General features: G+C 45.2%; 2 long non-coding RNA genes across 4 annotated transcripts in view; one reads left to right on the top strand and one right to left on the bottom strand.

Moving 5' to 3' along the window:
• The window catches only part of LOC148220204 (uncharacterized), a 22,991-nt gene extending 19,895 nt beyond the window's left edge, over nt 1–3,096 (bottom strand). For all 3 annotated transcript variants that reach the window (XR_015798900.1, XR_015798901.1, XR_015798902.1), the window contains exon 1: nt 3,022–3,096. This is a non-coding gene — a long non-coding RNA (uncharacterized LOC148220204). The remainder of the gene's footprint in view (nt 1–3,021) is intronic.
• Nucleotides 3,097–14,331: 11,235 nt separating this feature from the next.
• Nucleotides 14,332–69,203, top strand: LOC148220203 (uncharacterized). Its single transcript, XR_015798909.1, has 3 exons — nt 14,332–14,471; nt 66,610–66,721; nt 68,798–69,203. It is a non-coding gene; the product is annotated as an uncharacterized LOC148220203 (long non-coding RNA).
• Nucleotides 69,204–72,089: the final 2,886 nt, after the last annotated feature.

Below are 72,089 nucleotides of genomic sequence, written 5' to 3'. Positions count from 1 at the left end.
CCATGAATTCTTCAACTGATCAACCCACAAAATGAACTGGATAATAACCACAGTAACCTTGGTTATGAGACTCATGTTTAAAAAAGGGCTTGCAAATGGGAGAGTGACCACATGGAGGCCAAACCAGGGTAAGCTGGACAGCATGGTGTCACCTACCACAAACTTGGGTAACTTAAGAACTGTTATTTCCTTTTCTACCCCTCTCAATGCCCTCAGGCAATGCCCCACGTTGGGTGCCAAAATCTGTCTCAGTTTGAAAGACAGGTATTTTGCTAAGCAAAGTCAAGAAACCTTTTTTTCCTGAGATGGAGAGTGCAACCCCCTCCCTTCTAATTATTATAGTTTCAAATCAGAGGCTTTCAGGCAGAAGATATGGGGATAGAAATAACAGTTCTTTACTGATATCTAACAAGGCAAAATAGCAGAAACAACAACAGCTATAAAAATTGACAACAAAACAGAACAGTATAGCTCAGTTCCAGTCCCTTTCTGGCCACAGGCCCTCTCTCCCTGCGCTCAGTTATTGGTGCTGTAGGCAGGGCAAGTCCTACGCAGTTGAAGAGGGCTGGAGTGGTGGCGGCAGTGGCCCTGGATCCCCAAATTTCCCCCTTAAATCCCCAATTTTATTCCTTGAAACCCTCCCAAATTCCTCCACATTTCTCAGGTGAGCTCAGGTGACTCCCAGATGAGCTCAGGTAATTCCCAGATGACTTCTCTGTCCCCATCTCCAGCACCAAGGCCAACCTGGACCCCAAATTTTCCCTTTTAAATGTTCCAAAATTCCCTTAAACCCCCAAAGTTTTCCTTCAACTTTCTTTGAAATTGCCCCAAATTTCTCAGGTGAGCTCAGGTAACCCCTAGGTGAGCTCAGGTGACCCCGGGTAACTCTCAGGTGAGCCCCAGGTGACTTTTCCACCCATTTTTGGCACTGAGGTCATCCTGGACCCCCAAATTTCCTCCTTAAATCCCAAAATTTCCCTTTCAGTGCCAAAAATTGATGGAAAAGACCCCTGGGGCTCACTTGGGAGTCACCTGGAGTCACCTGAAAAATTTGGGGAGTCCAAGGGCAAATTTGAAGGGGAAACCCGGGGGGGTTTGAGTGTTTCAGCAGGAAATTTGGGGTCCAGGGTGCCCTTAGTGCTGGGGGAGGGGGCAGAGAGGTCACCTGGTAGTCACCTGAGCTCACCTAGGTTCACCTGAGCAGCCTGAGGGTTTTTAGGGAGGAAATTTGGGGGATTTCAGGGGACTTGGGGGTGGGGGGTTGAGGAAGAAATTTGGGAAATTTGGGGGTCCAGGGTGGCCTTGGTGCTAAATAGGGGGTGGAAAAGTCACCTGGGGCTCACCTGAGCTCACCCGGGGGTTACCTGAGCTCACCTAAGAAATTTGGGGCGAAATTTGGGGATTTCGGGGCTGTTTAAGGCAAAATTTTGGGGGGTTCAAGAGGTCCAGGTGCTTTTGGGTGATCTTGGCGCTAAAGAGGGGACACTGAGCTCACCTGGGCTCACCTGAGGAACTGGAATTGATTTCAGGGGAAAAAAATGACGATTTAAAAGAGAAAATTTCAGGATTTGGGAAAAAATTTGAGGGAGAGAAATTTGGGGATTTAGGGAGTCCAGAGTGTGGGGGAGGGGGCATTGATGTCACCTGAGCTCACCTGAGAAAATCTGAGCTCACCTGGGCTCACCTGAGGGTCAAGTGGAAAAATTCTGGGGAATTTTTGAGAAATTCGAGAGAAAATTTGGGGATTTCAAGGGATTTGGGAAAGAATTTGGGTCATTTTTGGGATCCCAAGTAAGTTTTGGTATCCCAGGTGTGCCAGGTGTGCCACCCTCACCTGGCCTGGCCCATGATGCCATCAGAAACCTTAACCAGGTGATCTTTGAGTGAATTTGGGGTGGATTTTGGTAGAATTTCATGGAACTTAGGTAAAATTTAATAGGAATTTTTGGGAATTCCGGGCTCCCAGGTGTGTGCAGGTGTGCCACCCTCACCTGGCGTGGCCCATGAAGCCGTGGTAGAGGAACCTCTGGCGCTTGGACAGGTGGCACCTGAGCACGTGTTTATACTTCTTGGGCATCTGCTTCTCCACGTCCACCTTGAGCCAGTGCAGCAGGAACAGTCATAGCACCTGGAGGGGACACCTTCCACAAGTGGGGAACAGGTGTGCCCCAAGTGTGCCCCAAGTGTGCCCCAAGTGTGCCCCAGTGTGCCGAAAGGCAACCAGGGTTCTAGGTGGTGGTAGCTTGGGTCTGGGAGAAATCCTGCTCCGTTTGGAAGTACCAGTCATTACATTACTTAAAGCTACCTACTCACAGTGTCCACTCCACTGCTACACCCATTTTCTGGCCACCTTGAAATGACTGAGCAGTCTTACTGTTTCCAGCATTCCTCAGGGGTACATGACCACCGTCCCTACCCTTCTAAAGTTGAGCAACCTAATTTAAAAGTAGTACCAGCAATACCAGTTTACCTAAAAATCATTTGCTCCACCAACAAAATCCAAGCAAGCACCGGTAAGAAGTTTGAAGACTTTCACATATTTTTACAGTGGGATTTTTGTTTTGTGGTAGTGTGCTGCCTTCCTGAGGCTACTATGGGTGGAAGCTGCTCTCGCCGACAGCTGACCTCCAGATTCAGTGTGCGTTACGTCTCCTTCCCAGTACGGGCGGGAAAACGCCTCGGGGGAGCGCGGCGCTGGGCGGGAGCGGCCGGCACCGACCCGAGCGCACTCCCCACGCCCGACGGTCCGCGCCGCTGCGGCAAGGAGGGCACCCTCAGCAAAGGTGCCCACCCCTCATTGCAGTGGGAAGGCCGGCCTCGGCTCCCCTCTTTCACCACCGGCACCGGCCGTCTCGGCAGTCCCAGCAGCCCCTTGCTGCAGCTGCCTCTGGCCACACACCTGGCTGTGCACTGCCTGGCAGGCCCCGCCGCTCCACGGGGTCACACGGCACCCGCCGGGCTGCTGCCGGAGGCGGCCGTCGAGCGACAGGAAGCAGAAGCGCACGGCGCCGCGCCACTCACCGTCCAGCCCGGGAGCTCCTCTCTTTGCGCTACCACGAACTCGCCGGCCCGCCCCGCCTGCCCCATGGCCTGCCACGCAACGCGAGAGTTCCGCGAGACCCAGGCGGAGCCAGAGAGCTGCCCTGCCGGAAGAGCTGCGGGGGTGGCGGGCTTCTGGCGAGGCTGAGCGGGCGGTGGGCGCGGACGCCCGTGAGTGCACAGCCGGGGGCGAGCGGCAGACGAGGTGGAGAGATGGAGAGATGGAGGCGGCAGCAGCTCACCTTTAAAAGGCTGATGGTTCCCCAGCCGCCCGCTCCGTACTCCCTCCGCTGCTGTCGAGAGGGGGCCCCGGCCCTACCCTCGCTGGTAGCGAGGTGGCTCCGCAGTCCCCGGGCAGCCCTGGGGAAGCAATGGAGTGCTGCGGGCAGTCCCGGGGCTGTGCAGCAGTACATACCACACGCGAGAGAGCCGTCAGGAACTGCATTACTCCTCTCCAAGGGCTGTGGGGAATCCCGCAGCAGGTCGCTGCTGTTAGAAAACATAATCCACGATGCCAGAGGTTTCTGCCCAAAAAGGAGACAGATATGTCCTGTAACTTTATTCCAATAAAGGAAGAGATCATGGGGCATTTCCCATGGGGTCTCTCAGATGGTTGGTGGATGCAGCCCCCATTTTATCTTAAGTTCTTGCAGCTTCACCCTCTTCCCCACTGGATGAGGTAATCAGAAGGAATAGACTTCCTGAATCACCTACTCTACACCCCACTCTAATATGAACTCTCACTTTTGTTATATAAAAGAAAGGAAAATAAACTCTTCCTAATTCTATTAAGTCTCTCTTCTCTTGGTCTAGGTTCAGGAATTTAACATGGCCTTGGATGAGCAACAGTCTCTGTTGATTAGTAATAGTTTCTAGAACTAAGAGTTTCTTCTGTTACTTCATTATCTATAGGTTCCTGGCCTTGTCTACTAGCAGATTGACATGGTCTGTTTGAAAAGACACATTCATGTTACTCCTTTCTCTCCTACACATTCTTGGTGATGAGATGGCTCCCACTGGCACCGCACCCCACAAATGACGCCTGCGCACACACACCCTCAGCCCTCCCAGACACACACATACCCCACACACCTCGGCACACAACCCTCCACACACACACAGGCTTTTCTCCACTGCCTTGTATTGATTTGCTCACCCATCCCCCACGTGACTTACTTACCCATTTGTCCAGATCCAGTCTTGCCTTTGCTTCTCTTTCGAGCATTTGCATTGCCCTTGAAATGTTCCCTTGCCTTGCATTACCTTGCTCCTCCCTCTCCCCCCTGGAATTCAATATCCCTTATTAGTGACATTTTCTGGCCTTGCCCTGCCCTGTCTGCTCTTCCTATGACTCTCAAAACTCTCATGTATCCCTAGCATTTCAGGAACACATGAGCAAAAGCAAAGGGAAGGACGCATGCTGCTAGACTCATCTGTCTGGGCAGGTTTTTTCTGGCACCAATCCATGCATGTCTTGAAGTTTGGATGGCAATTCACATTTCACCCTTGGGCTCCAGGCCCAAAATGACATTTATTTTCCATATGAAGGAAAGCAGGTAGCCCAAGTGTTTTAGGTGCAGATTAGAGATAGCCCACATGAGATCAAGGCTGGACAGAATATTCTGTTCTGGCCACTTTCAAATACCAGCAATCCTTCAATGTACCACTCACCTGCCATGCCTTGCCTTGCCCTTCTAACCCTCCCTAGCCTTGCATTCTCGTGTGTGCTTGTGCCTCACCCTTGTCCTGGCTACTGCTTTCCTCCAGGGCCTTGCCCTTCCTGTTTCTGCCCGGACTACCCATCATTTGGCTTACCTTCCTATCTCCAGCATTGCCTAGAACTTCAGGACCTTCACTCACCTACCACTCCATTTGCTTTCCCCTCACTGCTCTGACCTTGCCAACCACTCCCTTGACTTGCCTACAACTGCTTATACGTGGTTTGCATTGCCTTGCCTGCAAGGCAAAGAGTGGTAGGCAACGCAAAGCAAAGCAAAGGTAGGCTAGGAAAATCTGAAGGCAAGGTGAGAGGAATGTTGAATTTGTCTTTACAAATGAGTTGTGGATCAGCCTGTAGATAAGGCTAGCACTGAGAGATAAAAGAAACAATGGGATGGATTCCACTGATTGATGAATGGAAAGAGATATTTGCCTTTACAAACAAACTGTAGGGCTGCTGATAAATGAAATTGGATATCGAAAGATGAAAGAAGCAACGGGGGGAAAACTATGAATTCTATAAGAATTAAAAATTAAAAGGGAGGGTTATACATTAGAGGGGAGTTTCAGGTATCAGGCGTTCCGGGAAGTCTGTGCCTCTCAAGTACCTCAGCCAATGGGGAAAGAGAGAGGGAAATGCGGCCGGGAAAATAGGATAAAAAGGAGGCTGTGTCCTCCAAAAATTTGAGAGATCCCAGGGGAATGTCCCATGGCCTCTCCCTTTATTCGAATAAAGCAAAAAGGACTCCTCTGTCTCCTTTTTGGACATAAACCTCTGGTGTTTGTGAATTAATTTTCCTGACAATTTTGGGGGCTCATCCGGGATCTTTCCACCGTCCGGGGCGGTGGGCAGCGAGTGGAGCTGAAGGTGCCTCACCCAGTTTCGGTGATCAGCTCCCCTTGGTGCTGGCTGGCACCGGGCGATTGATTGGGTTCCCGAGACTGTCCAGGAGACAGACGAGTGGCGGACCAGGGGGGTCCGTGAAGAGTCCACAGGGAAGGACCACTGAAAATCTCACCGGTGAGTAAAACGGGATCTTCGGGGAGCAAACCTGGGAGGGCACCCATGGAGGGTAGCACAGGTAAACCTGAGAGGGCACCCATGGAGGGTAGCACAGGTAAAACGGGGCACCCAGAGAGGCTTGGAAAGGTGAAGCCGCGAAGGGGCCCCGGCAAAAGGGATGACGATCCCATAGTACCCCCGGAGAGTCCCTTGGGGTGAATGCCGAGGTCTTGGGAGAGATTGTATATTCACCCAGAAGTAACTATGGAAATGATGGTAAAATATTGTTATTTTGTGTGGCCAGAGTATAAGTTGGCAAGGGGACTTATATGGCTACTTATGGAACAGATAAAATTCATTTGTGTCGAATTTTGTGAAGGTATTTAGAGGAGAATTGGAAAGGATGGATTGAAAGGGAATGTGGATTAATATGGGTCAGACAAGAAACAAGAGAAATTTATGTGTTAAGAAAAAAGAGGAGGAAGAGGAAAGTGGTGAGGATTGGAATGTTTTTCAGCACCTTCCCCCGTCTTGTCCTCCAGTGTTGCTAGCTGACCCAGGGCCAGCTGCAGGTCGTCTGTATCCTCAACTTTCAGAGCAAGGGGATCAGGGAAATGTTATTCCTACAGCCTCACCTGAGAAGGATGATGGTGTGGGGGGAGGGGAGCAGCATGTTGTATCACCCCCCAGAACTAGAAGAGGAACTCAGTTTAGGGCATCAGAAGCCCCCCAAGAGACAGGGGTACACCAGATACCACTCCGTCAAGTTCCTTTGGGGAGTCAAGGGGGAGGATTTGGATTTGTAATTGTACCACTTACTACCCAGGATATAAGAGGGTTGTAAAAAGAATTACCCCCATATTTGGATGATCCCATAGGGGTGGGGGAAAAGATAGAGGAATATTTGGGAAATACAGATTATACATTGAAGGATTGGGATTTTCTATTGGGAATTTTGTTTGGGAAACGAATGATTTTGCAAGAAGCTCGGCAGCTGTGGGAGGATGAACACCCACAAGCAGCAGGGGGGGCTGGACCCAATGCACCTACGGTGGGTGATGCCATCCCCCAGGCAGACCCCCAGTGGGAGCCAAATAACCAGGCCAGTCTGGCTCACCATGATTACCGTGCTTATTTGATTAGGGCAATCAAGTCAGTGGCTCCCAGAACTAACAACATAGCTAAGGCTATGTCATTAGAACAGGAGAAACAGGAAAGCCCTCATTGGTTGGAGAGGATTAGGGATGTCTTGAGGAAGCACGGGGGGATGGATCCTGAAGGGCCAGCCTTCAACACATTGCTTAAGGTACAATTTGTTACTAAGGCCTGGCCTGATATAAGCAAAGGAGTACAAAAAGATGAAGAGTGGCAAAATAAGCCTCTAGAGGAATTGGTTAGAAAAACACAGCAGATATATGTAAGAAGGGATGAGGAAAAGGCAAAAGCTAAAGTAAGGATGATGGCAGAGTTTTTGCAGCCCCGGAGGAATAAACCACAGGGTCCAAGGGGTCCCCAGGGACAGAGGGGACGGGGTCGGTCACAAGGAAGTCGCAGAGGGATTCCCTCCTCGGCAGGGGACAGCCGACCCAAACAGCGGCTGGGGAAGAACCAGTGCACTATCTGCAGGGCAGAAGGGCATTGGAAAAACAAGTGTCTGCAGAAACAACTGGACCCTCAGGAGGAGGAAGTCCAGAGAATAATAGAAATGGATTGTTAGGGGTGTCAGGGGCTCCTATTATACCAAAGACCCACCACTCAAGAGCCCTTGATAACTTTTAAGGTGGGTCCGGATCGAGAGGAGGTGTGTTTTCTGGTAGACAGAGGGGCCTCTCCGTCCACCTTAAGTTTTATACCTAAGGGGGAGAAATTGTCAAAAAGATCCTTGGTTATTCAAGGAGTAAGCGGGAAGGATGAGGAAGTGCATTTTATTCAACCGCTGTTAATAGATGTGGGGGACAGATTTGAACTGCATGAATTCTTGTTTGTTCCTAATTGTGATTGTAATTTACTGGGAAAAAAATTTAATGGCTAGAATGGGAATGCAAATTAGCATTGTAAGAAGTGACACGGAGTCTGAAACTGTGATATCTTTGTGTAAAATGTCTGAAAAGGCTTATGCTAAAATAAATCCGGAAGTATGGGCAGCTCCAGGGAAATATGGGAAACTGGATATAGAGCCTCTCCAAATTACTTTGAAGCAACCAGGACAAGTGGTGTCTAAAAAGCAATACCCTCTTTCAAGGGAGGGAAAGAAGGGGTTACAGCCTGTTATTGAGTCCCTGCTAAAAGCAGGTCTTTTAGAGCCATGTATGTCTCCCTATAACACTCCTATCCTGCCGGTTAAGAAACCAGATGGAACCTACAGAATGGTGCAGGATTTAAGAATATGTCCTGGGGTACAATGCAAAAATGTGTATTCTATCACCATCTGTTAAAATGTGGGAGGGGTGGTGATCCTTATCTCTGTGGGAGATATCCTCTGCTGATGTGCCATCTGATAAGATCGGGGGGATGATCATCGTTATCTATTCACAACCCATCCTTCCTCCAGAAGATATATTCTGTTAATGGGCCATTAAGTCCTATTGTGTAACTGATAAGATTACATCATCCCATTGGGAGATGCCCCAACCAGGTGCAGGAGCCAAGCCTTTCCTACCTAGATAAAAAACTGGGGTTTGGGACCCGAGGGCAGACCTTTCTACTGGATCCCAGAGGAAAGTCGGACCTTTTCCACATCATCGCTGGATCTTCGGAGGAAAACTGCACTTTCTACAGGAGCACTGCTTCAACAGAACCACATCCGTCATCCAGGAGGACTGCAGCCACCATTTATACGGACTGCTACCAACACCCTGACTGACAGGGTGTCAGGTTGTATTTCTGACTGTGTTGGTGGTTGTTTCTTTTATATTATTGCACGTATTTTATTTTTTCTCTTTTCTCCTATTAAATTGTATTACTGACTTGGAGTCTCGCACTGGTTTTCCTTTCAAACCAACACAGAATAATAAATGATATTGTCAAACCAAGGCATCCCACAGTTCCAGATCCATATACAATCCTGAATCAAATCCCTTCTTCACATCAGTATTATTCTGTACTGGATTTGAAGGATGCTTTCTGGGGGTGTCCAATCACAGAAGATAGTAAACAGTATTTTGCTTTTGAATGGGAACAAGAGGAAGGAGGGAAAATGATAAAACAACAATTGACATGCACAGTACTCCCTCAAGGATATACAGAGTCACCAGTTCTGTTTGGGCAAGCTTTGCAGAAAATATTAAGAGAGTTTACTCCACCCTCAGGAGTCAAGTTGTTGCAGTATGTAAATGATTTGCTCTTATCAGGGGAACAGGAAAAGGTGGTTGAAGAGGCTACTGTAAAGCTGCTTAATTTTCTTGCAAAAAAGAAAAAGGGACTTAGAGTATCCAAAAAGAAAGCACAGTTAGTAAAAAAGAAGGTCAAATATTTGGGACACATTCTGTCTGAAGGGTTACGGTGTATTGATCCAGAAAGGATACAAGGGATTTTACAGGTACCATTACCCCAGACTAAAAAGGAGTTACGGCAGTTTTTAGCGTTGGTGGGGTACTGCAGAGCATGGATCGAGGATTTTTCTGTGGTGGCCAGACCTTTATATAACTTTTAACCCAAAACAGTCCTAATGTCGTGGTATGGACACCAGAAGGAGAGAAAAGCTTTAAGAAATTAAAAGACAAATTGGTTAAGGCCCCAGTCTTAGCTCTTCCAGATGCAGAAAAAGAATTTCAGCTATATGTGGATGTCAAACAGGGTCATGCTAAAGGAATTTTGGTGCAAGAGCATGGGGGGACACGGAGGCCTGTTGCCTATTTTTCAAAGTTGTTAGACCCGGTGGCCAGAGGCTGGCCCCATTGTCTGCAGAACTGTGCAGCCACAGCTCTGATGGTGGCTGAGGCCCGAAAGCTGACAAGGGGAGGGTATCTCATTGTTAAAGTCCCACATCAGATTAAAGCTTTGCTAACCGAGAGAGCCTCTAAGTGGATGACGAGTGCTCGATTATTACAGTATGAATCTTGTTTAATGGAACAGGAGGATTTAGAATTTAAAGGTGGGGAAATTTTTAATCCAGCCTCTTATTTAAATGGCCCTGGAGAAAAGGGGGACCAGGAAGAAATCCGTGATTGTACCCAGGTTATAGACCTCCAGACACGGGCTAGGGAAGATCTACGAGATATTCCCTGGCCTGAGGGAGAGAATGTGTTCATTGATGGGTCCTCAAAAGTGGTAGAAGGGAAACGATTTACAGGATACTCTATCGTGAATGGAAAGCAATTAAAGGAAGGGGGGAGGTTACCAGCCACCTGGTCAGCTCAGACAGCAGAGCTGTACGCGCTTGTGAGAGCCTGTGAATTATACCAGGACAAGACAGTAAATATATTTACTGATTCTAAATATGCATATGGGGTAATACATGCATTTAGAAAACTATGGAAAGAAAGAGGTTTATTAAGCTGCAGAGGAAAGACGTTAGCTCACGAGAACTTAATCTCTCGCCTATTGGAGGCAGTGAATTTACCAAAAACGTGGCGATAATCCACATTAAGGGGCATCAGGCAGGATGGTCGGAGGAGGCAATAGGAAACCGACTAGCTGATGAAGAAGCTCGGAAAGCTGCATTGTTGCCAGAAGTCTCTAAGATCCTGCCTTTGCTCCCAGTAACTGCACCGCTGCCAGAGAAACTCTCTTTTCCACCAGAAGAACTTGAAATAATTAAAACGAGTGGGGCAGAGGAAAGAGAAAATAATTGGTTTACAAGGGATAGTAAGCAGTGGATAGCAAAAGCTCTAGCCCTACAATTGTTAAAACAACTTCATAAAAGGAGTCATTGGGGCTCCCGAGGACTGGCAGAAGCCTTCCTCAAAATGAACGCTGCTGTTGGTCTCTTTAACCTGGCAAAGCGAGCTATTGAATGTTGTTTAACTTGTGCTAAAACCAACAACAAAGTTACAAAGAAACTGGCCAGGGGAGGGAGGCGTTGGGCAGTACGTCCCTTCCAGAGATGCCGGGTGGATTTTACTGAAATGCCTCGAGTGGCAAGATTTAAATATCTTCTGGTAATAGTATGTCAATTAACCGGGTGGCCAGAAGCATTTCCAACTGTGTCAGCAACTACAGGATCAGTTGTTAAAATATTTTTGGAACAAAAAATTCCAAGATATAGGATGGTGGAAGCGATAGATTCAGATAGGGGAACTCATTTTACAGGAAAAAATCTTCAAGGAGTGGATTTGAAGTTTTCTTGTGGATTACTAATATAGGGGCATTCCAGGGGCTGTTGGTGGGTTTGATGTGGCCTCTTTGCAGTTGTTCAGCCACTAGGTTTTTAAGGACACTCAGCTTATTATCTATTAGGGGCCACTGTGGGATCCAGACGGGGGTGTCAGTTTTCCAGGTCAGTTTTAAAGTGCTGAGTGTTTCAGTGACCCCTATGAAAAATCCAGTCCAATTCTGTCTCCCCATTGAGAAAGCAAATCCCCTCCCCACACTGTGATGTGTCTCTGCACTACATAGGGACAGATCGATGCCTTTCTCCCTTGCGGTCCTGTAATACTGATTACAGATTCGCTCTGCAAGCACGGAGTGGCACCTCCGATGCCTGTGAGAGCGCCTGGAGGAGTTATTAATTTCCATTCTGCTGGCCAATAGTAATAGGAGATCACAGTAACATCTGCTCCTGTATCAATCATCCCCTTAATCCTAGCTCGAACCCCACCAATGGATAATTCACAAGTTATCATTGGTCGTTGTGTGCTTATATGTTGAACCCATAGGACTTTGGAGTTTTCATGAGCAGGTAAGGGACCGCAAGGTGGCATGTGATCTGCTGTCCCCATAAATAGTGCTATAGCAATAGCTATAGGGGTGTTAGGTGGTATATGCAATGGGGGATAGCAGGCATTGGCTAACACTTGTAATTCTTCTCTAATTGACAGAGATTACACAAGGCAAAACAAGCAGTCCTAGAATACCATTCCTCTCTTTACCAATAACTAAAAAATCTTGTCTACATTGAGAAGTCCCAGTAATCCCTGTTGGAATATAGTCATAGCCACTGTCTTTCAAAAATGTTGTTGGCTTGGAGGTTGCCAAAGTACACCAGAACCCTGGGGGTAATAAACCTGAGGCGTTACTTGGGGTTCTGCTGGAGATGTAGCGAAGGGCTTCTGAGCCAGAATAGTTACAAATTCTCCCTTGGGGGTCTGTGGAGCCATTATTTCTTTCATCACGCAATGGCGAGGCGCGTTCTTTCTGGAGTTTTTTGGACTCTGTTTTCTGCTCATATCGGATCTGGTTCGGCACTGCCATGAAAAATGATGTCCTTTCTTGCAGGTAGAACAGCCATCTGATGTTTGTGCCATTCTTCTAACTTCTGGGCAGTTCCTCACGATATGACCTGGGTTTTTGCGGAAATAACAAGGTCCTGGGGTTATGCTGGCAGGCATCACAGCCATGGTGTTACTTTGTTGCTGAGAGTTCAAGTGCAGAGCAGCTAGGATCTCTGTGAGCTTCTGGTCTCGTGCTTCTGCCTGGGCTGTCAGTGCAGCTGCTTGTGTTGTTTGGACTGTGAGTGCCTTTTCAATTTGATCTCCCAGAGCTTTTCCAAGTTCATTCGCTTGGATCGTAGCTACCTGTTGAGGACTCCCAATTTTGTTGCAGGCATCTATCATTTCAGGCACCATGGGTTTCTCTTTTCCCAGGGCTTTGATAACCCTTTTACATTCTGTGTTGGCGTTGTTTTCAATTATATCTCGTATCATTACTGGGCGAGCTATGTCATCACTACATTGCCTTTCTGCTGCTTGGATTACTCTGTCCACAAATGTAGTGAAAGGCTCAGACAGTTCTTGGGTAATCAGATTATAAGCCTTTTCAAAATTCCCTGCAGGCTGAATTTGCAAAAAGGCCCTACGGGCCATTTTCTTAATGTCTTCTAATGCTATTCTGGGTAAATTCACCTGATCCTTGTTTCTATCGTCAGGGTGATCACCTGTTAGTTTCGATATGGTGAGTGTACGGAGATCTGCATCAGTACTTTGCCTGTAAATAGCAAATATTTCTGTGAGCATTCGTTTCCATTTTAATTCCCAGAGTATGTATTGCGAATCTGTGAGAGTTATGCTGGCAAGATTTTTACAGTCATTTGGTGTGAGGGTATGTCCTTCTAATGTGCTTTTCAGTAGCCGTTTAAAATATGGTGAACAAATGCCGCTGTCCTTTATTGCTTTTCTTAATTCTTTAATTTCATGAGATGGAATGGCAGTCTATGTTCTTGGGCCACCTGCCTGTTGGCTGAATATCACTGGCACTGCTAATAAATCGAGGTTTTCATCTTTGCAAATTTGTCTTCTTATCTCCTGCCAGTTTGTCCTCTGACTATTATCATAATATTTCTGGGAGTTTAATTCTGGCGAGTTTTCAGGATACAGTGTCTCATCTTGAAGTGGGAATGTCTTTTGTATAGGGGGCAAAGAATTAGCATTTGCATGTGTAAAATAGTTCTCTGTCTATACTGTATTTATTAATGTGGATACACCAGCTCCCCCTCTGTCTTGCATAATGTGCGTGCCAAGTGGCTGTGGCAGGGCTGTGCTAGTTACGTCGCTTGATGGAGGCGGCGGGGGTACTGGAGGGATCTCTCGGTGATAAAGCTGCGTGCATTGTATGAAGATCCGGTTTAGGAAGAACCGCGAATGAATACAGCTGGAATTGGGCTTTAGGACCCAGGGAGGACGGAGGCTGTGAAAGCAGCGCATGCGCAGGAGGCGCTGGTGGGTTCTGCGCATGTGCGGTGTCAGTTCCCGGCGCGGCATGGACGATGATAGTAGCTGGGAGGGCGAGCGGGCTTTCTGCTCCTAGAGGGGGCTGGAGAGGCCGTTCGGTGCCGGTAGAAGCGGGCAGTGGAGCCGTGTCCGGGGTGGCTGAGGCGGGAGGTGGAGGCGAGGCCGCTGCGCTCGGCAGTTCTGAAGCGGGAAGCTGCGGTGGAGACGGCGTGGCCTGATCCTAACCAATGGCGGCGAACGGCGATTGCGCCGCGCCCGGCATGGGCGCGCTGGGTGGACCAGGGGAGGGAAGCCGAGGCTGCAGTGCGGCCGTGCCAGGAACGGAGGGATGGGCGAGCGCTGGCGTCTCTGCGGGCGGCCACGGCAGAGGCTGATAACACAGCATGCGGGCACCAGGCGGCTGCGGGCCGAACTGAGACGGCCGCCGTGATCGGCTCCGGGGGGATGCGGGACGGCTTGGGAGGTGGGGTCCTCCCGTCTCCTGGTGCTGGGAACGGCAGTGTGGCTGCAATATGCGGGGATGGAGTTTCTGGCACTAACAGCGCTTGTGGGTTTGGGATTGATTCGGCCACGCGTGCTTGTAGGGCATTCGCGATGAGGGTCGCTGCCACCATGAGGGGTTTGGCCGTGCTCGCGGGGGAGGGGCAGCCGGGCCGGCGGGAGCGAGAGCGGAGGTCGGGGTCGGCATGACGCCAGCAGCGGGGGGCGGGGCTGCGACGGTGGCGGGTGGGTGTGTAGCGGCGGAGCCGAGGGGCGAGGTCGAGGCGATGACGTTGTCAGGGGCGGGATCCGCGGTTACCGAGGGAACAGGGGCGGAGGAGGCATTCGGGGCGGGGATGACGGCAGCGGAGGCTACGGGGGCGGGCACGGCAGGGTCGAACACGGTAGGGGGCGGGGCGGTCGCGGACACCGTAGGGGCGGAGAGGACTGGGTCCGGAACCGCGAGGGAGGGGGGAAGGACCGCGGAGGCGTGGGGGACGGTGGTCGCTTGCATGCCTGGGGCTGGACACGTGGCAGAGAGGGGGCCCGGAGTGATGGCGGCCGGGGGCGACTGTTTGTCGGCGAAAAGCTCCACGAGCGCTCTACAGGCTGGTACCAGCTCTGCGGCAGCCATATCTCGGCGGGATATATGATTAAAAAGCTTTATCCCAACTTTGTCCCAAAAGTCTCTGGTGAAGACTGCAGAATGATCAGTGTTTGGGAAGTTAAGTAAAGTCCATTCTAAAAGATTCTTTAACTCCTGCTTTGGCAGGTTATTTTGAATGGAGCTTAATAAATGCTTTAGTTGCTTATAGAGCTCTCTCGTGAGCAGAGTGAGTTTGTCCCATTATTAGAGTCGTGTACTAACCTCGGTATCGCTGATACAACGTGATCTGTAATCCAAGCTGCGGCGTGGACGCTGGCCAGGCAATCTCGCGACGCGCAGGACGCTGTATTCCCGGTCCCCTCCTCTCAGCTGCGCTTTTAGGCGTCGCTGGGCAACAGCTTAGCGCGCTCGGGACCTTCCTCGACCCACACACTTCGAGCTTCAGCGCAGGCGATGCTAAGCAGCGCTCGGCTGTGCTCGAGGGATGTCAGGCTTGTCCTTTTAGAGCGCGGCTTCCCTTGCTCCAGGACTGCCTCGACAGATTTTTTAAGAACTTCAGCTCGTAACGCTGCGCTGCAACGCACTGCCGTGCTCACGATACCGAGAAAGCAATTAGGAGTAGTTTTTCAGTTACCGTCCATGAAGGAGTTTCCCACAGCTGAAGAAGCGGAGTCGGCCCTTGAGACACGTTGACGCCGCCACTCTGTAGGAATCTCTGCTTTGGGACGGTCAGGACAAACTCAGGCGCTCTCTTTATTCCGGTCTTAAAGTTTGCAGTTTATTTCATAGAGCGTGGGTATATATAAGGCCCTGCTAGGAACTGCAGCCGCAGCTCAGAGCAGGGCAGAGAGGGGGATAGAGTGAGAGTAAAAGAAGAAGCTTAAGAGAGCTTAAGAAAGTAAGAATGAAGAAAGTAAGAGCATAAGAGAGCGATTTTCCCGTTTACAATACATTAAATCTTCTTCTATGTTGAATATTTCCACTAACCAATCTAATACAAGATACAAATTCCCTAACATTTTCATGCAACCTATAGGAATCACTATATTACCATGTTTTACTACTTTTCTTATCTCTAAATTTTATCTGGGACCCTTCCTGCCATGCCTAGGGAGGATGTCTGTTTGCTTCTTGGTATTTGCAGCATCTAACATTGTCTAAACAAAGGGGCCTTCGGGCATTCAGTTGCTTTCAGCCACACAGTCGAAAATTGCTACCGTTTCTATTTTGCTTATATTTTCCATATTCTCAAAGTCTTTTGCTAGGCACTCGTATTTATAAGGTTTTCCTAATTCATCCTTCTCAACAGATAGCCATCTGGTCCTTGAAGATAACCACCAGAGAAGTTCTGGGAGTCTGGTTTTTAGGATATGCAGTATTGATTAGACAAAGGCAGGAAGTGCTTTTTGGGAAGTCCGATTTTGCAAGCTGGCAGCCGATACAACTTATTTGAAAAACATAACATAATATAATGTAACATAATTGTGACAATTGATAAAAGATTCGTGTTAATCACAAAAGCATTGGGGTTTGTATAAACCAGAATACTAAGCTCTGAAGTGAAGCGTGGACACTAGATAAAGGAAATTCTATGATTAAATAATTCTGTTTAAAATCACCTTGTTATGTTATATTATGTTGTATTACTGTTATAAATGAGAGACAAAAGTCTCGATATTCAGCAAAATTTTAGATTGCTTTATTTGATATAGAAAGAGCAAGCAGCGCGCTGGGGAACGCGAGGGGTCACCGCCCACTCCACACTCCACAGAACCTTGGTTTGCAGCCTCTTCTTATACTGTGGGTTCTCGTTCACAAATTCACAAAGCCTTTGGGTGATAATCAGTCAGAGATTGCCATCCGGTCCTTGTAGATGACCACCAGGGAAGTTCTGGAGGTCTGGTCTTTGGGATGGGCAGTATTGATTAGACCAAGGTAGGAAGGACTTTTTGGGAAGTCCGATCTCGCAAGCTGGTAGCCGATACAACTTATTTGAAAAACATAATATAACATAATGTAATGTAACATAATACAACATAATATAACATAACAAGGTGATTTTAAACAGAATTATTTAATCATAGAATTTCCTTTATCTAGTGTCCACGCTTCACTTCAGAGCTTAGTATTCTGGTTTATACAAACCCCAATGCTTTTGTGATTAACACGAATCTTTTATCAATTGTCACAATTTCCCCACTTTTCTTTTTTTATCCCATTGATTCGTGTTCTGGTTTCAAATTTTGTCAGTACCTCTTGTACTGCCATTAATTTTGTTGCCTTCTCAGGGTCTATTGGTATTGTAGCAACTTGCATTCCTTGAACCACCGACTGGATTAGTCGAATGAAGCATGGAACAAGACAAGGGATGAACAGTAGTCCTAATAATGCACATGCTAACATAAATCCTAATTTCTTCCACCAAGCTCCCCCCAACAGGTTATTCCACCAATTATCATTAAGCATAGAGTTCCAGGTTTGTACAGGTACATGGGCTATTCGTTTTATTTCTTCTGCAATTTTAGTAATTATTTCACCATTATCATCAATTTTTAAGCAGCATTCAGAATTATTAAACTTTCCACACACTCCCCCTTCTTCAGCTAACAGATAGTCTAGAGCCAGTCGGTTTTGATATACTGCTGCTCTAGTTTGGGTAAGTTGTTAAGCTATCAATTCCATTGCTCGGGCTGTCCGGTTTGAAGTAATTTCTACCACGGCTTGTAGCCTGATAATTCTATTTAACATATAAATTGGAGTGCGATAGCCCCAGCTCCCATCTTGAGCCCAGGTAGCTGGTCCATAATATTCAATAATTCGTTCTGGGGGCCATTCATCATCCTTCCATATTTGTGTTCCCCCTATATCTGTGCTCCTTTTATTTCGATACAAAGTTTCATACAAGGGAACTCCTAACACTCTATTACCCTTTTCCTTTGGTAATGTAAAAAACGCAGGCTGGATAATTCCTAGAGTGCATGTCCCTCTCCACCTTTTTGGTAGGGTATTATAAGCTTTTTTCCCACAGATCCAAAATATTCTGTCTGGGGCTTTCCAGCTTAGTTTAACTGATTCAGGTTGTTGCCAATAGGTCCTTACACTTTTTACTTCTTCATATGGGTTGGCTCTATTTTTATTATACCAGCATAGTCCTGTAAAATTGTTCTTTATACAATTACCTTTACTTAACTTTCCCCAATATCCTTCCGGAGCTTTGGGCCACCAAGACTGATTGCTTGCATTTGTAATCAGGATAGTCTTACAGGGGGTGTGCCCCACATATTGGGTAAAGTTAGTTCCCTGACGTGTTATACATACCTCTCCTATTACCTCATGACTTAGAACCCACCCTTCAGGTCTACTGACTCCTCTTGATAATTCCGTTTGATTCCACTGTAACAACTGCTCTGGGCCCAACCCCTCCCCCCTCCATGGCCATTGTTCAGTCATTTGCATTCCTCCACAGATCCAACAGTGAGTTCAGTTCAGTTCAGTAGTGATTTCTTTCATTAATTCTACGAATAATTTTTTTCCCAAGGTTGGTAAGTCCTGTTCGCTGAGTTGTTGTTTAATTTTTTCATACAAGTTAAAATTTCCCCCATTTTTTGTCTTTGTTCCTTTGAACACCTTAGTTATATTTTTTATCAATTCTTCTTTGTAGTGATCTTGCACTCCTCCCTGATCTGAATATCCCCACATACCTTCTTTTGTGAAGCAGAGGTGTGTCTCTCCTACTGGACAACTTTGGTATGCTGATGGAGCCCACCCTCCTTTTCCTAAATTGGTGGCTACCCAGTAACTTTTTCCCATAATAGTGCAAGTTTCTAAGTTGTGTTTATTATAGCAGGCCGAATTGATGTGTGTATGGAAGGCAAGGGTGGATACCGTGCGTCTGCCGTACCTAATTGTCTGGTAACACTTGGAACAAGCATCAGCACTATTTCCTTTTATCATCATTAGCAATAGGATGACTCCCATGACCATTTTCATCCCTCTGCCTCCCTCAAGGCCTACGGGGTTGCTGCCAGTAGCCGAGGTTTGTTTGATCTTCTCGGCAGCAGGGAATATGTCCTGGGGTCTCCCACATTGTCTTTCTCTTTTGGTAGTGTTTCTTAATTTTGTCCCAGCTTTTAGCTTTAACATTCCAGTACGAGGTACAGCAGTGACAGCACGGTATGCACAACCCTTCTGACGCTTTCTTGCCAATACCTCTGCTCTGGCTCTCTTTTTCCTTATTCCTCCCACCAGTTATGATCATCAATTTCTATTTCTCCTTGTGCTGATAGGGTATTAATACTTTAATAGTTTCCTTACATTCATTTCTTCTACACTGGACACATAATGTGAATGGGGGATACCCACCATAGGAATAACACCACAACAACTCAGTACAATATGGACACCTTTTCTTGATGAACAGGCTACACCCGGGTTTGGGGCAGGTGACTTTCAGTCCTGATTAGGAGACCTTCGAGACGAATTTATCCGATATTGACATCAAGTCTTCCGAATTCGCACTTTGAGGTCTCCAGGCTCAGATGTCACTCTCCAACCTGCAGTAGGAGGGGTTACAGGACCCTTGACTCTACTCACATGTGTCCATCCCTTTTCAGCTGTCCTCACAGCTGTTTCAGTCGTTAACAGAACTAAATACGGTCCTTCCCAATTTGGAGCTAGATTTTCTTCTTTCCATACTTTAATTAACACATGTTGTCCTGGCTTAATTTTATGTATGGCGAATCCTAGAGGGACAGTTTGAGCTAAAATCCCCTTCTCTCTTAATTCTTCCAAGTTTTTGCTGATTGTTATTATGTAATTCTGAAGAGAAGGGTCCTGAACTAAGGTCGGATCAAGGCGTACTCCTTTAGGGTAAGGCATACCATACAGCATTTCATATGGTGAAATCCCTGTTTTTGAATTTGGCATTGTTCGTATATTAGACAGGGCTAGTGGGAGGCACTTTGTCCATGGCATTTTAGTCTCAATCATTAATTTTGACAACTGATGTTTTAATGTTTGATTCATCCTTTCAACCCTGCCAGAACTCTGAGGGTGCCAAGGTGTGTGATACTCCCAGCTGATGCCCAGCGCTGAGGTCAGTAACTTAAGCACCTTTGATGTAAAGTGCGTCCCCTGGTCTGAGTCTATTGCTCGAACCAGGCCATACCTTGGGATTATGTGTTCCAACAATATTTTGGCTACCACTTGTGATGTGGCCCTAGCTGCAGGGTATGCCTCTACCCAGTGGGTTAATTGGTCTACTATCACTAGTAAGTATTTCCACCTTCCTATTTTTGGTAATTCTGTAAAATCTACTTGTATTCTTTCAAAGGGTCTGTAAGCAGTTTTCCGTCCTCCTGACGGACCTTGTCGCATACCGTTTTTATTAATTTTCTGACAAGTTAAACAACCCTGTACGCTTTGCTTTGCAATATCAAAAATGCCGATGCATCCAAAAAATTTTAAAAATTGGTCTGCTAGTGCTTTGGTTCCCCAATGTGTTTGTTGGAGTAATTGTTCAATAATTTGTCTGGCCTGGGTCTTAGGTAAAATTTCCCTGACATCTGGTAAAACCCATTTGTTTTCATGCTGTTCTGCCTTTAATTTTTTTATCGCTTCTTTTTCCTGAGGAGTAAATAGCTTCTGTAGTTCCTGCTTGGGGCTGAGATCTTTAACTGTAGTACTTAATACAGAAACCGGTTTTTGCTCCAATGCTGCTTTTTTTGCTTCTTTGTCAGCCAGATTATTCCCCCTTGTATGGTAGCTTGTTCCTTTTTGGTGCCCTCTTATGTGGACCACAGCAATTTCAGTGGGGCCCCTAAGAGCCTCTAGTATTCTAACCATTAATTCTTGATGTATCAACCCCCGTCCTTGAGTGTTAATTAACCCCCTTTCTTCCCAAATTTTACCAAATGTGTGGACTATGCCATAGGCATACTTAGAATCCGTATATATCGTTCATTTTTTACCTTCTAAATAAGACAATGCCCTATAAAGAGCAAATAGTTCACAAGCCTGAGCGGACCATGCTGCGTTTAAGGGTCCGGATTCTACTAATTTCAATTCTTCTCCTCCTACTATGGCATATCCTGATTTTCCTTTTCCTTCCACCACTTGAGAAGATCCATCTATAAACAATTTTACTCCATCCTTAAATTCAACTTCTCCCAAGTCAGGTCTAATTTGTGTTTGTAATTCTATAACGTCCACACAATCATGTTCTAAATTTTCTCCCAGTTCCCCATATAGGAATTGTGCGGGACTTTGGGCAGTTGTTGCTTTTATCTCCAAATCTGGGGAAGTGATTAGAATAGCTTCATATTTTAAAATTCGGGCATCGGTTAACCATTTCTCAGCTTTTTGATTCAGAATTCCCCTTACATTAGGAGGGGTGTGGACCACTAGGGGTGCTCCAAAGGTAATTTTTCGGGCTTCTTCAATTAAAAGTGCTGTGGCCACTAGGGCCTGGAGGCATGTGGGCCAACCCCGACTGACAGGGTCTAACAGTTTAAAATAATATTCCTCTGGCTTTCGACTGGCTGTCCATTCCTGGGTGAGTACCCCATATGCTGTTTGATCAGAGGTATTTACAAATAACTGAAATGGTCTCTCCAAGTCTGGGAGAATAGTCAGGGGCTTGAATTAAAGCATGTTTGACCTTTTCAAAACTCTTATCATTCTCTTCTGTCCATTTTAGGCGATTAGTGGTAAGTTTTTCATATAGAAATTTCACTTTCTCACTAAATCCCTCTATCCATAGACGACAATATCCCAGCAATCCCAAAATTTTCCTCACTTCTTTTTTGGTTTGTGGAGGTTCTAGGCTTAATATTCCAGAGATTCTATTAGGATCCAATTTCTTTTTCCCTTTACTTAGCCAGTGTCCTAAATATTATACTTCTAGTTCTGTGAACTGTGATTTGGCTTTGGATACCTTCAATCTCTGTTGTCCCAAAAAGTTTAGAAGTTTTATTGTCCCATTTCTAGTAGATTCCTCGTCTTTTCCTGCTATTAATAGATCATCTACATATTGTAACAATTTCACCCCGTCGGGTGACTCAAAAGACTGCATTAATTCTTCTAGGGCTTTTCCAAAGAGATTGGGGGATTCTGTAAAGCCCTGAGGTAATACTGTCCAACACAGTTGTTTCCTGCCCTTATCAGGATCTTCCTATTCAAAGGCAAAGTAATCTCTACTACTTTCCTCTAATGGGCATGCCCAGAAGGCATCTTTTAGATCCATTACACTATACCAAGTGTAGTCAGGGCACAACTGGTTTAAGAGTGTGTAAGGGTTTGCTACTACGGGAAATTTGGTAACAGTTCGCTGATTTATAACCCTTAAATCCTGTACCAATCTGTAATTCCCGTCTGTCTTTTTGACAGGCAGAATAGGAGTATTATGTGGGGACATACATGGTTCCAAAGCCCCCTGTTGCAAAAGGTTTTCTATGAGAGGCTTAAGGCCCCGTCTCCCTTCTAGAGATATTGGATATTGACGAACTCGGATAGGTAAATCAGGATCAGTGATTTTCACTTTGATAGGTTTCATTTTTAACTTCCCTATTTCTCCAGGGGTGTACCACACCTCAGGACATATTTGCTCCTCGTCCTTTTGGGTTAAAGCAAAAATTTTAAGCTTCCCTTGGGATACATCAATTTTCAAATCCAATGTTATTATTTAATCCCTCCCCAATAAATTATTTTCTGCCTCTGGCAGTAACAGCAGATTTTTTAATTCAATTTTGGTTTAGGTCTCAATTTGCGCATTTTTAATAATAGGGACCTGAAATGGTTCACCTTTTGTTCCAACCGAGAGTGCTGTTTCTTTACTAGGCTCACACCCTTTTGGTAGGTGTTTAATTGTGGATTTTTCGGCTCCTGTATCTACTAAAAATTCCACCTCCTCTCCCTGAGGACCAATCCTTAATTTTATCAAGGGCTCTTTGGATGTTATGGTCCCTAATACATACAGCCCCTGACACCCCTATTCATCTTCCTGGAACATTTTTTCATCCCGTATCCGCTCTTTACAATTTTTCTTTATATGACCTTTCTTGTTACACTAAAAGCAGGTTCGCATTGGTGAATTATTTCCTGCTTCATTTCCTTGTCTTGATGGGGGTTTTCGTGGTTTCCCTCCCCCTTTCTGCTGGGTTTCTTTCTGTGTTTCACGAACTGCAGCTATGAAGATTTTTGCTTTTGCTTTCTGCTTCTCTTCATCCCTCCTTACATAAACTTTTTGTGCTTCTCTTAGCAATTCTTGTAACCCCCGATCTTGCCAATCATCTAACTTTTCTAATTTCTTTCTAATATCTCCCCATGATCGAGCAACAAATTGGGTTTTGAGGAGTGCCTGACCCACTTGTGTATCAGGGTCTATCCCGGAGTACATTTGGAGATCTTTCCTCAGCCTCTCCAACCAGTCAGTCGGGGATTCGTCCTTTTTTTGTTGTTCACTAAAGGCTTTATTAATATTTTGTCCTTTAGGAACTGATTCTCGGATACCTTTAACGAGTATCCATCTTAAGTCCATCATATTCTGGCGATGGACATCATTTTGATTATCCCAGTTAGGATTATTTAATCGCCATTTTTCGTCTCCCCTAGGTCCAATATGATGCTCCCGCTCCCATACCCTCATTCTAGCCTGTCTAATCATTTGCCGTTCTTCCGTGGTGAATAGGATACTTAATATAGATTGTAATTCCATCCAAGTATACATACTTGGTCCGAGGAATTGATCTAGTCTCTTCAGTTCTCCTGTAGGATCCTCTAATAGTTTTCCCATTTATTTTTTAAAGTTTCTCACTTCCCCTGTGTTCAAGGGAACATTTACAAATCCAATTAAGCCAGCCTGTTGTCCTGCTAATGGCACTTCCCTCAGGGGATAAAGGCGAGCCTTTGTGTCCTTATCTCCCTCCTCTATGGTAATACTATCTCTCCTGGTATTTCTTTGACTGGAGCGAGTTCTTAGAGCTATGGGAGCACCAGGAGGAGAAGTGGGTGCATGGGGGGGGGGTCTCCTGTATATTCTGTATTATACGGAGGTGGGAGATTATCGAGGGGTTCCCAGGTAACCTTTTTTTTTTTTATCTTCATCTTCTTTTTCTTTTAAAGTATATATCAAGGATGGCTTGGACTGTTTTGCCCACAGGGCAGCATAATCACATTCCTCTTTGTTAGATGGTTCTTTATGAGCCACATAGGTGTTTAATGCCTGACAAATCCAACCCTCAAATGATCCGAACATGGGCCAGTATAGGTTATCTTTACGGATCATTTCTCTGGTCCATTCCACCATGCAATATTGAATCAATTTTTCTTTACTTTTTCCTTTGTATACCGCCCCTGTGTCCCAACATCTTAATATTACACCCAAAGGGCTGCCTGGTGGTATTTCTGGCAACCTACTTGTCTTGTCTTTATTTTCCCGGTCTCCTTGTGGACCAAATGAACTTGAACCTCTTCGTGGGTCCCTGGGACTCAGAATCTTACTCGCTCTTTGTCCCATTTTTACCTCAAGGGACTGTCTTGAGGTGTTTGTACTCCCCGATGTGTTCCGCCTGAACCCCTCCCTCTCCATGGGTCAGGATGGACTGGAACCTGCCTCTGCCTGGGCTGGGATGGGAAGGACCTAGCCTCTACCTGGGCTAGGACAACAAAATTGTCTCTCCCTTTGTGCTCACTCGCTTCGTCCGGTCACCGGCCAGGTCCCTCGCGGGATGCTGCAAACGTGGATAGAAGGACTCCGCTCTCGCTTTGCAGCAAAGGCCACGTCTCATTCAGACAAACACACAGTCATCCCCACCAAACAAGATACTCACAGTCCGATGCTCCTGTCTGGGTCTTCGTGCACAAGAATTACAGGTAATTTTGCCGCAGTCTTCCAGGGAGCTTTTTCCTTACTCAGTCTATATGGTGCGGTACGTCAATGGGTCCCAAGAACCACTGACGAACCGGGGCCTCAGTAGTGGGTCTCCTCCCCGAAATCGCAGTGCCTCTCAGGGCTCCAAGGACGTCATGGGTTTCAACACCAAATTGTTATAAATGAAGCACAAAAGTCTTGATATTCAGCAAAATTTAGATTGTTTTATTTGATATAGAAAGAGCAAGCAGCGTGCTGGGGAACGTGAGGGGTCACTGCCTGTCGGCTTTTTCTCGGCCCCAAAATAGGGTCTTTCACCCTTCCTCCGGTCTAGCTCAGGTGTTAGGGTGAAATTCCCCTGGGCCCTAGCCACAGGGACGTAGTTAAGATATCAAAAGAGGCTCTTTCCCCTAATAAAGTTACAGGTTTATTTCTCGTGGGTAGTGAGTGAAAAGGGAAGAGAAAAGAGGGGGAAGAGAACGGGAGAAGAGGGAAAAGTGCGGGGTAAGAGGGAAAAGAGAGGGAAAAAGCAGGGTAAGAGCGTGGGGGGAAAAGAGAAAAGGGTAAGAGAGAGAGGCCAGCGGGTACTGACCTTTTCTAGGGTCTGGAAAGGGGGGGCGGGGAGAAATTGGATCCCAGCCAGCTCTGTGTGGCCAGGAGGGGAGAGGGACCAAGATACAGGGCATAGCAGGGGTCACGGAATGTACCATTTACAATGTATCTAGGAAACGCAACATCTCCCCGTTTTTTGTTTAACAAAGTTGAAAAGGGTGTTGGTATCATTCAAATTACGATTTTGCCCACCACTTGTAGCTGGCGGGAGGGTTAGATTGTTTCAAGTCTTTCATTTCTATGTGATTGACTACTGAGGTAGAGGGAATGAGACTATGAATAGCCTTGAAAACCAAGTGACGTAGGATCCCGAATGCCATTATTACAAGGAAAAGAATAACAGAAATTAACATAATTGTTTTGACTATAGATGTCCACCACTCTGTGAGTCCCCAGCCTTTGAACAGTCCATTGAACCAATCTTCAGATTCTTGCTTCACTTGTCCGATTAAGTTGTTCATGTTTCGGAGGGCAGCATGGATGTTAGGAGCTTTTGAGGTCGGGTCCATACAGCAAAGTCCTTCAAATTCCTGGCACTCATGTCCGTGCAGTAGCAAGAGAAAATCTATAGCAGCACGATTTTGTAGTGTGGCCTGCTGTGGACAGACATATGTTTTTCTGTTGGAGCGTCTGCGCCAGGGTCACCCAGACGTTCTGACTTGGCTGAGGGACGATCCATGCAGCTGCTAGACTGTTCAGTGTTAGCAGGAAGACAGCTTGGATGGGGTTCATCACGGGACTGAGAGAAGAGAAGCTTTTCTCTAGAAGAAAAAACAAACATTATAAAACCTATTAAAAGTCTCTATCTGCCGGAATGCCACCTTCTATGAGGATTTCTTTTCCTTTTTTCCGGCGGCGTCTTCTTTTTGAAGCCACTGCTACCTGCTCCTCGTTCTCTTCAGTTGGAGCAGGATGTTTGGGAACAAATGGTTTCACCCACTTTTGGGGAATCCACCGAGGGCCTGAGGGAGTGGATACACATGCATAGCCACGCCCCCAGGTAATGAGCTCATAGGGACCTTTGATTTCCCAGGTTTCTGGGTCCCTAATCAAAACTGGAGGATGTTGGGACAACTTGAATTGTTTACTACTGTTAAAGTGACGTACCACAGGTGGACTCATGTTTTCAAATGAACAATTCAGGAAATGGATAGTAAACATGGCTTTGCAGAGCTTCTGCTGTGGAGACATCCACACAGTTGAACTGCTCTGTTTAGCCAAAACCTGCTTGAGCATCTGATTGGCTCGCTCCACTATACCTTGGCCTGTGGGGGAGTGGGAGGTGCCAGTTTTATGTTCCACTCCCCACTGCTGGATGAATTCCAGGAACTCCTTGGACTTATACGCTGCGCCCTTATCAGTTTTGATTTCCTTAGGGATCCCCAACACTGAAAAGGCTTGCACTAGGTGTTGTTTGGCATGCATAGCCCTTTCTCCTGCATGGGCAGAGGCATAGACTGCGCCTGGATATGTGTCAATGCTTACATGCACATATTTGAGGCGACCAAAACTAGGAATGTGTGTGAAGTCTGTTTGCCATACCTCACAACTGCCAAGACCTCGGGGGTTTACCCCCATGCCTACTGAGGGCATGGTGTGCAGCTGGCAGTTGGGACAGGTGGCCACAATGGCTCGAGCCTGACTCCGTGTTAGCTGGAACTGACGCATTAGACCTGGTGTGTTCTGGTGATACTGCTGGTGGCTCAGCTTTGCCTGTTGGAAGATGTCAGGAAGGCATGCTTGTTCTGCTGGGGTTGCAAGGGAGTCTGCCTGACGGTTTCCTTCTGCAATTTCGCCTGGCAAATCTGTGTGTGATCTCACATGCATCACATAGAACGGGTGTTCTCTATGAGAAATCAAATAAATTAGTTTGGAAAGCAACCTGAAAAGCTGCTCATTTTCGATGTTTCTGAGCACTGCCTGCTCTGCCCTGGACACTATCCCCGCTACATAGGCTGAGTCTGTCACCAAATTTATTGGCTCTGAGAACTTTTCAAAGGCTCTCACGACTGCTGCCAGTTCAGCTACCTGGGGTGACCCTTCCACAAACTCAACATCAGCTTCCCAATGCTGAGTCTGAGGATCTCTCCAAGTCATCACCGACTTGTGGGATGTGCCAGATGCATCCGTGAACACTGTGAGAGCTTTGAGTGGTCTCTGACTCCTCTTCTCACGAGGAATGAGGTGGAATTCCTCATTAAACAGCTTGTGAGACAGGGCATGGACTGATATTTGTCCTCTGTAGCTGTCCAGGGCTAATTGGAGACTGGCATTGCTCTGGAGCAAATGCTCAAACATCTCTTTAGTCAATTTTTCAGGAGAGTTCTTTCCCTCCTCAGACAGTTTAACAGGGAGGTGAATACATGTGAAGTCACAACCAGCCAGTTCATACAGCCTGATCCTTGCTTTCCGAATCAGTTGTGCTATTAACTCTTGTGGCTTAGTGATAGTTTTGGATCTTTGGTGGGAGAGGAAGACCCACTCTATGATTAAGAGTGACTCTTTCTGCTCCTTGATCCATTGGAATATTAACCCGTGTAAGTGTGGCAGTTTTCCTAGTACAATGAATTTGAAGGGCAGATCGGGCTGGTAACGGTGAGCTTGCCTCTCTCCTAAAGCCTTCTGTACTTTTTCGATTGCAGTCTTTGCCTCTGGGGTCAATTCCCTGGGAGAAAGCAGCTCTCTCTCCCCCTTCAATAAATTGAAGAGGTTCTAGGTCCTCATTAGTGAGGCCTAGCCAGGGCCTGACCCAATTCAATGACCCACACAAGGAATGGAGATCTGCCAAGGTTTTTGGATTACAATTAATTTCCAATTTCTGCGGAACAATGGTCCGTGCAGTAATTTCCAGGCCCAGGTACTTCCAAGGTGGCATCCTTTGGACTTTGTCCTCCTGCAATTCAAATCCAGCAGAGGTTAAAACTTTCACCACTAGGTCAAGTTTATCTTGGAGTAGAGAGTTATCGGGTGTACACACTAGCACATCATCCATGTAATGAAGGATGATGGCCTCCCCTCTCTGGGCACGTACCTGGGACAGCAATGAGGCCACGTACCACTGGCAGATGGAGGGACTACATTTTAATCCCTGTGGAAGAACTCTCCAGTGGTAGCACTTCATTGGGGCCTCTCGATTGATGGTAGGAACCGAGAAGGCGAACCTTGGGGCATCCTCTGGGTGTAGGGGAATGTGGAAGAAAGAGTCCTTGATGTCTAGAACAGCCAATTGCCAATCTCTGGGAAGCATTGTTGGAGAAGGCATTCCAGGCTGGAGAGACCCCATGTCCTCAATTACTTTATTTCCCGGAGGTCGTGGAGCAGCCTCCACTTGTCTTACCCTGGTTTCTTTATCACAAAAACCGGGAAATTCCACGCACTTGTGGTCTCTTCTAGGTGGCCTTTAGCCAATTGTTCCTCCACAAGCTCCTCAAGCGCCCTGAGCTTCTCCTTACTCATTGGCCACTGTGCTACCCACTTTGGGGTATCATCTAGCCATTTCAACTTTTGGGTAGGGCGCCCTACAGTGGCCGCTTCTAAAAATCCCGAGGAGTTTTAGGAATAATCAATTTCACCCCCCACTGGGACATGGTGTCTCTCCCCCATAGAGGGCATTTATAATCTGTAACAAATGGACGGATGCTAGCCAATTTTCCATCCGGCCCCTCAATTTGTACGATGCTTTTTGATATTTTTGCCATTTTGACTCCTCCTACACCCTGGCTTCTGCCTGCCACAGGCTGAAGTTCCCAATGTGACGGCCACATCCTTTCGGGTATGATAGTCACATCAGCACCCGTGTCCAGTACCCCCTCCACATGGAGGTGATCTGATCCACAGGTTAGGTTGCATGCCAGAGAAGGTTTGTCCTCACCCACCACTTCTGCCCAGTAGACCTCAGGTGATTTTCCATCTACTGGGACCTCTGCTGGAATGGGAATGGCCTGGGCGAGGATTTGTCCCTCAGCCAGGTAATATGGCGGTAGAGGACATCGTGCCAGGAGAATGAGGCCAGTTATGCTTCCCTTGATGGTCATGGGAACCACCTCAATCTCTAGGGGTGTGTGTGCTGTGTCCCCCACAACAAAGTACTCACTGTCCAGTTTCATGTGGTTTAACGTCACGTCCTGTGTACTATTAGGTAAGTCCACTGTAATGACTGTCCAATCAGGTGACCTGAAATGAAAACCTCTGGTAGTCACAAGCCTAAAACGGCCTAGTGGCTTACAAACCTTGTTAACTGAACATTTGATATTTTCATTGCCATACATCCCCACACCCTCTATCCCATCCTCCCCCTTTTTGTTTAAGAGAGAGTGTTTTGCGAGTGTGGAGCCCGCAGTATTTATAGCCGAGCGCGCTATGGTGTTAATGGCGGGTACGCGCTGTAAAGCTAGTTTTTTTGTTTGTTGGTCTTCTTCTGTTTTTGGTTGTGTGGACAGTCCCTGGCGAAGTGTCCTGGCTGCTTGCACTGGAAGCAGATGATGTGCTGCAGTTGCTCTGGTGACATTGGTTGCTTCTTGGCTTCTGGTGTTACATCTGCCATGGTCTTTGGGTGTGCCAGTCCTGAATTTCTTTCGTGTCCACTGTACAGTTCTGCTTTTCTGGCACAGGCTTCTATCATCTGTGCTAAGCTAGGTGCTGGCTCCAGGGGAAGGCCTAGGATAACCCTACGGCAGGTTTCATTAGCATTCCTCTGAGCCATCTCTTTAATTCAGCTTGTAATACTGGATCAGACACTTGTCTTTCTACTTGCATACGAAGGCGGTCCACAAACTGTAAGAAATTCTCAGAAGTAAACTGTTTAATGTTAATATAACTGCCTTTAGTATCTACTGTTGGTAATTGATTAAAGGCTTTTTCTGCAGCATTGCATATTTTATCTAGGACAGACTTAGATAGTACTCTAGTTTGGTTTTCAGGGCAATGCCAATCTTTTTCCCCACATAGGTGTTCATATGTCATATCATTATTATCAGCATCTTTTGCATTATCTGAGCTTTTTAAAAGCTCTTGTAAAAGCACTTTTAAAGATCTTTTCCACAGGCTTTCCCATAGATCATATTATGAAGGGGTTAACATACACCGGAAAAGCTCTTTGATATCATACGGAACCAGTTCGTTTGAGTTAAAAGTGGCTCTCATCATGCCTTTAAAGATTTCACTATTCCTACCAAATTCTCTTTGTACTCTACAAATTTCTTTTTTATCTTGATAGGACAAAGGTTGATAACTTCTTTTTCCGTTTCTCTTACCAAGATAAACTACAGGAGCAACTGATGGTATATACTCTTTCTCCTGGTGTTGACTTTCAGGTTTGGGCATCCCCCCCCCACCCGGCCTGGAAGGCTGGCCACCCCCCCCCACCACGGGAGCACCATCCATCCCCCAGGGGCTGTGAGCTGATCCCTCCCCACCCTCACTGGCACTGAAACTAGCAGGGGCTACATTGCCCTCCCCTACCCCGCAGCAGCTTGTAGGGAAGGAATGTGAAACCGGAGAGGGGGAGGGGTGGTGGAATCCAGGGTTGCAACACCTGTGGGCGGGGTCGCCAGGTACCGTGCAGGGCAGGGTCTTGGAGGGGGGAGGGGGCAGTGGAGCCGAGGGCAGGGATGAGTTATGGGAGGGGACAGGCTTAGGGGCTGGGACCGGAGGGTAAAGGGGGTTGTGGGATGAAGGAGGAGACACGTGGCTGTCACCATATCGGCCCCCCCCCACTCCCTGAACCGCATGTCCAGAGCTATCTGGGACCCCAATCCTGACGTGTCCAGATACGGCCACGTGTCCATGGCCCGGGGGGGAAGGGAACAAGGAAGGAGAGCTGATAATTTTCGAAAAATTGTCAGAACCGGGATACTGGGGAGGATTTGGGGGTTCAGAACAGTTACAGCCGTGCTGAGCATGCTGCATTTCCATGGGAGACCCTAGGGTGCTTTCCAGGTTATGGTTATAGGGATTTTTGGAAAGGGAAGGTGAGTTTGAATCATTTTGCTGCTGCTGTCTGTTGTTTTCTGTTTGAATTAAAACTTTCCGAATTTGTAAGAATATCGGGAGGAATACAGAGGCAGTTTTATGTCCATTTTCTACTTTTAAAGTCAATAAATCCCCTATTTCATCCCAAAATGAAATCGAATTTATATTTTGCAATTCAAGGTCAGATTTTTCAACAGACAGCCAGCTGGCAAAACGGGCTAGTTTTTTATTAGATATTAAAACATTTCCTGAACTTAATATTTCCTTGAGTTGTTTTGTTATACTCTTTTGTAAGGCAGATTGCTGTAGCCCCATAGTATTAGCAATTTGCACTATATCCACCCCACTACAGTTAAAACACAGGAAAGGAGTTAGTTGTTAAGACGTGCTAGGTACACTACGGTTTTCAGGCTTTACTAGATGCGGAACCGATGTTAATTTCGCCGTTTTTCGTCAGCAAAACCTATGTGGCGCCCGCGCCGCTGTAGGGATCGCCCCCGCCGCAAAAACCCGTAAAAACCGCAAAAACTGCAAAAAAACTCCCTGTGCCGCAGCTTTTAAACCGATCAAAGCTGCCTGCCTGCCGCGCCGTGCCTGGGGTGGCCGCGTCCAGCCCCCCCCCCCCCCCCCCCCCCCCAGCCCCCGCGCCGCACCACGTGGCCGAGGGCTTCCGAGCCGCGCGCACGCTGCAAACACACCCGCGCCACCTGTCCTCCCGAGAACAGTGCCGGGCCGGCAAAATGCCACCGGTGAGACCCCCCCCCCCGCAGAGCTCCGGGAACCACCCGCTGCAAAGGGACGCTTCACTCACGTTTTGTCCTGCAGGCAAAGACATCTGTGTAACGGTAGTGGATCCACGTCCCGAACCGACCTGTCTGGGGTCCTGACAGGCTGCCGGTTCGTGCTGAAAAGTCTTCGAACTGCACAAAATGCAGCTTAAAGAAATTTGAGCTAGTTGATCAGCTCCTATGCTGGTCGAATCCCGAAAATAGGAGTCACAGTGAAACGTGGGTGCTTTGTAGAAACCACGCACGTGGAGCGCCAACTGTCGGCTTTTTCTCGGCCCCAAAATAGGGTCTTTCACCCTTCCTCCGGTCTAGCTCAGGTGTTAGGGTGAAATTCCCCTGGGCCCTAGCCACAGGGACGTAGTTAAGATATCAAAAGAGGCTCTTTCCCCTAATAAAGTTACAGGTTTATTTCTCGTGGGTAGTGAGTGAAAAGGGAAGGGAAAAGAGCGGGGGAAGAGAGAGAAAAGAGGGGGAAGAGAACGGGAGAAGAGGGAAAAGTGCGGGGTAAGAGGGAAAAGAGAGGGAAAAAGCAGGGTAAGAGCGTGGGGGGAAAAGAGAAAAGGGTAAGAGAGAGAGGCCAGCGGGTACTGACCTTTTCTAGGGTCTGGAAAGGGGGGGCGGGGAGAAATTGGATCCCAGCCAGTTCTGTGTGGCCAGGAGGGGAGAGGGACCAAGATACAGGGCATAGCAGGGGTCACGGGATGTACCATTTACAATGTATCTAGGAAACGCAACAACCGCCCACTCCACGCTCCACCGAACCTTGGTTTGCAGCCTCTTGTTATACCGTGGGTTCTCGTTGTACACAAATTCACAAAGCCTTTGGGTGATAATCAGTCACAGATAGCCATCTGGTCCTTGTAGATAACCACCAGAGGAGTTCTGGAGGTCTGGTCTTTGTAGATAACCACCAGAGAAATTCTGCGAGTTTGGTTTTCTGGACAGGCAGTATTGATTAGACCAAGGTAGGAAGGGCTTTTTGGGAAGTCCGATCTCGCAAGCTGGTAGCCAATACAACTTATTTGAAAAACATAATATAACGTAATGTAACATAATACAACATAATATAACATAACAAGGTGATTTTAAACAGAATTATTTAATCATATAATTTCCTTTATCTAGTGTCCATGCTTCACTTCAGAGCTTAGTATTCTGGTTTATACAAACCCCAATGCTTTTGTGATTAACACGAATCTTTTATCAATTATCACACCCGTAATTTCTTGTGCACGAAGATCCAGGCGAGAACATCGGACTGTAAGTACCACTTGGTTGGGTGGTGTATGACCAGAGTCTGTTTGTGACGTAACATTGTTATGAAGCAAGTGCGGAGTTCTAGCCTCGTTTCTGTCTTCTCGCGAGAGAAGTGGCAGGCGAAGGAACGAAGCAAGTGAAAAAGGAACTTTTAAATAAAATCAGGGGCTTGGAGCGCTTGTTGAAAGAACTTATAATAAAGTCAGGGGCGGAGGCATTTGTCGAAGGGATTTTGTTTAAACATTCGAGGGTCGGAGGCACCAAGGGACCAGTCAGAAATGGGTCAGGTTTGCAAGAAACCTCAAAACCCAGGTACCAGGGGTTCAGATAAGAACCGGGGTACAAAGGATAAAAGGAGCACATTACCAGATATTCCTCCGGACAGTCCCCTGGGGGTTATGTTAAAAGATTGGGACTACTGGGAAGAGAGAAGAGAAAAAAGCAAGCCAAGAATGATTCAGTAGTGTATGATTATATGGACTAGGGAAATGATAAGACCTGACAATTTGTTTTGTCCCATGTATGGGTCTTTTGAGGGTTAAATATGTCAGGCACTGAACAAATACGTAAATCAGATAAAAACTTTTAATCGAGAAGAAAGTGAGTATGCAATGTGTTGGCGGGGGAACAGGCCGTAGCTATTATATCCCTTAAAAACTAAAAGGGAGGCAGAAAAGGACATAAAGCCTTGGGACCCTTTAGATAATCTTCCTCCTCCTTACCCTCCACAAGCACCACCACCTGCACAAAACGAGACTCGGAACCAGAGAGCATACAGCCAAAACGCGGCTGCGGCTTTTCCAAGCCCCGCTCTTCCCCCTCCTCCGAGCAGCACGCTGTCCGCGGTTTCTCCAAGCCCCGCTTCCCATCCCCCTCTGAACCCCGCGCCTGCCGCGGCCCTTCCAAGCTCCCTTCCCCCAATTGAAACCACACCTTCTGTAGTAAGAACTCGCCGGAAAGGTAAAGCCAGAATTATGGTATTAAAAGAAGAAACAAGTAATGAAGAAAGCGGGGGTCAGTTATATCCACTACGAAAAGTCCCTCTAGAAGGAAATTTGGGAAGAATAGGATACGTAAGTGTACCCCTAAATACCGGAGATGTGCAGGCATTTAAGAAAGAAATGGGAAAGTTGCTGGAAGATTCCTTAGGAGTATCAGACCGCTTAGACCAGTTTTTAGGACCAAATACCTATACCTGGGGGGAGATCCAGTCTATATTAGGAATTTTATTCACCATAGAGGAAAGGCAAATGATTAGGCAAGCTGGAATTAGGGTATGGGAAAAAACATACCAGCAGGGACCACCATGCTGCCCGAAACCCCAAGTAAAACACAAACTAACAGAGTGTCAGTTTATGCAGTGCTTTATTCAGGGCCCGGGGGCCTGCGGACTCGCGTCCAAAGTCAGGATCCCACTGGTTCCCTTTTTAGAGGGTTTTTTTATACCCTTTTTACAAATGGTTTATGTGCAGAAGTACACATTCTTCTATAGATACATTCACCTTGAAGATAGTATTTTGCGTCATAAATCTTACATGGTTGCTTATCTTAGGACTATAGTGTTCTCCCCCTTAATCTCTCTCTTACGCCACTGCTCGCCACCAGTACTTTATTTATGATTATACTTTAACCTTATCACTAACAGTTCTGCATGCTCTCAGCACAGCACATTCCTAAGTTAGTTTCCCAGGGCCTACTCTGGGAACTGCAGTCTTCAAGCCTTAGCATTACTACTACTATTATGGTTTATACACTTTATATTCTAATATTCAGGATTTCTAGTCCATATGGTAACAACCATGTGATCAAAAATGGCCAAACGTAGACCCCAATTGGAATCATAATGTAGCCCCTGATCGGCAAAATATGATAGATTCTAAAAATATAATAATTCAGGGAATCAAGAAGGCAGTTCCTAAAAATCAAAATATTAATAAAGCCTTCAGTGAACATCAGGGTAAGGATGAGTCTCCCACAGATTGGTTGGAAAGACTCAGAAAAAATTTACAGATATATTCAGGGGAGGACCCAGATACAGCTATAGGTGAAGCATTATTAAAGACTCAATTCGTTGCAAAATCGTGGGGTGATATAAGGAAGAAATTAGAAAAATTAGATGATTGGCAAGGTAGAGAATTGCAAGAACTTTTGCGAGAGGTACAGAAAGTATATGAGACCGGATGAGAAAAAAGCAAAAGCCAAAGCAAAAGTATTTGTTACAGTGGTAAGAGAAAGTCAAAAGGGAACCCCAAATCAAAATAACTTGAGAAAAAGTTCCCCAAGAGATGGGACAATTAAGAGGAGTAGTAACCCTCCTTCTACTTGTTTCTATTGTCAAAAAAGGATATTTAAAGAAGGACTGCAAAAAACGGAAAACAGATGAAACGATGTTTGAGAAACAACAATAGGGGTATCAGGGGCTCTATCTCTTGGGGACTAGAACATCAAAAGAGCCCTTGATAAAGGTAAAACTAAGTCTCCAAGGGGAAGAATTTGAATTTTTAGTAGATACCGGGAAGGAAAAATCTACAGTTCAAATCTTACCAAATGGATGCAGATCAAGCAAGGAAAAGGTTGATATAATTTGAGCAAAAGGAGAGACTTTTAAAGTCCCAGTAATAAAAGATGTGACAAGAGAGTCAGCAAATAAAATAGTTCTAAATAATCTACTATTCATTCCGGAAGCAGATTTTAATTTGCTAGGGAGAGATCTAATGTTGGCATTGGGATTAGGGGTAATACCCCAAGGCAATGAGCTAAAAGTACAAGTGTATAAATTAGCTGTGCAAGATGAGGAACAAATACACCTTAAGGTGTGGTCTACTCCAGGGGAAATCGGAAAATTAAACATAGAACCTATTATTATTAATATTATTAACCCTGAATTCCCAATACGGGTAAAGCAGTATCCCATTTCCATGGAAAGAAGAAAAGGACTAAAACCTGTAATTGATGAATTGATTAAGCAAGGTATGCTAGAACCATGCATGTCTCCCCATAACACCCCAATACTACCAGTTAAAAAGGGAGATGGCAGTTACCGTCTGGTCCAAGATTTAAGAGCTGTGAACCAGAGAACTTTAACTCGATTTCCTGTAGTAGCAAATCCATATACCCTGCTTAACCAAATACCCCCTGACTTTGTATGGTACAGTGTAGCAGACCTAAAGAATGCTTTCTGGGCCTGCCCACTTGCAGAGGAAAGCCAAAATATTTTTGCATTTGAATAGGAGGACCCTGAGACTGGAAGGAAACAACAGTTAATATGGGCTGTATTGCCACAGGGGTTTACAGAATCCCCTAACTTATTTGGGCAAGCTTTGGAAAAATTGTTACAGGAATTTGAACAAGCCAAAGGAAGTAAATGGGTTCAATATGTAGATAATCTTTTGGTGGCAGGAAAAACTCAAGAAGAAGTACGTGAGACAAAAATAAACTTGTTAAACTTTTTAGGAAACAAGGGATTAAAGGTATCAAAAGCCAAATTACAATTTACAGAACCCAAAGTGAAATATTTAGGGCATTGCCTGAGTAGGGGAACAAAGAAACTAGACCCAGAACGAGTTTCTGGGATTTTAGCCTTATCACCTCCTAAGACAAAACAGGAAGTTAGACAATTATTAGGACTTTTAGGATATTGTAGGCAATGAGTAGAAGGATACAGTCAGAAAGTAAAATTTTTGTATGAAAAACTTACTCAGCATGTTATTAAATGGAGCAATAAGGATGATGATAAGTTGGAACAAGTTAAGGCAGCATTAATACAGGCCCCAGTATTGACTCTGCCAGATTTAAATAAAAATTTTCAATTGTTTGTATGCTCAGCAGATCAGGTAGCATATGAGGTGCTTACTTAAGACTGGGGAGGAAATAAGAAACCTGTAGGATTTTATTCAAACTTATTAGATCCAGTTAGTAGCGGGTGGCCCATTTGTCTACAGGCCTTAGTAGCCGCAGCATTTTTGGTAGAAGAAGCAAGAAAAGTCACCTTTGGGGCTCCTATGACTGTGTATACTCCCCATAATGTTAGAAGCATATTACATCAAAAGGCTAAAAAATGGCTCACAAATAGTCGAATACTAAAATATGAAGCTATCCTTATACATTCTCCTGAGCTGGAGTTAAAAGTAACTACCTCACAAAATCCAGCTCAGTTTATTTATGGGATGCCCACAGAAGATGGATGTTTGGCTCACAGTTGTGCTGATTTGATAGAACTACAGACAAAGGTTAGACCAGATTTGAGTGAGGTAGAACTTGAGGAAGGAGATCAATATTTTGTAGATGGATCATCCCGAGTTGTTCAAGGGAAACGAAAATCAGGATATGCAATAGTTAATGGGCAGAGATTGTCAGTGTATGAAAGGGGGAAGTTAAGCTCCAGCTGGTCAGCTCAAGCATGTGAGTTGTATGCCTTATACAAGGCCTTAGTATTATTAAAGGGGAAAAAAGAGACGATTTATACTGATTCAAAATATGCTTTTGGAATAGTACACACTTTTGGGAAAATTTGGAAAGAAAAAGGACTAATAAATACTCAGGGGAAGGGACAAGTTCACAAGGATCTAATCCAAAAGATTTTAGAAGCTTTGCAAGAGCCAGAAAAAATCACAGTAGTGCATGTTAAAGGCCACCAGAAGGGAATGAGTTTTCTGATTAGAGGAAACAACTTAGCAGATCAGGCAGCAAAGGAAGCAACCCTGGAACCTGGTAAGATATCTAAATTACAAGTATTGAGTGAAAAGCCAGACAAGAAAACGCATTTAATTTATAGTTCTCAAGAATTTAATATAATTCAAAAATTAGGGACTGAACAGAAGAAAGATAAATGGATTTTAATGGATGGAAGGAAAATACTTCCGTAATCCCAGACCAGAGGGATGTTAAAACAATTACACCAATGAACCCATTAGGGAACGAGGGCCTTGTGTGACCAATTCTTGAAATTCTACGGGTGTATAAGAGTATTTGAAATAACTAAACAAATAACCCAAAGGTGTTTAACATGCCAAAAGGTGAATAAAAAAGCAATGAGAGAAATCCCTTTAGGGGGAAGAAAAGTAGCCTTCTGTCCCTTTGAAAGAATACAAATAGATTATACTGAGCTTCCAAAAGTTAATAGCTAGAAATATTTATTAGTAGTGGTAGATCAGCCTACTCATTGGGTAGAAGCATATCCAGCTACAAGGGCCACAGCAAGATTTGTAGCAAAAATATTGTTAGAACAAATAATACCACTATTTAGAATGATTACAGCTATTGCTTCAGGCCAAGGGACGCATTTCACCTCAAAAATTATTAAAAATTTGGCACAAGCATTAAACATTACCTGGGAATATCACACTCCATGGCATCCTCAGAGTTCAGGCAGGGTAGAAAGAATGAACCAAACCCTAAAGCAACAATTGACTAAGTTAATGACTGAAACTAAAATGTCATGGGTAAAATGCCTACCACTAGCATTATTAAATATAAGGACTCTTCCAAATGCTAACATGGGACTGTCAGCCTATGAAATGCTATATGGAATGCCATATTCCCAGGAAATACTACAGGACCCTATAGTAATCGAGGATTACACCATTCAAAAATATATATAAACTATTGGACAGAATGTAAACTATTTAAGAAAGCAAGGAAAATTAGTTCAATCAGTACCCCTTAGTTTTAACATTCACAATATCAGACCAGGAGATTGAGTACTGATAAAAGGGTAGAAAGAAGAAATCTTAACCCCTAAATGGGAAGGGCCGTATTTAACTCTTTTAACTACAGAAACAGCTGTGTGGACTGCTGAAAAGGGATGGACACATGCCTCTCGAGTTAAAGGACCAATACAACCTCCGCCTGAACCTAAATGGAAAGTTGCTTCCATCCCGGGGGACCTACAAGTAAAATTCAAGAAACAGCCTTGATAAAGTTGGCTCACGTTATGACAACCATTTAAATATCTTCTAACGTATTCCAAGGAAATAACTTGTCAAACTCTTAACTGTAATTGTAAACTTTGAGTATGTTTTCACTGTCTTAAGTGTGAGAATTTGTGGTGTAGATATAGTACATGGGAAAAACTAAAAAAAAAGAAAAAGCAGACTAAAAAAACACTTAAAATTGTGATTCAGATGGGAATTGAGTACCTAAATATTTATATATATATTAAGCTAAAATTTGGGACACAGTTAAAACCCAGGGAAAAAAAAAAAAAAAAAAAAGAGGTAAAGGCACATTATAAATTTCAAGAGGACAAAACCAGATTGATCTCTATTCTTGCTACCGACAAGATGCATTACTCAACTTCTGGCAGCAACCCAGTAGGTTAGGAAGGTAGAGGAATAAATAATACCGGACCTCTTAAATGGTGGATATTAATGAGCTTAATACCCCTACAAGCTAATGGAGACTTCTCCAAATGCTACCAGCTTGTATGTATTGGCCACCACACTGAATATACATTTGCAGCCAACACTCACATGAATTCTGTATGTTATGACCAGCATCAATTCGCATCTTGTGACATAGCCAGACGATCCTTCTGGGTAATCCAAAATTTTGCACCAGGAGGAACGCGGCTGGGTTTGCCTTGTCCCAAGGGACAAGAGTATATTTGCTTTACTAAAGAAGGCATGTGAGGCCTTACAGACAACGGAGGAGTGCAGGATGAATTTCAGGCACAATTAGTAAAGAATGTTCCAAAATGATTAAAAGAAATAGTAAAAAAAAAAAAAAAAGATAATAAACCCCAGAAAACGCACGACCTATATTCCAACATATGGGAACACCTTTCAGAAATAGAATTGCCCACTCTAGGAAAGAATTTATTCATAGATCTAGCAGAAAGGATTACAAAAGAACTAAATGTGTCCAATTGTTGGGTTTGTGGAGGAGCATTAATGACTGAACAATGGCAGTGGAAAGGTGAAGAATTGGATATCACTCAAATACTTAAATGGAATTGAAAGGAAATTGCTGAACAAGAACATAGGACAAAAAGATGGGTTTTGATTAAGACAGTTGTGGGTCAAGAATGTATTGCCAGAGAAAGGAAATCAAGAATTTTTAAAATGGTAGGCAAAACCCCATGTAAAAGGGTATATACCACAAATTCAAGCACTACCTGGTGGTAGCCTGTTGGGAAGGATGAATTAGGAAAACCTTATAAATACGAGTGCCTAGCAAAAGACTTTGAGAATATGGAAAATATAAGCAAAATAGAAATGATAGCAATTTTCGACTGTGTGGCTGAAAGCAACTGAATGCCTGAAGGTCCCTTTGTTTAGATAATGTTAAATGCTGCGAATACCAAGAAGCAAACAGACATCCTCCCTAGGCATGGCAGGAAGGGTCCCAGATAAAATTTAGAGATAAGAAAAGCAGTAAAACATGGTAATATAGTGATTCCTATAGGTTGCATGCAAATGTTAAAGAATTTGTATCTTGTATTAGATTGGTTAGTGGAAATTAGACTATTCAACATAGAAGAAGATTTAATGTATTGTAAACGGGAAAATCGCTCTCTTATGCTCTTACTTTCTTCATTCTTGCTTTCTTAAGCTCTCTTAAGCTCTCTTCTTTTACTCTCACTCTATCCCTCTCTCCGCCCTGCTCTGAGCTGCGGCTGCAGTTCCTAGCAGGGCCTTATATATACCCACGCCCTACGAAATAAAGTGCAAACTTTAAGACCAGAATAAAGAGAGTGCCTGAGTTTGTCCTGACCGTCCCAAGGCAGCGATTCCTACACTGACTAAAGTGTTTCTCTATGTTGTTGTTAAGAAAGTATGGGAGGGGGAAAGAAGGATTAGTCTAAAAGTCTTATTCTGAATTTATTATTTTCTTTGTGTTATTAATAAAGTTTTTCTTTATACCCCTTTAAGTTTTAAGCCTACCTTATTTTTGCTCCTAATTTCTATCTCACAACAAAAAAGAAGTATATTAAAATTAGCCAACCTAAACTATGACAAGGGGCAATTGTTTCCCACTCACTGAGGCAACCAGAGAGAAAATACAAATATTTTGCAATATTGCTGGCAACATACTTATGTAAACATATATGAACATAAATATCTTAAAACTTTTCAAGATAAAAACGTGAACAGTGTATACAGCAAAGGATGGCAACTCCTCTGTCCTGTCACCATTCATTCTCTCATGGATAACTTCTAGAAGGAGAAAACTGTTCTCCTTGGACCTACTTCAAAAGGAGGAACCATCCACCTGGCAATCTTTTGTGTTCTCTGCCATAGAAAGTTGCGTTGATCCTTTTGAATCATGATTTTAAAGAGTTAAGATTTTAGCTAAGGGTTAGAATCAATTCATATTGATCAGGGTGTAAGTTAGATAAACAAACGATAGGTTAATGATTATTAGATGCTTTAGCTAGAGATAATAGAAGTATTGTTTGCCATTATGAGTTTGTTTCAGTTTTGTTAATAGAAAGAGATGGAGTAAGTGAACCGTTATAAGAACAGATTGAAACCAGTCGAACAATGACTAGTACCTGGACTTTATATCAATCAATCAATCAATCAATTACGAAGCAGGGGATATTGGATTGTGCCAGAGGGTCATGGAGACCTGATGAAGACATTCCTTACTTCATCCTTCAAGACCACTGACCCAATTCGAGACCACTGACCCAATTCAAGAGAAGAATTGTGCATGCGTGAAGGACTAATATCTTCATTTTAATACAGAGTAGGGATGGGTGGTGCTGGGGTTGTGCATATGTATAGAATGTAAGACTTTGGGAAATAAATAGAGGGCAAGTGTGTTGGTCTGAAAGCAAAACCAGTGAGAGACTCCAAGTCAGTAATACAATTTAATAGGAAAAAAAAAAAAAAAAAAAAAAATACATGCAATAATACAAAAGAAAAATAAAGAAAAACCACCGACAGAGTCAGAATACAACCTGACACCCTGTCAGTCATGGTATTGGTAGCAGTCCGTATAAATGGTGGCTGCAGTCCTCCTGGATGACAGATGTGGTTCAGTTGAAGCAGTGGTCCTGTAGAAGGTGCAGTTTTCCTCCGAAGGTCCAGCGATGATGTGGAAAAGGTCCGACTTTGCTCTGGGATCCAGTGTGTCAGGAAAATTAATCCACAAACACCAGAGGTTTATGTCCAAAAAGGAGAGAGAGGAGTCCTTTTTGCTTTATTCGAATAAAGGGAGAGGCCATGGGACATTCCCCTGGGATCTCAAATTTTTGGAGGACGCAGCCTCCTTTTTATCCTATTTTCCCGGCCGCATTTCCCTCTCTCTTTCCCCATTGGCTTAGGTACTTGAGAGGCACAGACTTCCCGGAACGCCTGATACCTGAAATTTCCTTCTTATGTATAACCTTCCTTTTTAATTTTTAATTCTTATAGAATTCATACTTTCCCCCTCCCCCCCCCCCGTTGCCTCTTTCATCTTTTGATATCCAGTTTCATTTATCAGCAGCCTTACAGTTTGTTTGTAAAGGCAAATATCTTTTTCCCTTCATTAATCAGTGGAATCCATCCCATTGTTTCTTTTATCTCTCAGTGCTAGCCTTATCTACAAGCAGATCCACAGCTCATTTGTAAAGACAAATTCAACATTCCTCTCAAGTGGAAAGGGCTGCCTTCACCTCCCAAACCCCAGTTTTTTATCTAGGTAGGAAAGGCTTGGCTCCTGCCCCTGGCTGGAGCATCTCCCAATGGGATGATGTAATCTTATCAGTCACACAATAGGACTTAATGGCCCATTAACAGAATACATCTTCTGGAGGAAGGATGGGTTGTGAAAAGATAACGATGATCATCCCTCTGATTTTATCAGATGGCACATCAGCAGAAGATATCTCCCACAGAGATAAGGATCACCACCCTTCCCACATTTCAACAGATGGTGATAAAATACACATTTTTGCATTGTACCCCAGGACAGCAAGGAACCTTGTACGGGGCTGCCACGTCTCTAGGGGACTACCCCCATACAGCCTGCCGGCATCTTAATAAACATACCACTTTCTAATTTGTTGGGAAGGATAAGGATTTGACAGGAAGGTCTCACAGATATGTATGTATGACAGAAAGATCTTTGGATGTAGAATCTGAAGAAGGAATAGAAATGATAGCAAGTTTTCATATAGAAGAAAAGAATTGCTGAGCCAGTCTTACTGCATAACTAAGAAGCCAAAGGGCAAAATGAGTTGGAAGGGGTTTTTATGACTCAGAGCAAAGGATAAATCCACCTCAGACAAAATATATTTTTACCAAGCAAAAAGATTTTCACAGGCAAACAAGAAAGCCAATGTTGCAAGTAATGATCTCAGAATTTTCCACTGCAAGAAAACTGAAAAACAACTTCTAGCTTTAACTGTAACATACTAACTTTTTGTGATTGGAAAATAGTAACATGAATATGGTAATGTTATTAGTTGTGATAGGCTATAAGTAATAGCCAAAGTATTGATTGGTTGTCATGTATTGAGATGCTCTACAATGAAAAGTATATAATGCATTGTAACCAGAACTAGAGTTGGCTTCAGACGAACCTACAGCTGTATCTGAAAAAGCCGTGGGCTTGGCTCTTGTTACCCATGACCCGTGAATTGCTATATCATCTAGATACAATAAACAGCATTTTAAAGAGACACCTGGAGTACCCGCATCACTCGTTTCTGAAATGAATAAGGGCTCCCGTTTTAATGCCTTTATTGAGAAATCAGCTCTGGGTGGGAGCCCGACGGGTCACATGCACCACTGCTGTTCCCGATGGACGATCCCAAAGGAGGAGGAATTCAGCTTTGCTGTGCAGCAGAGCTGGGCCTTCTGTCCTCACAGGAGTCCCGCAGAAGACCCTGTTTGGTTCGTAATCCAGGGGTGTCATGTCGATCGGGTGCTGTTCAGGTCATTGTGACAAGGCAAGAGTCCTGGTTGGTGATTTCATCTTCTTGACTGTTTTTCTTACTTGGGTGTACCATTTTTGGTTTTCGATGTTATATTGGCTTGTTGTTTTAAGGGGTCTTTTTATTACTGAGTTGTGTCCCATAAGCACTTGCGGTCTTCTCATTTGCCAAGCATCATTTTGGGAGCAGCGAAGGAGTTACCTACCCACGGGGAGGGAAAGGGCATAATGGCAAGGCAATTCCAGGGAGTGGGAATTAGAACAGAACAACAGCAACAACTAACATAAAAACAGTGTGTTTTCCACAGTTAACAGAACATTAACAGAACAAACAGGAGCTTGTTCGTAACAGCATGAGTGTAATTGCTGCAATACTGGGAGCAGCTTTAGGATGGAGTTTCTGGTGGTTTGTTTGGGATTTTTTTCTTGCTATCTGCAGTGTGTTTGTGGAAGGCTCGAGGAGTTTATTTTGGTGATCAGATGTCACTCAGTAGGTAATGCAGCTGTGGGAATAATCAGCATGTGAGATGTTACATAGTGATTTGTGTCATTATAAAAACAAACAAAGAAATCAATATAAACAAAAATACTGAACTTAAAGCATGGACATGAGACAAAGTAAAATATAATAATTTCATTATATTTGTTAAAATCACTTTACTGTAAATTGCTGGCTTTTTGCTGTTATGTATTTTTGCCACTATAATTATAAATTGTATCTACTTTTTATGTATAAGGAAAACGCAGGCTTGTGTGAACATGAAAAGGCTTCTTACTGCTGTTACCTGCTTGCTAGGAGTGTAACCTGAGAACATGTTCAAGCCTTGTCCAGACCTGGTGGGGGCTTGTAGCCACTACTTCTTGAGTGCTAAGCCAACATGTTCGGGCTTGCTCGGACTTGTACCGCAGCACAGTAGGGATGACACAGCCCCACCAGAAACTGCCTATAAAAAGGGCAGTGACCAAGGGTAGAACGGACGTGTTGGTGGAGCGCGGACTCCCGCGTCCCCAGGGCTACTTGCCCGTTCCTTATCATCAAATTAATAAATTGCCTTATTGATTGACTTACCCGATTGTGGTGAGTAAATTTATTACAAGTGCTTGTATGGATATACCATGTGTAGTGCTTGAAAGATTACTAGAGAAGTGTCTTGGTTTGAAAGACAGGTATGGTCTAAGGAAAGGCAGGAGCCCCTTTTCTGCGATGCAGCGTGCAACCCCCCTCCCTTTTAATTATTTTAGGTCCAATTCAGACACCTTCAGGCAGGAGATATGGGGATGAGAATAACAGTTCTTTACTGGTATTTAACAAAGCAGAAAAAAAACAACAACAGCTATAAAAATTGGCAACAGAAACAGTCTAGCTCCGCTCCAGTCCCTTCTGGCCGCAGGCCGTCTCCCTGTGCTGTTACCGGTGCTGTGGGGGCAGGGCAGGTCCCGCGCAGTTGAAGAGGGCTGGGTGATGGCGGCCGCGGCCCAGGGGAGAGAGAGGATGGGGAAAGTTACTCCCCCCTCACGGTGTCGGTCGTGGTGCTCAGCAGAGTGTCCGGAGGTAGTAGGGTGAGCTGGGAGAGCAGCAGAGCGATGTCCAAAGGCAGGGAGCGTGGATCTCAGCGCTGGGATGGCAGGGGAAGATGCCAGAGCAGAGCCCAGGTTGTCTTCCCACTCCAGGAGCCAAGCGAGAGACAGTCCCCCGCTCCAGACCCCCCTATCCCACCTTTCCTTTTCCGGTTCCCCCCCCCTCTCCCTCCAGCCACCCCGCTACGAGAGAACATTATCTGTCATTTTAAGGTGTAGCCACAATTACTTAGCATAACAATGGGAGAAATTCCACAGAAAGAAAAGCAAAGCATTCAACCCCCAACATTATCCACCCCTGAATTTCTCCCATACTAATATGCTATATCAAATTAAACTGTTACATTATATATACATACATGCAGTTAGAGACATAGGCACAGTACTATAGGTATTTCACCCTAAAACAAGGTCTCCTTGGGGTATGCATCTGGTCTCTCCATTCTTTTGCATTACCCACCAGGTGCAACCTGGTCCTTGAGCGAATACAACTCCATGGATGGGATTGTCTTTGCTGGAGGCAGGATTCACCCAAACAGTTTTTCCTAGCATACCTCTCATGTGTACCACTGGAACCTTATCTCCATTCGATATTCCCAAGGGCTCAGATTGGGCAGGGCCTGCTCGGTTAGTGGAACCTCGGGTGTTCACTAACCAGGTGGCCTTTGGTAGATTAATCTCCCAGTTCTTGAAAGTTCCCCCACCCAGTGCCTTCAAGGTGGTTTTAAGCAGGCCATTGCACCGTTCAACTTTCCCTGCAGCTGGTGCATGGTAGGGGATATGGTACACCCACTCAATGCCGTGTTCTCTAGCCCAGGTGTTTATAAGGCTGTTCTTGAAATGAGTCCCATTGTCTGACTCAATTCTCTCAGGGGTACCATGCCTCCAAATAACTTGTTTTTCCAGGCCCAGGATGGTGTTCCAAGCAGTGGCATGAGGCACAGGGTAGGTCTCCAACCATCCAGTGGTGGCTTCCACCATGGTCAGTACATAGCGCTTGCCCTGGCGGGTTTGAGGCAGTGTGATGTAGTCAATCTGCCAGGCCTCTCCATACTTATATTTGGACCATCGCCCCCCATACCAGAGGGGCTTCACCCGCTTGGCTTGCTTGATGGCAGCGCACGACTCACAGTCATGGATAACTTGAGAAATACTGTCCATGGTTAGATCCACCCCTCGGTCTCGTGCCCACTTATAGGTGGCATCTCTGCCCTGATGACCTGAGGCATCATGGGCCCATCGAGCCAGGAACAACTCTCCCTTGTGCTGCCAGTCTAAATCTATCTGCGACACCTCTATCTGTGCAGCCTGATCTACCTGCTCATTGTGTCGGTGTTCCTCATTAGCCCGACTCTTGGGGACATGGGCATCTACGTGACGGACTTTCACAGGCAACTTCTCTACCCGGGTGGCAATGTCTTTCCATTCATTGGCAGCCCAGATTGGTTTTCCCCTACGTTGCCAGTTAGCCTTTTTCCACCTTTCCAGCCATCCCCACAGAGCATTGGCTACCATCCATGAATCAGTGTAAAGGTAGAGTTTTGGCCACTTCTCTCTTTCAGCAATGTCCAGGGCCAGCTGAACAGCTTTGAGTTCAGCAAGTTGACTCGATCCACCTTCTCCTTCGGTAGATTGTGCAACCTGTCGTGTGGGGCTCCATACGGCTGCTTTCCACTTCCGGTTCATCCCCACGATGCGGCAGGAACCATCAGTGAAAAGAGCATAGCATGTTTCATCTGCTGGCAGTTGGTTATATGGTGGGGCTTCTTCGGCCCGGGTCACCTGTTCCTGTTCCTCTTCGTCGGCAAGGCCAAAGTCTTCCCCTTCCGGCCAGTTGGTAATTATCTCCAAAATCCCAGGGCGATTCAGGTTTCCAATACGGGCACGTTGTGTGATGAGGGCAATCCATTTACTCCATGTGGCGTCAGTGGCATGGTGGGTTGAGGGAACCTTTCCTTTAAACATCCAGCCCAGCACTGGCAGTCGGGGTGCCAGGAGGAGTTGTGTTTCTGTGCCAACCACCTCTGAGGCTGCTTGGACCCCTTCATAGGCGGCCAAGATCTCCCTCTCCGTCGGAGTGTAGTTGGCCTCGGACCCTCTGTAGCTTCGGCTCCAGAACCCCAGTGGTCGGCCTCGCGTCTCACCAGGCACCTTCTGCCAAAGGCTCCAGGACAGACCATGGTTCCCGGCTGCAGAGTAGAGCACGTTCTTCACATCTGGTCCCGTCCTGACTGGGCCAAGGGCTACTGCATGAGCAATCTCCTGCTTGATCTGGGCAAAGGCTTGCTGCTGCTCAGGGCCCCAGTGGAAATCGTTCTTCTTGCGGGTGACCAGGTAAAGAGGGCTCACAATCTGGCTGTACTCAGGAATGTGCATTCTCCAAAAGCCTATGGCACCTAGGAAGGCTTGTGTTTCCTTCTTGCTGGTTGGTGGAGACATTGCAGTGATCTTATTGATGACCTCACTGGGGATCTGGCGCCGTCCATCTTGCCACTTTACTCCCAGGAACTGGATCTCTTGGGCAGGCCCTTTGACTTTGCTCTTTTTAATGGCGAAGCCGGCTCCCAGCAGAATCTCAATGATCTTTTCTCCTTTCTGAAATACTTCCATTGCTGTATCCCCCCACACAATGATGTCATCAATGTACTGCAGATGTTCTGGAGCTCCACCCTTCTCCAGTGTAGCCTGGATCAGCCCATGACAGATGGTGGGGCTGTGTTTCCACCCCTGGGGCAGTCGGTTCCACGTGTATTGCACACCCCTCCAGGTGAAAGCGAACTGAGGCCTGCACTCTGCTGCCAGAGGAATGGAGAAGAATGCATTGGCGATGTCAATGGTGGCGTACCACTTTGCTGCCTTGGACTCCAGCTCGTACTGCAGTTCCAGCATGTCCGGCACGGCAGCGCTCAGCGGTGGAGTCACCTCATTCAGTGCACGATAGTCCACTGTCAATCTCCATTCTCCTTCCGATTTACGCACAGGCCAGATGGGGCTGTTGAAGGGTGAGTGGGTTTTGCTGACCACCCCTTGGCTCTCCAGCTCACGGATCATCTTGTGTATGGGGATCACGGCATCTCGATTCGTCCGGTACTGCCGGCGGTGCACTGTTGAGGTAGCAATTGGCACCTGTTGCTCTTTCACCCTGAGGAGTCCCACTGCAGATGGGTTTTCTGATAGCCCAGGCAGGGTGTTCAACTGCTTAATGCCCTCTGCTGCCACAGCAGCTATTCCAAAAGCCCACCTGAGTCCCTTTGGGTCTTTGTAATAGCCATTCCTGAGGAAGTCTATGCCTAGGATACATGGTGCTTCTGGGCCAGTCACAACTGGATGTTTCTGCCACTCTTTCCCAGTCAGGCTCACCTCAACCTCCAGCAGAGTCAATTCCTGAGATCCCCCTGTAACCCCAGCAATTGAAACAGGTTCCTTTCCGACATGTCCTGATGGTATTAATGTACATTGTGAACCAGTGTCAACCAATGCTCTGTGTTCCTGTGGCTCTGATGTGCCAGGCCATCGGATCCACACCGTCCAAAAGATCCGGTTTTCCCGTGCCTCTCCCTGGCTAGAGGCAGGGCCCCTCTAGCCCTGGTTATTATTTCTCTCCTGGGCATACATACTGGAGGTTCCTTCAAGGGGATCTGACAGATCATCCTCCCTTCTGTAATACCCTGCACCTCCATGGGAGGCTGAGGCTACCTTCACTTTAGTGGAGTTCCCTCTGTTGGTGTTCCCCTCCCTGATTTGGCGCACCCGTGCTGCCAGGACAGAAGTGGGTTTCCCATCCCACCTTCTCATGTCTTCCCCGTGGTCACTTAGAAAAAAACCACAGGTCAGCACGTGGGGTGTACCCTCTCTCCCTAGCTGGGGGGCGTTGGGCTCTACTTTTGGGGTCCATGACTCTCACTGGTGCTGCACTGATCTTCCTCACCTCTTCCCTTATCTCCTTCATCTCCTCCTTAAATTCCTCTCTGAGGTCCTTAGCCACAGCAGAGACATGAGCCTGCACTGGGCCAGCCATCATACTCTGATAATTCCTGAGCCTGTTGGCAACAGAACCCACTGTCACTTGGTTGGTATCAGCATCAATCATTGCAATAAAGGGGGTATATTGAGATGGGCCCAGGTTTGCCAGATTCCACAACATCTGCCCTGTGCACCTGACCTTGTCAGGGTCATTGTCATGCTGTCCATCCCTCCCAAAGAGCACCTCCAGTACTGCCACTTCTCTCAGCTTTTGGATCCCTTCCTCAAGGGTATTCCAACGTGTTCTCTGGTGGTACTCCTGCATTCTTTCCCTGTGGACAAATCTCTCTCTCACACTCATTAAAAGTCGCTCCCAGAGGGAAAGGAGACCTGTCTCCCTTACAAATACCTGGTCCACACCTGAGTCCTGGGTCAAGGCTCCCAAATTCCTTGCCTCAGTACCATCCAGTTGCACACCTGTACCCATAAGGTCCCAGACCCGCAGTAACCAGGTTGTAAAAGCCTCACGGCCCCGTCGTACAATGTCTTTTCGCAGGTTACGGAGACTCTCGTATGACAGGGACTCAGTGATGATCTCAACTTCTGGCTCCCCTGCTGGTTGTGAGGGGCCCCCTTCCTGACCCTTATTATCTAGGTGCCTTGTTTTCATCTTAGACTTCCTAGTTTCCACAGGGGCAACTGCTGCTGGCTGTGAGTGCCCTTGCAGTTCAGCTGGAACCTGGACAGATGTAACATCTGTGGGTCCCACTGCTGCACCATCAGAGTCTCCCTCTTTAAGGCAGGGGGAGGGTTTCTCACCAGCTGGGGAGAGGTACTCCTTCAGCATCTGGCCCATCTCACGTATCTCCTTTGCTAGCACCCCCACCCATTCTGGGTGGTTCCTTTCCGAGGTGGGCTGTGGAGCAGGGTCAAACTCTGGGGTAATATCCCTAGTCTCTGGGATAGGATCAGGCTCTGGGGTAACCTCCCTAGTCTCTGGGACAAGATCAGGCTCTGGGGTAACCTCCCTAATCTCTGGGACAGGATCAGGCTCTGGGGTAACATCACTAATCCCTGGGGTAGGTATCAGGGTTGTTATCCAAGTCAATCTCCCCTTATCTCTGAATGTTAGATAGAACAGGTTTAACAGGGATATAAGCAACACTAGCCACAATATAATGTCATTAGCATTTAAAGTGGATTGGAACCCCTTGAAGACTGGTGGGGTGAACTTCAAAAACCCTGTGATGGGTTGAGAAAAAATTTCACCTGCTGCCACTTCCTCACAGTAAGTACCATTATTGAAGTAGCCCCAGAAACACACACTTAGAGTGTGATAGCTCTGAATCCATGTGGCCATCTTCCAGAGAAAATTAAAAATCCATTAATTCCTCAACTGATCAACCCACATAATAAACTGGATAATAGCCACAGTAACCTTGGTTATGAAACTCATGTTTAAAAAAGGGCTTGCAAATGGGAGAGATATAGCAGTGACCACATGGAGGCCAATCCAGGGTAAGCTGGACAGCATGGTGTCACCTACCACAAGCTTGGGTAATTTAAGAACTGTTATCCCCTTTTCTACCCCTCTCTCAATGCCCTCAGGCAATGCCCCACGTTCCGGGCGCCAAAATCTGTCTTGGTTTGAAAGACAGGTATGGTCTAAGGAAAGGCAGGAGCCCCTTTTCTGCGATGCAGCGTGCAACCCCCCTCCCTTTTAATTATTTTAGGTCCAATTCAGACACCTTCAGGCAGGAGATATGGGGATGAGAATAACAGTTCTTTACTGGTATTTAACAAAGCAGAAAAAAAACAACAACAGCTATAAAAATTGGCAACAGAAACAGTCTAGCTCCGCTCCAGTCCCTTCTGGCCGCAGGCCGTCTCCCTGTGCTGTTACCGGTGCTGTGGGGGCAGGGCAGGTCCCGCGCAGTTGAAGAGGGCTGGGTGATGGCGGCCGCGGCCCAGGGGAGAGAGAGGATGGGGAAAGTTACTCCCCCCTCACGGTGTCGGTCGTGGTGCTCAGCAGAGTGTCCGGAGGTAGTAGGGTGAGCTGGGAGAGCAGCAGAGCGATGTCCAAAGGCAGGGAGCGTGGATCTCAGCGCTGGGATGGCAGGGGAAGATGCCAGAGCAGAGCCCAGGTTGTCTTCCCACTCCAGGAGCCAAGCGAGAGACAGTCCCCCGCTCCAGACCCCCCTATCCCACCTTTCCTTTTCCGGTTCCCCCCCCCTCTCCCTCCAGCCACCCCGCTACGAGAGAACATTATCTGTCGTTTTAAGGTGTAGCCACAATTACTTAGCATAACAATGGGAGAAATTCCACAGAAAGAAAAGCAAAGCATTCAACCCCCAACAAGAAGGTATACCAGATGTATTTTTTTATCCCCTAACAAGACTACAGCAATTTAGGGGTCAGGATACTTGGCACCTATAGGTTCCCTTCTTACCCTAATTAGAGTCTATTGGGAAAAACCCAGCAAGTGTCAGATGGGAGTGGATCTGTTTGCCTTGAAGAGGGCAGATTGCAGCTCCTCTGATGGCTGGTGCTGGGCTATTTTAAAGCTTGTATTGCAAAATCAAGAAAGACTCGAGGAGAGTGTGGGGAAGGGTTTAGGAGCTGCAGTAGAAGGTTATGAGAGGAGAAATAGGGGAAAGAAGAAGTATTGGCCATAAAGGTGCAAGAAGTATCAGAAGTTAAAAGAATGTCTGACATGAGGTAGGTTTTGTTATAAATGAGAGACAAAAGTCTCGATATTCAGTAAAATTCTGAATTGCTTTATTTGATATAGAAAGAGCAAGCAGCGCGCTGGGGAACGCGAGGGGTCACTGCCCACTCCACGATCCTCCGAACCTTGGTTTGCAGCCTCTTCTTATACTGTGGGTTCTCAATACTTTTGGGTTTTTTTTTTTTTCTTTTTGCTGTCATAATTTTGCTAGGTAAGCAGTGGTGGTTGAATAAACATCCTTACACAAATTCACAAAGCCTTTGGGTGATAATCAGTCACAGATAGCCATCTGGTCCTTGTAGATGACCACCAGAGAAGTCCTGGAAGTCTGGTCCTTGAGATAGGCAGCATTGATCAGACAAAGGCAGGAAGGGTTTTTTTTTTTTTTTTTGGAAGTTCGAATTTGCAAGCTGGTAGCCGATACAACTTGTTTAAAAAAACATAACATAATGTAATGTAACATAATACAACATAATATAACATAACAAGGTGATTTTAAACAGAATTATTTAATCATATAATTTCCTTTATCTAGTGTCCATGCTTCACTTCAGAGCTTAGCATTCTGGCTTATGCAAATCCCAATGCTATTGTGATTAACACGAATCTTTTATCAATTGTCACAATTTCCCCACTTTTCTTTTTTTATCCTATTGATTCGTGTTTTGGTTTCAAATTTTGTCAGTACTTCTTGTACTGCCATTAATTTTGTTGCTTTCTCAGGGTCTATTGGTATTGTAGCAACTTGCATTCCTTGAACCACCGACTGGATTAGTCGAATGAAGCATGGAACAAGACAAGGGATAAACAGTAGTCCTAATAATGCACATGTTAACATAAATCCTAATTTCTTCCACCAAGCTCCCCCCCACAGGTTATTCCACCAATTATCATTAAGCATAGAATTCTAGGTTTGTACAGGTACATGGGCTATTCGTTTTATTTCTTCTGCAATTTTAGTAATTACTTCACCATTATCATCAATTTCTAAGCAGCATTCAGAATTATTAAATTTCCCACACACTCCCCCTTCTTCAGCTAATAGATAGTCCAGAGCTAGTCGGTTTTGATATACTGCTGCTCTAGTTTGGGTAAGTTGTTTAGCTATCAATTTCATTGCTCGGGCTGTCCGGTTTGAAGTAATTTCTACCACGGCTTGTAGCCTGATAATTCTATTTAACATATAAATTGGAGTGCGATAGCCCCAGCTCCCATCTTGAGCCCAGGTAGCTGGCCCATATTATTCAATAATTCGTTCTGGGGGCCATTCATTATCCTTCCATATTTGTGTTCCCCCTATGTCTGTGCTCCTTTTATTTCGATACAAAGTTTCATACAAGGGAACTCCTAACACTCTATTACCCTTTTCCTTTGGTAATGTAAAAAACGCAGGCTGGATAATCCCTAGAGTACATGTCCCTCTCCATCTTTTTGGTAGGGTATTATAAGCTTTTTTCCCACAGATCCAAAATATTCCGTCTGGGGCTTTCCAGCTTAGTTTAACTGATTCAGGTTGTTGCCAATAGGTCCTTACACTTTTTACTTCTTCATATGGGTTGGCTCTATTTTTATTATACCAGCATAGTCCTGTAAAATTGTTCTTTATACAATTACCTTTACTTAACTTTCCCCAATATCCTTCTGGAGCTTTGGGCCACCAAGACTGATTGCTTGCATTTGTAATCAGGATAGTCTTACAGGGGGTGTGCCCCACATATTGGGTAAAGTTAGTTCCGTGACGTGTTATACATACTTTTCCTATTACCTCATGACTTAGAACCCACCCTTCAGGTCTATTGAGTCCCCTCGATATTTCCGTTTGATTCCACTGTAACAACTGCTCTGGGCTTAATCCCTCCCCCCTCCATGGCCATTGTTCAGTCATTTGCATTCCTCCACAGATCTAACAGTGAGTTTAGTTCAGTTCAGTAGTGATTTCTTTCATTAATTCTACGAATAAATTTTTTCCCAAGGTGGGTAAGTCCCGTTCGCTGAGTTGTTGTTTTATTTTTTCATACAAGTTAAAATTTCCCCCATTTTTTGTCTTTGTTCCTTTGAACACCTTAGTTATATTTTTTATCAATTCTTCTTTGTAGTGATCTTGCACTCCTCCCTGATCTGAATATCCCCACATACCTTCTTTTGTGAAGCAGAGGTGTGTCTCTCCTACTGGACAACTTTGGTATGCTGATGGAGCCCACCCTCCTTTTCCTAAATTGGTGGCTACCCAGTAACTTTTTCCCATAATAGTGCAAGTTTCTAAGTTGTGTTTATTATAGCAGGCCGAATTGATATGTGTATGGAAGGCAAGGGTGGATACTGTGTGTCTGCCATACTTAATTGTCTGGTAACACTTGGAACAAGCATCAGCACTATTTCCTTTTATCATCATTAGCAATAAGATGACTCCCATGACCATTTTCATCCCTCTGCCTCCCTCAAGGCCTATGGGGTTGCTGCCAGTAGCCGAGGTTTGTTTGATCTTCTCGGCAGCAGGGAATATGTCCTGGGGTCTCCTACATCGTCTTTCTCTTTTGGTAGTGTTTCTTAATTTTGTTCCAGTTTTTAGCTTTGACATTCCAGTATGAGGTACAGCAGTAACAGCACAGTATACACAACCCTTCTGACACTTTCTTGTCAATACCTCTGCTCTGGCTCTCTTTTTTTCCTTATTCCTCCCACCAGTTATGATCATCAATTTCTATTTCTCCTTGTGCTGATAGGGCATTAATACTTTAATAGTTTCTTTATATTCATTTCTTCTACACTGGACACATAATGCAAATGGGGGATACCCACCATAGGAATAACACCACAACAACTCAGTACAATATGGACACCTTTTCTTGATGAACAGGCTACACCCGGGTTTGGGGCAGGTGACTTTCAGTCCTGATTAGGAGACCTTCGAGACGAATTTATCCGATATTGACATCAAGTCTTCCAAATTCGCACTTTGAGGTCTCCAGGCTCAGATGTCACTCTCCAACCTGCAGTAGGAGGGGTTACAGGACCCTTGACTCTACTCACATGTGTCCATCCCTTTTCAGCTGTCCTCACAGCTGTTTCAGTCGTTAACAGAACTAAATACGGTCCTTCCCAATTTGGAGTTAGATTTTCTTCTTTCCATACTTTAATTAACACATGTTGTCCTGGCTTAATTTTATGTATGGCAAATCCTAGAGGGACAGTTTGAGCTAAAATCCCTTTCTCTCTTAATTCTTCCAAGTTTTTGCTGATTGTTATTATGTAATTCTGAAGAGAAGGGTCCTGAACTAAGGTCGGATCAAGGCGTACTCCTTTAGGGTAAGGCATACCATACAGCATTTCATATGGTGAAATCCCTGTTTTTGAATTTGGCATTGTTCGTATATTAGACAGGGCTAGTGGGAGGCACTTTGTCCATGGCATTTTAGTCTCAATTATTAATTTTGACAGCTGTTGTTTTAATGTTTGATTCATCCTTTCAACCCTGCCAGAACTCTGAGGGTGCCAAGGTGTGTGATACTCCCAGCTGATGCCCAGCGCTGAGGTCAGTAACTTAAGCACCTTTGATGTAAAGTGCGTCCCCTGGTCTGAGTCTATTGCTCGAACCAGGCCATACCTTGGGATTATGTGTTCCAACAATATTTTGGCTACCACTTGTGATGTGGCCCTAGCTGCAGGGTATGCCTCTACCCAGTGGGTTAATTGGTCTACTATCACTAGTAAGTATTTCCACCTTCCTATTTTTGGTAATTCTGTAAAATCTACTTGTATTCTTTCAAAGGGTCTGTAAGCAGTTTTCCGTCCTCCTGACGGACCTTGTCGCATACCGTTTTTATTAATTTTCTGACAAGTTAAACAACCCTGTACGCTTTGCTTTGCAATATCAAAAATGCCAATGCATCCAAAAAATTTTAAAAATTGGTCTGCTAGTGCTTTGGTTCCCCAATGTGTTTGTTGGAGTAATTGTTCAATAATTTGTCTGGCCTGGGTCTTAGGTAAAATTTCCCTGCCATCTGGTAAAACCCATTTATTCTCATGCTGTTCTGCCTTTAATTTTTTTATCGCTTCTTTTTCCTGAGGAGTAAATAGCTTCTGTAGTTCCTGGTTGGGGCTAAGATCTTTGACTGTAGTACTTAATACAGAAACTGGTTTTTGCTTCAATGCTGCTTTTTTTGCTTCTTTGTCAGCTAGATTATTCCCCCTTGTATGGTAGCTTGTTCCTTTTTGGTGCCCTCTTATATGGACCACAGCAATTTCAATGGGGCCCCTAAGAGCCTCTAGTATTCTAACAATTAATTCTTGATGTATCAACCCCCGTCCTTGAGTGTTAATTAACCCCCTTTCTTCCTAAATTTTACCAAATGTGTGGACTATGCCATAGGCATACTTAGAATCCGTATATATCGTTCCTTTTTTACCTTCTAAATAAGACAATGCCCTATAAAGAGCAAATAGTTCACAAGCCTGAGCGGACCATGCTGCGTTTAAGAGTCCGGATTCAATTAATTTCAATTCTTCTCCTCCTACTATGGCATATCCCGATTTTCGTTTTCCTTCCACCACTCGAGAAGATCCATCTATAAACAATTTTACTCCATCCTTAAATTCAACTTCTCCTAAATCAGGTCTAATTTTTGTTTGTAATTCTATAACATCTACACAATCATGTTCTAAATTTTCTCCTGGTTCCCCATATAGGAATTGTGCGGGACTTTGGGCAGTTGTTGCTTTTATCTCCAAATCTGGGGAAGTGATTAGAATAGCTTCATATTTTAATATTCGGGCATCAGTTAACCATTTTTCAGCTTTTTGATTTAGAATTTCCCTTACGTTATGAGGGGTGTGGACCACTAGGGGTGCCCCAAAGGTAATTTTTCGGGCTTCTTCAATTAAAAGTGCTGTGGCCACTAGAGCCTGGAGGCATGTGGGCCAACCCCGACTGACAGGGTCTAGCAGTTTAGACTAAAATCCCACTGGCTTTCGACTGCCTGCCCATTCCTGGGTGAGTACCCCATATGCTGTTTGATTAGAGGTATTTACAAATAACTGAAAGGGTCTCTCCAAGTCTGGGAGACTGAGTACAGGGCCTTGAATTAAAGCATGTTTGACCTTTTCAAAACTTTTATCATCCTCCTCTGTCCATTTTAGGCGATTAGTGGTAAGTTTTTCATATAGAAATTTCACTTTCTCACTAAATCCCTCTATCCATTGACGACAGTATCCCAGCAGTCCCAAAATTTTCCTCACTTCTTTTTTTGATTTTTGGAGGTCCCAGGCTTAGTATTCCAGAGACTCTATCAGGATCCAATTTCTTTTTCCCTTTACTTAGCTAATATCCCAAATATTTTACTTCTGGTTCTGTGAACTGTAATTTGGCTTTGGATACCTTCAATCCCTGTTGTCCCAAAAAGTTTAGAAGTTTTATTGTCCCATTTCTAGTAGATTCCTCGTCTTTTCCTGCTATTAATAGATCATCTACATATTGTAACAATTTCACCCCGTCGGGTGACTCAAAAGATTGCATTAATTCTTCTAGGGTTTGTCCAAAGAGATTAGGGGATTCTGTAAAGCCCTGAGGCAATACTGTCCAACGTTGTTTCCTGCCCTTTTCAGGATCTTCCCATTCAAAGGCAAAGTAATCTCTACTACTTTCCTCTAATGGGCATGCCCAGAAGGCATCTTTTAGATCTATCACACTATACCAAGTGTAGTCAGGGGACAACTGGTTTAAGAGTGTGTAAGGGTTTGCTACTACGGGAAATTTGGTAACAGTTCGCTGATTTATAGCTCTCAAATCCTGTACCAATCTGTAATTCCCGTCTGTCTTTTTGACAGGCAGAATAGGAGTATTATGTGGGGACATACATGGTTCCAAAGCCCCCTGTTGCAAAAGGTTTTCTATGAGAGGCTTAAGGCCCCGTCTCCCTTCTAGAGATATTGGATATTGACGAACTCGGATAGGTAAATCAGGATCAGTGATTTTCACTTTGATAGGTTTCATTTTTAACTTCCCTATTTCTCCAGGGGTGTACCACACCTCAGGACATATTTGCTCCTCATCCTTTTGAGTTAAAGCAAGAATTTTAAGCTGACCTTGGGATACTTCAATTTTCAAATCCAATGCTATTATTAAATCCCTCCCCAATAAATTATTTTCTGCCTCTGGCAGTAACAGCAGATCTTTTAATTCAATTTTGGTTTGGGTCTTAATTTGCACATTTTTAATAATAGGGACCTGAAATGGTTCACCTTTTGCTCCAACTACGAGTGCTGTTTCTTTACTAGGCTCACACCCTTTTGGTAGGTGTTTAATTGTGGATTTTTCGGCTCCTGTATCTACTAAAAATTCCACCTCCTCTCCCTGGGGACCAATCTTTAAATTTATCAAGGGCTCTTTGGATGGTATGGTCCCTAATACATACAGCCCCTGACACCCTTATTCATCTTCCTGGAACATTTTTTCATCCCGTATCCGTTCTTTACAGTTTTTTTTTATATGACCTTTCTTGTTACAGTAAAAGCAGGTTCGCCTTGGTGAATTATTTCCTGCTTCATTTCCTTGTCTTGATGGGGGTTTTCGTGGTTTCCCTCCCCCTTTCTGCTGGGTTTCTTTCTGTGTTTCACGAACTGCAGCTATGAAGATTTTTGCTTTTGCTTTCTGCTTCTCTTCATCCCTCCTTACATAAACTTTTTGTGCTTCTCTTAGCAATTCTTGTAACCCCCGATCTTGCCAATCATCTAACTTTTCTAATTTCTTTCTAATATCTCCCCATGATCGAGCAACAAATTGGGTTTTGAGGAGTGCCTGACCCACTTGTGTATCAGGGTCTATCCCGGAGTACATTTGGAGATCTTTCCTCAGCCTCTCCAACCAGTCAGTCGGGGATTCGTCCTTTTTTTGTTGTTCACTAAAGGCTTTATTAATATTTTGTCCTTTAGGAACTGATTCTCGGATACCTTTAACGAGTATCCATCTTAAGTCCATCATATTCTGGCGATGGACATAATTTTGATTATCCCAGTTAGGATTATTTAATGGCCATTTCTGGTCTCCCCTAGGTCCAATCTGATGCTCCCGGTCCCATACCCTCATTCCAGCCTGTGTGATCATTTGCCGTTCTTCCGTGGTGAATAGGATACTTAATATAGATTGTAATTCCATCCAAGTATACATACTTGGTCCGAGGAATTGATCTAGTCTCTCCGATACTCCTATAGGATCTTCTAATAGTTTTCCCATTTCTTTTTTAAAGTTTCTCACTTCCCCTGTGTTCAAGGGAACATTTACAAATCCAATTAAGCCAGCCTGTTGTCCTGCTAATGGCACTTCCCTCAGGGGATAAAGGCGAGCCTTTGTGTCCTTATCTCCCTCCTCTCTGGTGATACCATCTCTCCTGGTATTCCTTTGACTGGAGCGAGTTCTCAGAGCTATGGGAGTACCGGGAGGAGAAGTGGGTGCGTGGGGAGGGTCTCCTGTATTTTCTGTATTATACGGAGGTGGGAGATTATCGAGGGGTTCCCAGGTAACCTTTTTTTTATTTTCATCCTCTTTTTCTTTTAGAGTATATATTAAGGATGGCTTGGACTGTTTTGCCCACAGGGCAGCATACTCACATTCCTCTTTGTTAGATGGTTCTTTATGAGCCACATATGTGTTTAATGCCCGACAAATCCAACCCTCAAATGATCCGAACATGGGCCAGTATAGGTTATCTTTACGGATCATTTCTCTGGTTCATTCCACCATGCAATATTGAATCAATTTTTCTTTACTTTTTCCTCTGTATACCACCCCTGTGTCCCAACATCTTAATATTACTCCCAAAGGGCTGGCTGGTGGTATTTCTGGCAACCTACTTGTCTTGTCTTTATTTTCCCGGTCTCCTTGTGGACCAAATGAACTTGAACCTCTTCGTGGGTCCCTGGGACTCATAATTTTATTCCCTCTTTTTCCCATTTTGACCTCAAGGGACTGTCTTGAGGTGTTAGTACTCCCTGATGTGTTCCGCCCGAACCCCTGCCTCTCCTTGGGTCAGGATGGACTGGAACCTGCCTCTACCTGGGCTGGGATGGGAAAAGCAGCTTTTCCCTTCTCCTTCCATGACTGGTGTGTTGCAATCTGCTTTTCTTTTCCTCCCCCTTCCCCCTCGCCCCCTTCCCGGGTCTTGCGTTTGCCTGGACTAGGATGGGAAGGACCTAGCCTCTACCTGGGCTAGGACAAGAAAATCAGTCTCTCTCTTTGTGCTCACTCGCTTCGTCCGGTCACCGGCCAGGTCCCTCGCAGGTTGCTGGAAACGCGGATAGTAGGACTCCGCTCTCGCTTTGCAGCAAAGGCCACGTCTCATTTAGACAAACACACAGTCATCCCCACCAAACCAGACAGATACTCACAGTCCGATGCTCCTGTCTGGGTCTTCGTGCACAAGAATTACAGGTGATATTGCCGCGGTCTTCCAGGGAGATTTTCCTTGCTCAGTCTATATGGTGTGGGACGTCGATGGGTCCCGAGAATCACTGACGAACCGGGGCCACAGCAGTGGGGCGCCTCCCCGAAATCGCAGTGCCCCTCAGGGCTCCAAGGACGTCCCGGGTTTCGGCACCAAATTGTTATAAATGAGAGACAAAAGTCTCGATATTCAGTAAAATTTTGGATTGCTTTATTTGATATAGAAAGAGCAAGCAGCGCGCTGGGGAATGCGAGGGGTCACCGCCCACTCCAGGCTCCACCGAACCTCGGTTTGCAGCCTCTTCTTATACTGTGGTTTCTCGTTGTACACAAATTCACAAAGCCTTTGGGTGATAATCAGTCACAGATAGCCATCTGGTCCTTGTAGATAACCACCAGAGGAGTTCTGGAGGTCTGGTCTTCATAGATAACCACCAGAGAAGTTCTGGGAGTCTGTTTTTTGGGATAGGTAGTATTGATTAGACAAAGGCAGGAAGGGCTTTTTGGGAAGTCCGATTTTGCAAGCTGGTAGCCGATACAACTTATTTGAAAAACATAACATATTATAATGTAACATAATACAACAGAATATAACATAACAAGGTGATTTTAAACAGAATTATTTAATCATATAGTTTCCTTTATCTAGTGTCCATGCTTCACTTCAGAGCTTAGTATTCTGGTTTATACAAACCCCAATGCTTCTGTGATTAACACGAATCTTTTATCAATTGTCACAGTTTCTTGAAAGTTTAGTAGAAACATTGGAAAGATTGAAATTTTGGTAAGCTGCTAAGATGGCTTGGTAACTGGGAAGTGAAAATCTGGAGGTGGTTTGTAGGAGAAGTTTTGAAAAAGCAGCAGGATTTTGAAGAACTGGAGCAAACAGGGAGTCTGATTCTAGTTACTGGTGTAAGAAATGACCGCTCACTTTAAAATTTTCAAAAATGTATTAAACCTTAACAAACAAAACAAAGGACTGAATTAGGGAAAAGGGACAGCGCCGGGAGCGGGTGACTGTCTGCCACGTGCTCGTCTATAAAATGGCTGCTCCTCCTTTTATACCCCTGGGGGTTGCATCAGCCAACCCTGGCCCCTCCCGAAGTCTGTCCGTCAACTCATTTTCACCGTCCATTGGTGGAGACTACTTTCTTACAACTTGATTGGAGGTCAGGTGTTGTCGCGCCTCCTTAGCAACAAGCCTTCCCTATTCCCAACTGTCCCATGCCAGGGGCACATGTGCACGCCCTCCCTCCACAAGGCTTTCACAACCAAGGCTGTCTGGTGGCAACAATACGGAGGGGAGAAGGGGACTATAGAGAGAACAGAGGATGTCTAAACAACAAGATCATGATAACATAACCATACATCAATAAAACTTCTCTTAACATATACACAATATTTATCCCTTAATTGCAAGAGCCAATCCATCACATTACTTATCTATAACACTGGAAAAACAGAAGAGGTAGATTTGAGAGAATCCTTGGGGTGGAGATAAAGGTGTGGGAGAGGATAGGTCTATGCCCTATGCTTCTGTGGAATAAGGACCTAGGAAAAAGTTTGATGAGGATCAAAAGTATAGATTACTTGTTTTTAAGGGGTATCGCCCCAGAGGTGAGCATTAGAAAGCTTGTGAGGGAAAACTGAGGGAAAACAAAATATGATTAAGAACTCTAAGGAAACCTTTGGGCAAAAAAAAAGATAAACTAATATGCAAACTCTTATCTTATGCATGTGAGGTGTTAAAACTGAAATCTATTTGCTCTTATCCCAGTGGATATTGAGGATGAAATGACAGGGAAGGTTGAAAGATGTGGTTATGAGAGGTACATGAGAAAAACCCGGAACTGATGTGGCTTGAACACTAATGTCTTTCACGGCGTATTTGAAAGAAGGAACATGTGAGAATGTGCTGAAAGAAGAGAGGTGGCTTAAACAACCTAGTTAATTCTGTGATTCTGTGATTTGAGTCTGCCAGCATATAAAATTAACATGGGCATGCCTGTGATATAAAGCTCATTTGCTGAAAGAGTGCTGAAACATAACTGAATGTCTATTGGGGTTTTGAAACAAATGGTGTGCGCTATCAATTATTTCTTTGTCTTCTGTGTGCATGGCTGAAACTGCATTTGAGGACATAAAGTGCTCTCTTTGTGTCAGTTTTAGTGATTGCAAGATTTTGGTATAAGTTTAAAATTTTCATTACAAACTCGAGATGGAGGAACACCAAGAAGTTCACCTTCAGGTTGCATTTTGCAAAACTGGAAGAAGTTTAAAGGTGACCTTTTAACTCATAAAGACTTGATAGAATATTGTAACCTCTGATGGCCAAGTTATTCATTAGGTAATAAAGAGAAATGGCCATCTAATGAGTGTTTGGATTTGGATATAATTTTGCAGTTAATGTTATACTGCCGGAGAAAAGAGATGTAGTCTGAGAAGGACTGGTAAAAACTGCAGGTGGTTGAGGAGAATATCGAAACTTTGGCAAGGGAAGGGAAAAAAAAAGGCAACTTGTTGAGGGATGTTGTGGTTTGTATAAATTTCCTGAAATAGTTCCCTGTCAGGACCTGGGCAGCCTCCTTTGGACCTGACAAGGACCAATTGGTGTCTGATTTTTAATATTGACACATTGATACACCAATGAGAAAGTTTATGTGCCTTTGTAAAACATACATGTAAAGATGAAAAAAACCCGGGAATCTCTCATTTCCGACCTTTCAGAAGGCAACTAGCCTGGCTGGGGCCAAGCCCTGCACAGCCGGGCTGGGGCTAGGGCCGGGACGGGGAGGGGACGCCCTTTGGCCACTGAGATCCTGGCTGTTTCTCCCCACCTCCCCCCCACCCCCCCCCCTCAGAGTGGCAGAAATGCTGCCGCTGCTAACACCCCAGGAGCAACTCCGGGAGGCCGAGCCCACCCTGCCGCAGCACCCGCACGGCCTGGGAGAGAGACAGCCGGGTCCCGTCCCAGCAGGGCTGGGCCCCTGCTATCTTGTCCCAGCCCCCAAGGCGATCTGAAATACTCCACCCCAACTGCTCCAGCCGCTACCCGGGCAAGATATCAACTCTTTCACTGCCCAGAATGAGACTTGCAGACACTTTGTTCTCTCTAGTGAGTGAAAGAAAAGGACCAAGATGAAGATACACACAGAAACACCATGATAACACCAAGGTCAGACAAAAGGAAGAAGTCAAGGTCCCAGACGGAAGGGATTGATGGAGGTGCCTCACTCTTGGACTGACATGTCTCTTTTTTAAGCTGTAGAGATTGTCAGGAAAATTAATCCACAAACACCAGAGGTTTATGTCCAAAAAGGAGACAGAGGAGTCCTTTTTGCTTTATTCGAATAAAGGGAGAGGCCATGGGACATTCCCCTGGGATCTCTCAAATTTTCGGAGGACGCAGCCTCCTTTTTATCCTATTTTCCCGGCCGCATTTCCCTCTCTCTTTCCCCATTGGCTTAGGTACTTGAGAGGCACAGACTTCCCGGAACGCCTGATACCTGAAATTCCCCTCTAATGTATAACCCTCCCTTTTAATTTTTAATTCTTATAGAATTCATAGTTTTCCCCCCGTTGCTTCTTTCATCTTTCGATATCCAATTTCATTTATCAGCAGCCCTACAGTTTGTTTGTAAAGGCAAATATCTCTTTCCATTCATCAATCAGTGGAATCCATCCCATTGTTTCTTTTATCTCTCAGTGCTAGCCTTATCTATAGGCTGATCCACAACTCATTTGTAAAGACAAATTTAACATTCCTCTCAAGATGTTATAAATGAGAGACAAAAGTCTCGATATTCAGCAAAATTTAGATTGTTTTATTTGATATAGAAAGAGCAAGCAGCGTGCTGGGGAACGTGAGGGGTCACCGCCCATTCCACGCTCCACCGAACCTCGGTTTGCAGCTTCTTCTTATACTGTGGGTTCTCGTTGTACACAAATTCACAAAGCCTTTGGGTGATAATTAGTCATAGATAGCCATCCAGTCCTTGTAGATAACCACCAGAGGAGTTCTGGGAGTCTGGTTTTTGGGATAGGCAGTATTGATTAGACAAAGGCAGGAAGGGCTTTTTGGGAAGTCCGATTTTGCAAGCTGGCAGCCGATACAACTTATTTGAAAAACATAACATAACATAATGTAACATAATACAACAGAATATAACATAACAAGGTGATTTTAAACAGAACTATTTTATAATATAATTTCCTTTATCTAGTGTCCATGCTTCACTTCAGAGCTTAGTATTCTGGTTTATACAAACCCCAATGCTTTTGTGATTAACACGAATCTTTTATCAATTATCACAGAGAAGAGACACTTGCTTCCCTATAACTCATAGAAATGCATTATGGGGTGGATGAGATCTTCTAACTGTAGATATGAACAGAGGCATTTGTGCTAAAGTAAGCAGATGTTGAAATGATTGTGATCCCATAAGTTTGAATAGACAGAATACCCCTGCTGCCCCCCAAGGAATAGAAGAAGAAAGACCTCTATTTTCAAAGACGAAGAGAGAATTTGTTTGAACTGTTATAATCCTTAAAGTGTGCCACATAAGTTGACATGGTCCTTTATAACGCTTGTGGGAAGATTGTTAGTCGAGGAAGATATTTTTAGACAACGATTAGATTTCCATTCTCCCAAGCGGCTGATTCAGGATTACATCGAGGCCACGAGAAAACTGTTTCTTGTGGAGAAAATCTCTGTAGACTGAAGAGAAGTCTCCTCTCTCAAGTAAATTGGTGAAAGACTATTTTTAGAGATGGTAAACTGACTGATTTGTTTCTGTATGTTGTCAGTGTGAAAGAAAAGAAGTTGTGGGGGGAGGAGAAGTGTTCTGAGAGTTTTATTCTGGTTCTTATTATTTTTTCTTATAGTTTCTAGTAATAAAGTTTTTCTTTGTACCCTTTAAAGTTTGAGCCTGTTTTGCCTTCCTCCTAATCCTATCTCACAGCAGGAAATGAGTAAATAATTCTAGTGGGTGCACTGGCAATTTGGCCAACGCTTAACCCCCAACATAATTTGGTGCGTTGGCTGGGAAATCTCAAATTGCCGAACCAAAACCACTACAGGGGACCACATGGGAGTCTTTGGTGGCTGCCCAGGAAGAGAGGCGTGGTTCTGAGCAGCCAGAGAAGGAGCTTTGGAGCTGAAAATTAACACTGCTGGGGGAGTTGTGGAGGATGAACCAGTCTTCCAGACTGCGGGAGGAGTTTGGCCTCCCCAAGCATGATGTCAACCCACTCAGGCCTTGAAGGGGGCTTGACTCAGCAAAGCCAGCCCCCTCTGCTCCTTACCCCAAGCTCCATTCGCTTGTAAAGATGGAATTTGCATATCAAGAGTCAGAGCTATGGTAATGATATCACAATCTGCAAAAGAACTGGTTAAGTTGCAAGGGAAAACTAGCAATCTGTTGTGTGAAAATTTTGGGCCCATTGGAGGGAGGAGAACTCATGCCTCTCCCCTCCCCACCCCAACATATGTTAAAATTATTGGGAGAATGTGGGAAGTAATGGGATTCCAATCAATGCAAAATAATTTTATCATTGTGTAAGTCTGTTTTGGTCTCATTAAGAACTGTAAATGTTTAAGTATACCCTCACCAGCCAGAAGACTGCGTGTATGTCTGGAAGTGGAATAAGGAGCCGCTTAAGCAAAATTGGAAAGGACTTTTGACTACTTACACGGCTATGAGATCTACAGCCAGAGACTCCTAAATTAAGTTAATACAATCAGCTCTGGACAAAGAGGAACACAGGAACCATATTGGACAATACAGTAAAGAGTAAATCCGTTAAAGCTGTAACAAAATGTGAAACTCTAAAATAAGATACATTAAATGGTTTATTTTTTTGTATTTTCAGAAGTGTCCCCAATATGCCAGCATGGTTGTTTGCTCCTGGATTAGTCAACCATCATAGCAGGACCTTGTACCTAATGATTATAGCAGCGAGTATGGCTTCAAATGCCAGAAGGGTAAGTGAGCAAGAAAGAAAAGTGTCTTGGTTTGAAAGACAGGTATCTGCTAAGAAACCCTCCTCCCTCCAATTTATTATAATTTGGAAATTAAGGGGCTCTCAGGCAAAGATATGGGGATAGGAATAACAAATCTTTACTAATATATCTAACAAGACAAAAAAAAACAACCAACCACAGCTATGAAATTAACAACAATCAGAACAGTAACCAAGTTCTAGTCCTTTTTCGGACGCAGACATGCTCTCCCTGCGCTGCAGTTACCGGTGGTGGGGGCAGGGTAGGTCTCGCACAGCTGCGGGAGGGCTGGGGTGATGGCAGCGGCAGCGTCCCAAATGGGACAGGGATGGGGGAAGAGACTTCTCTGCTCACGGTGTCGGTCACGGTGCTTAACAGGGTGTCCGGGGGGTGGCACACTGAAAGCGGGAAGGCACCAGTGCGGTGTCCGACAGCAGAGAACGTGGCTCCCGGCGTTGGGATGGCAGGAGGTGGTAGGTAGCAGCACCGGCCGTCTTTCCTCAGACTCCACGAGCGAGAGAGTGCACGACTGCCCAAAACCTTTACCTGCCCCCAGATATTGTGGTGTTTTTCCCTTCCCCCCTCCTTTCCCCCTGTCCCTAGGGCCTAGTCAACAGTTCTTAACATAACAATGGGGAAAATTCAACAGAGGGAAAAAGGGAAAAGACCAACCCCCAACAAAAAGCGAGTGGTATCCTTTTCCCTAAGGACCACTCCAGCATTGCACACATAGAACAAATACTACATTAATAGTTGGGTTATGGACTTGAGTCCAAATTTTCAAAATTGGATGTAACAGAATGTGTAGATCGGACACAAAACATTTTATCTTAAAGTGAAAAGGTCTCTAAAGGATGGCTGGCTGGTCTAGCTCAAGTTTGCCTACAGCATGCTGATACCAAAATCAGCTGGCTAAAAACTTTCTACGGTTTTGAGTATTAGAAAGCAGGCATTCTTTATTACAGCATGTTGGTCCCTTGGGAGATCCTTCCTTCATTCGAGTGCACTGAGCGAACAGTTTTTATACACACTGATTACATATTCATTATCTATCCCTACTTCCTTTGACTTTATTTGACATAGTTGCACCCCTTATTGGAAGTCCTTATATGGTTTTTTGGGGACTATCTTCAATGTCCAGTGTCCTTTTTAGGTAGCTGTTCTTTGACCCCTGCTTTTGAGTAAGTGCGATATTGTTTTGCATAACTTTGTCGATCTTGCAGAGCTGAGTTGGCATCCTGCTTGTGTTTTGCATGACTTCTGTTTGCCTATGCTACATTCTTTATTTATTTCCTCAATGTTTTGGTTTGAAAGACAGGTATTTGTTAAGGAAAGGCAAGAACCCCTTTTTCTGAGATGGAGAATGCAACTCCCTCCCTTCTAATTATTATAGTTTCAAATCAGAGGCTTTTAGGCAGAATATATGGGGATAGGAATAACAGTTCTTTACTAATATATCTAACAAGGCAAACTGCAGAAACAACAGCTATAAAAATTGACAACAGAACAGTATAGCTCAGTTCCAGTCCCTTTTGGCCACAGGCCCTCTTTCTTTGCGCTTAGTTACCGGTGGTGTGGGCAGGGCAGATCTCTCGCAGTCGAAGAGGGCTGGAGTGATGGCGGCGGCCGAGGTGTGAGAGGGATGGAGGGGCGACTCCTTCACGGTGTTGGTCGTGGTGCTCGGCAGAGTGCCCGGAGGTAGTAGGATAAAGTGGGAAGGCAGCAGAGCGATATCCGACAGCAGGGAACGTGGCTCCCGGCACTGGGATGGCGGGGAAGATGTTAGGTAGGAGCCTTGGCCGTTTTCCTTCGACTTTACTAGCGAGCGAGAGAACGAGAGCGAGAGCCCAGGCTCCTGTCTCACTTTTCCTTTTTTGGTCTCCCCCTACCCCTCTGCGAGAGAAAACTGTTATGAACAAGCTCCTGTTTGTTCTGTTAATGTTCTGTTAACTGTGGAAAACACACTGTTTTTATGTTAATTGTTGCTGTTGTTCTGTTCTAATTCCCACTCCCTGGAATTGCCTTGCCATTATGCCCTTTCCCTCCCCCGTCGGGTAGGTAAAGCCTTCGCTGCTCCCAAAATGATGCTTGGCAAATGAGAAGACCGCAAGTGCTTATGGGACACAACTCAGTAATACAAAAACCCTAAAAACAACGAGCCAATATAACATCGAAAACCAAAAATGGTACTCCCAAGTAAGAAAAACAGTCAAGAAGATGAAATCACCAACCAGGACTCTTGCCTTGTCACAATGACCTGAACAGCACCCGATCGACATGACACCCCTGGATTACGAACCAAACAGGGTCTTCTGCGGGACTCCTGTGAGGACAGAAGGCCCAGCTCTGCTGCACAGCAAAGCTGAATTCCTCCTCCTTTGGGATCGTCCATCGGGAGCAGCGGTGGTGCATGTGACCCGTCGGGCTCCCACCCAGAGCTGATTTCTCAATAAAGGCATTAAAACAGGAGCTGGTCTCCTTGTCCTTATTAATTTCAATCATCATTATACCTCAACAAACTCCTATGCTGGTTAACCAGCTGCTCATAGACAACTGAGTGTGAATTGCAAGCAGGCATAAGACTAATGGTGGTCTGAGATGACAGCGTTGAAAGTAGAATTTTTTGTGTGTGCTATTTATTAAGACCCGTTGTGGGTTTGGGTTTTTCAGGGAATTTTTTTCCCATCTGAAAGGAAGACACTGTGAGGGGAGGAGGTTGTCTGGAAAGAATAGGGGCAATTAAGAAACAAAAGACATGGCCAAGCACTCACATACCACGGTAATGGCTCTGTCGGGGAAACAAATTTGGAAGTCATGCCTGGGGCGGCGTAGATGGGTTTGGGATTTGTGGCATAAAGACCACCAGAGGTATTTGGGGGTGGACTCTGGAGCTCTTGCTTGGGGGAAGGGGGACCTGGTTGCTGGCCCTTTTTTTTGGCTCTGCGGTTGAGGAGAACGGTTGTGTGAGTTACAGAGGGTTTTTGGCTGCTCCGGGGACATTGCTACAATTTAGCTTGTCATCTTGGGTCTGCCTGTCTGCTGTTCCTGCCCATTGCTCTAAGGATATTGCTACAGTTTAGCTTGCCACCAGGGGTGTTACCGAGACCAGCTGCTGCCTCTGCTGCCTGTGAGTTTTACAAACAAGAGCCACCTCCAGTCCTTGCCTGAGCTCCCAACACCACGTCAGGAGGTTTTCTGAGCCCACGTTGGAGCACCCCAGAGGCTACGGGGGAAATGTCGCAGCCTCTCTGCCTTGATGGGAGCCAATGACGCCCCCTGAAGCCGCGGGGAAGTCACTGCAGCCTCTCTGTCTCACCGCCTCACCAGGAGCCAACAGTGCCCCCTGCTGGGAGCAGGAAAAGACTGTTATTGGGGCTTCTGGCTTTGTTTTGTTGTTGTTGCTGTTGTTGTTTGTCTGTGTCAGAGACTGAAATGGTTCATGCCTTAAATATTGTTATGAAGGAGTTTTGCCCATTATAGCAAAAAACTGTATAAAGAAGCTACAACCACAGGAGCCCACCCCTCCTTGAAGATACCTGACTGAACTTTGGACTGTGAGTTAAGGCACCTAGATAAGATAAAGGGGACACTATTGTTCAGTCATCTCAGGTCTAGAGAGAAGCAAACAAGGTATCCACAAGAAAGTAAAATTCAGCAGAAAATCATCCTTGGGGCTGGGTTTGGGGTGAGGGAGATCACAGCCCACAAAGGCCAGGTTTACACAGACTACCCCGAGGGAGGAAGGAGGAGGTTTCAGGTGTGTGGCATAACCTCTGATCAGAGGCACTGAACACCCATCCTCCCTTACACAAACCAGCCCAGCTGTGAAACTCCCAGCCCCGGAAAGGCCACATCTACCGGACATTCACATGAGAGGCAGCTGAGCAGATCATAAGCCACATTATGTGTTCTTGTTAGCCATGCAGGAGCAAGGCGGGGCTTTCCTGAGGCAAATGGCAAGGTGATTAAAAGATGGCTCTAGCGACTGCAGCGACCAGGAGCCCAGTGACCCAGAGTGGGCAAACAGGGGCATGGCACATCTCTGAGGGCATGGCATGGCAGTTTGCATGGCAGTTAGCACAGGCAGGACAAGCAGGCAGGGTTGCAGATTTCCTCCTGCTAGTGGGGTTCTTAGTTTGTTGTTTGTTGTGTTTTTGCTGGTTGGTTGGTTTTTGGGTATTTTTGTTAGTAATGATTTTTACACAATCAAATACTGCAGTTAGTAAAAGTGAATGCAGCAAAATAGAGCCCTACAAAAAGGATGTGTATGTCCAGAGCCCTTCCTGTGTGGAGTGTTTGAGCTTATCAGTGGTACCAAGGGGTGTTGCAGAAGAAGCCTGCCTGCAGTGTGAATTATCTCCTTTCACTGGTGGCGGAACTTAGGGAGAAAGTAGAAAGACTAAGGAGTATTAGGGAAAGGGAAATAGATTGGTGGAGTTCCACCCTTCCATCCTTGAGGGAGGCCCACCAGAAGTCAGAGGATTCCCATGCCTCCCACTGTCAGGCAATAGGAGAACACCTGGTGGATGAAGGGGAGTGGAAATGGGTCCCTACTCAGGGAGGTAATAAAAATTCCCCCGGGCTACCATCACCTATCCAGGTTCCACTTCAGAATAGGTATGAGGCCCTGGATCTAGAGGGTCAGCCAGATGATATAGAAGAAAATTATCTGCCCAGTGGGCCTCTCAATTACACTTCATCTGTCAGATGGATCACCACTCACCATCCTTTAACATTAAAAAGAAAAGAAGGGTACTCGTAGTGGGTGATTCCCTTCTGAGGGGAATATAAAGCCCTGTATGTCGACCAGACGCATCCCGCAGGGAGGTCTGCTGCCTCCCTGGGGCCTGGGTACGGGATATTACCAGGAGACTTCCTGGGCTGATTTGGTCCTCTGATTATTACCTGCTACTGATACTCCAGGCTGGCAGTGATGAAATTGAAAAGAGGAGTGTCAGGGCAATTAAAAGAGACTTTAGGACACTGGGTCAAGTGGTTGATAGGGCAGGACCACAGGTAGTGTTCTGCTCAGTCCCTTTGGTGGCAGAGAAAAATTATGAAAGGAATAGGAGAGCCCACATTGTCAACAAGTGGCTCAAGGGTTGGTGTCATCAGCAGAATTTTGGGTTCTTTGATCATGGGGCAACTTTTACGGCACCTGGCCTGCTGGAACCAGATGGGCTCCATCTCTCTGTTAAGGGCAGAAAGATTTTAGCTCACGAACTGGTGGAACTCATTGAGAGGGCTTTAAACTAGGTTTGAAGGGAGAAGGGGATGCAGCTGAGCTCTCTGGAAGCAGGCCCAAGGGTGGTAAGCCTGAGTTAGGAGTGAAATCAGTAGCCCAGCTGAA

The sequence above is a fragment of the Sturnus vulgaris genome, chromosome W (assembly GCF_052056855.1).
Source record: "Sturnus vulgaris isolate bStuVul1 chromosome W, bStuVul1.hap1, whole genome shotgun sequence".
Lineage (NCBI taxonomy): Eukaryota > Metazoa > Chordata > Aves > Passeriformes > Sturnidae > Sturnus > Sturnus vulgaris.
The sequence above is the reverse complement of the archived record's forward strand: the minus strand, read 5'-3'. Positions and strand labels throughout refer to the sequence as shown.